The sequence below is a fragment of the Lactuca virosa genome, chromosome 7 (genome assembly GCF_052849685.1).
Source record: "Lactuca virosa cultivar CGN04683 chromosome 7, Lactuca_virosa_CGN04683_v6, whole genome shotgun sequence".
Classification (NCBI taxonomy): domain Eukaryota; kingdom Viridiplantae; phylum Streptophyta; class Magnoliopsida; order Asterales; family Asteraceae; genus Lactuca; species Lactuca virosa.
The window spans coordinates 231,112,487-231,184,575 of NC_136432.1; the positions used below are offsets into that span (position 1 = coordinate 231,112,487).

Here is a 72,089-nt window from a genome sequence, read left to right on the forward strand (position 1 = left end):
GAACAGGAAGTGAGGCAGAAGTCACACATCCCACTGCATGTCGGATGTTAATTTCATATCATCCTGATGTATATACTAAGTAATCACACAGTTACTAAACCGGATGACTGTTTGTTAAGTATATCATTACGTGAACGACGTCATATTATATCCATGTGAGTTCTTATAACCACACTGATGGACGTTAAACCCTACGACGTTCTTCGGACATCGTTAATGTTAATGACGTTTGTCACCCAGAACGATTGTAGCTAATAGTCAGGACGTTTGTCACCCAGAAAGGTTAGACTTCCCTTGGTACTTAGGTAAGTACTCGAAGACGTGTCTCACAAATTTGTTCCCTCAACAGATTCACGAATAAGACAATGAAAACCTTTTTGTAAATAACGCGTAACTTTGTAAAAGTAGTTCGTTTGTTCGTTCCATAAACTATATCTAATATAGTTTATAAGTTTGTTTTCCGTGTTATAATTTGTGCTTGTAAAATAGTTTTGTCTTAACATCTTTTGTAAATTGTTTGTAAGTCTAGTAGTTACAATGTTTGATGTATTTAATACGTTTCACTTTCAAATGCATGTTAACGATAAGAAAATATAATAAGCAAAATTATATTTTTAAACACAAGATTACTTGTGTTTTACTTGTATTCCCCCCTAAAAATATTGAAAAAGCTTGGAAAAATATAGTGGTATGAACTCACCTCGAATATGTGTGCTCGATTGAGTTGCAAAGTCCTAACGGTAATCCTCGGATTAGAATACGTGACAGTAGTCGTATCCCAAAAATAATTATACCCAATCGTCATATTTAAATTAAAAAGATATTAATTTAAATAATAAATTAAATAATGTTGTAAATAATAATTAAAGTTTTAGACAACACTCTAATTATGTAATAAGGACTTATTTGACAACCCGAAACTTTTTCCGTTATCTTTACTCAATTTCCGTTAATCAAATTTGGGTCTTTATTTAATTCCGTCAAATTTGATAGTTTAAGAAGGACTTTACTTTTAAAAAAATCAATTCGGATTTATTTCCGTTCACGTTAGTATTATTTTTGGTCTAACGGAATATTCTAAACTCAGTTCGATCGAGTTCCGTATTCGAAAACGAGGTTTTCTAAGTCAAAACATAGCATTCGGGCCAAACAAGCCTTCAAGAGGAGTTTACGGCCGCAAACTTAGTTTACGACCGTAAACTCTGTTTACGACCGTAAACTCTGTTTACGACCGTAAACATTGTTCACGGTCGTAAACCCTCCACCCCACCCCTTGGCCGTAAACTCACCCATAAATAAGAGATGAGTGGCCTTCATTTCTCACTTTACACACTCCAGAAGCTTTCTCTCTCTACTCTCTCTCTCTCTCTCTCTTTCTCTACAAACTTCGATTTTGCTCAAAGATCCTCAAGAATGTAAGTGATTCTTCACCTTGATTGTGTTTCTATCTCACTCCTAGTGGTAAATCCATGCTCCTATCTCATGAATCTCATCTTTTTCTAGATTTTCTCTCTCACCAAGAACACCAAGAACACACACTAGTGTTTTTGGACTCTAACCACCCTTTCAAGCTTCCATTACGTAAGTACTCTACCCTTAGCTTGTTGGATACAAGAATCACTTGTTAAACATCTAGAAATCGTGACCATAAGGGTGTTTACGGTCAACGCAATCTCCCTTGACCGTAAACTCTATTTTAATGGTGCAAAGTTGCGACAACACCCACCTAAGCCTAGAACACTTCCAGAAGGCTAGAAAGGACCTTGGAACACCAAAAATCGCACTTTTCGCCAAGAGTTTACGGCCGTAAACCCATGGACCGTAAACCCCTTTTACGACCGCAAACTCCCCATTTTCAAATCACATGTGATTCTAACACTTAGTTTTAAGTGTTTCCTAGTCCCTAAGGTGGGTTCCTTCCATAACGAATAGTGTTATGCCCTCACCTAATGCATATATGTACTTCTTCATGCTAAATAGGACCCGTTTGTGTCCAAGGCTTTAATTGACACTCAACAATTCCTAGCAACTTATACTCGAATCTCACATCAAACGGTGAGTTCATACCCCTACACCTTTTCCGAGTTTTTCATGTTTTCAGGGCGGGAATACAAGCAAAAGCACAAGGAAACTTGTACTCAAAGTATATTATTTTGTATAAAATACTTACATGTTCAGTATGCTTTTAACACAGAAAACAATTTTACTAAACGATTAAGAAATCAACTCGTAGAAACAGTTTTCAGAACTAAAGCAAGGAAACTTGTGAATCTTGTCATGAAATGTGATATTTTTACAAAGGATTCATACAAACATAAACAGGATTTTCTATATTATTACTTGTAAGTTTGTTATTTTAAGTTGGAGACACGTCCTTGGTAACACTCCATCGGATTCGTGAGTGTAGGACTAACCCTTGTAACCAGAATCTTTTGTAGGGAGAGCGTGACTATTGTGTATAGATCTATACGGGACTGACTACCCCGCACCTCGTTGCTAGCTACAGTGGGACCGTCAGGTCTACGGGTGACAAAGTCATAAAAGGATACTGGCCCCGTTACGCGCCATATCTAGTTTAATGTATGGTTATAAAACTCGCAACCTAGATAACATAGATTTACTTTTGTAATAATGAAACAAGTGAACTAACCTCAAAGTAATAACCAATTTGATTTCTAGAGGGTATTGATAATACCCTTAGGATCTAGTTCACTAAATATTTTATTAGTTTTATTTATGTAATAAGGCTAATACACCTCACAGAGAGCAAACATGGTTTTTTTAAGGAAACTACATCTAACGATACAAGTATGGTAGATACTTGTACACCTCATTTCAGAACAGTTAACCAACTATCAACTTTTAAGGAAAATATAGGATTTTCCTGGGATAACTCAACCTTACATAAACCGGCTGTTAAACAAATAACGAATGGATAATCAAACATCTTTCATAAGAAAATATAGGATTTTCTTGGGAAACATTTTTCAAAAGATCAAAGAAACATTTCTTTCACCAGAACTAAACGCTGAACTCACCAGCTTTATGCTGATATTTTTAAAACTGCTTGTATTCTCAGGACATCAATAGACATGTATTCTTGCGAACTTCTGGAGAAGACAGAGCATTTTGGAGTCACGTCTTTTACTTTTGTTATATACTGTTATGTATAAACCATGCTTTCAAACAATGTAAATATTCTTATTATAATGTAATGGTTGTGTTTACTTCGCTTACTATGATACAACTGTTGTGATACTACGCATGACGTCCTCCGCCCCGGAACGTTTCCGCCATCGGTTTCGGGGTGTGACAGATTGGTATCAGAGCTATTGTTTATAGTGAACTAAGTATACCGAACCTTACATGGTATACAACTATAAACACCAAGGGGCTGAAGCACTCTAAACTAAAAGTATACTTTTAAAATATAAGTATTTTTACAAAAGTAAACAAGTATACCTACATACCAGAAACAATATCATGAGTAGAACAAAACAAAAGTATTTTGGATGTTGAACACTGCGGTTAAACCTGGGAAGTTATGTAATCATGTCTAGGGTCAGTATAGCCTGATCAACTATATTTATTCGAGACATAACCAACATGTGCTTGGGAGTGACTTTAGCGTTGCAACAGGCCTAAAACTTACCCAGTATCCATTCAACAAGATATCAAAAGAACAAAACATGCAACTTAAAATACTGTAGGAGTATTTTAGCCAGAGCCGAATACATTGTAAAAATTCATTCCTAGTGTTGCTACCTATTCGTTTCTTAGTGATAACTTACTTGTATTAGTAACCTTTCTTTGCTTATCGCTTGGTAGAACACTTTATTATCAGGACGAGATATATTTTGTTTCATATATCTTGAGGACTTACCATCCTCTTCTTCCTGATTGTTTGTAGAACAAGATGCCTCCCCGAAAAAGACCCATCAGAAGAAATGATGACACTCCACCACCACCACCGCCCCCTCAGTTCGATCCCGTTATGTTCCAGGCAGCTGTTACTGCTGCTGTGGCTGCCGCGATGTCACAGATCAATCCTGGCGGATCTGGTGGGCAAGGAAGTGGCACTCATCCCCAAAATCATGAAGGTGGTCAGGGACACCGAAAGGAGTGCTCCTATAAGGACTTCATGAATGCGAAACCCACATCTTTTGATGGCAAAGGAGGTATCATTTCCCTGACTCAATGGTTTGAAAAGATCGAGTCCATTTTTGAAATCTTTTCCTGTTCTGAAACCAACAAAGTAAAATTCGCCGCTTGCACTTTCGCTAACAGGGCACTGACCTGGTTGAATGGTCGGGTCAAATCCCTAACCCTGCCAGTGGCAAATGCTATGGGTTGGGAAAGTTTAAAGGAACTCATGCTAGCTGAGTACTGCCCATGGGGCGAGATGCAGAAATTAGAGCATGAACTCTAGAACCTAAGGATGAAGGAATCTGACATTGCTGCCTACACTTCTAGGTTTGAAGACCTAGCACTTCTCTGTCCGGGAATGGTCACCCCAGAAAGCAAAAAGATTGAGAGATACATTTGGGGACTGACACAACCCACCAAAGGAAATGTCTTGGCTGCTAGGCCAAACACCTTTGACAGCGCGAAGTGCCTGTCGCAAACTCTCATAGATCATGGAGTTGATCTTGATAAAGTGGCAACCGCTCCTGAGCCAGCAAAAGAGAGTGGTGAGAAAAGGAAATTCTGGAAGCAGCGAAAGGGCCAGTCTTCACAGGAGCCCTCAAAGAAACAGCAAACGGTGGCAGTCCACGCTGCTACTACTCCTGCCGCTGCTCCTGCCACTCAAGCTCCTACCGGTAAATATGCTCGTACCCTTCCTCGATGCGACAAATGCAATTTCCATCATAACCCCGGCCCATGTCGTGAGATGTCATACACTAACTGTGGCAAAAAGGGACACACAATTCGATTTTGCAAGATACCAGTCCAAGCAACCAATCAGGCATCTGGAGCAGGCGTCGGTCAAGCCTGTTATGGTTGTGGGGAAGTCGGGCATTATAAGAGAAACTGCCCGAAGGCAACAACAGCAGGTGGCACAGGGAGAGTGCTAACGATGGGTCAAGAAGAGGCAGTTGCAGAACCCACCGTTGTTACGGGTACGTTCCTCCTCGACAACTCTTATGCATCCGTTCTTTTCGATTCTGGTGCGGAGAAAAGTTTTGTTAGTCATGCATTCAAACATCTTCTTAAACATAAACCTCAACCACTAACTGAAACATTTACCGTCGAGATGGCTAACGGTGAGAAAGAGAGCACTAATGATATATACGTAGGTTGTACCCTTACCTTGAACGATCATTCTTTTCCTATCGACCTTATGCCAGATTCCATAAAAAGCTTTGATGTCATCATCGGCATGGAATGGTTGAGCCCCAATCATGCTGATATCCTTTGTTACGAAAAAGCTATATGTCTCAATCTTTCCTCCGGTGAAACCCTCATGATTTACTGCGATAAACTCAGTTCAAACCTCCGTATCGTTTCGTGCATCAAAGCCCAGAAACTCCTGCGAAAGGAGTGTTATGTATTCCTAGCCCACGTCATTAACGAGAAGCAGGAAGTTAAAGACCTCAAGATCATCCCCGAAGTCTGCAACTTTCCCGATGTTCTTCCCAAAGATCTCCCGGGAATCCCTCTCGAACGCCAAGTCGAGTTTCGCATCGACTTAGTCCCCGGAGCTACCCCCGTAGCTAAATCCCCATACCGAATAGCACCGGCAGAAATGCAGGAGTTATCCAGTCAGCTCAATGAGCTGCTCAGCAAAGGATTCATCAGACCGAGTTCCTCACCCTGGGGAGCCCCAATCTTGTTTGTGAAAAAGAAGGATGGATCCTTTCGGATGTGCATTGACTACCGCGAGTTGAACAAGCTTACAGTAAAAAATCGTTACCCTCTTCCTCGAATCGACGACCTCTTCGATCAACTTCAGGGAGCCAGTTACTTTTCCAAAATAGACCTAAGATCAGGGTACCATCAGTTGCGAGTTCACGAGAATGATGTGCCCAAGACAGCATTCCGAACTCGTTATGGACACTACGAATTTGTAGTAATGCCCTTTGGTCTAACCAACGCACCGGCAGTATTCATGGACCTGATGAATCGGGTGTGCCGTTCTTTCCTGGACAAGTTCGTAATCGTGTTCATCGACGATATACTTGTCTATTCCAGAAGTGAGGAAGATCATCGACAACACTTGAGATCGGTGCTGGAAACCCTAAGGACGGAGAAGTTGTACGCAAAATTCTCCAAGTGCGAATTCTAGATTCACAAAGTAACCTTCCTAGGTCACGTGATAAGCGAGGAAGGCATACACGTGGACCCCTCCAAAATCAAAGCGATAGAGAACTGGTCAGCACCGAAGGCACCCATAGAAATCCGTCAATTTTTGGGTCTCGCTGGCTACGGTCGCAGATTTATCCAGAATTTCTCCAGAATTGCCAAACCCTTAACCACTCTGACTCAGAAAGGCGTACCCTTTTGTTGGAGTGAGAAGCAAGACACTGCGTTCCAAACATTGAAGCGGGCCCTATGCAGCGCACCTATCTTGTCCCTGCCCGAAGGGACGGAGGACTTCGTTGTCTACTGTGATGCATCCAATCAGGGCCTAGGCTGTGTGCTCATGCAACGGGGAAAAGTCATTGCTTATGCCTCAAGACAGCTGAAAGCAAACGAAGTCAACTACACAACGCACGACCTAGAATTGGGAGCAGTGGTCTTCGCATTGAAGATATGGAGACATTATCTCTACGGAACCAAGTGCACTATCTTCACTGACCATAAAATTTTGCAGCATATTTTCGACCAGAAGGAGCTGAACATGAGACAACGGCGATGGGTTGAGCTACTCAGCGATTACGAGTGCGAAATCCGCTACCATCCCGGCAAGGCCAATGTGGTGGCAGATGCCCTCAGCCGGAAGGAGTACTCAGGTCGTAGAGTGAAGGCATTGACCATGACTATCCATTCCCATTTGTCCGCGCAAATCAAGGAGGCTCAGCTAGAAGCCTTAAAACCAGAGAACATGTCGGGTGAATCCTTGAGAGGAATGGAAAAGAACCTAGAAATCAAGGGGGACGGAGTCTGTTATTTCATGGACCGGATCTGGACCCCAAGGTTCGGTGGTTACAGAGAGGTTGTAATGAATGAAGCTCACAAGACTAGATACTCCATTCATCCAGGCTCGGACAAGATGTACCTCGATCTCAAGAAACTGTATTGGTGGCCGAACATGAAAGCAGAGATCGCTACCTTCGTAGGCAAGTGCCTGACTTGCGCCAAGGTGAAGGTCGAATATCAGAAGCCCTCAGGTCTACTCCACCAGCCGGAGATACCTGAGTGGAAGTGGGAGAGAATTACTATGAATTTTATCACCAAATTACCCAAGTCTCCGAGTGGGCACGACGCCATTTGGGTAATTGTCGACCGACTGACAAAATCCGCCCACTTCCTGCCAATTAAGGAAAACTTCAAAATGGAGAGACTCACGAGAATCTACATCCGAGAGATAGTTCGACTGCATGGTGTGCCTGTGTCCATTATCTCCGATCGAGATAGCAGGTTCACTTCGAGGTTCTGGCAGTCACTACAGAAGGCTCTTAGAACTAAGTTGGATATGAGCACAACTTACCATCCTCAGACAGACGGGCAGAGTGAGAGAACCATCCAGACCTTGGAAGACATGCTGAGAGCTTGTGTTATTGACTTCAGTAAGTCGTGGGACACCCATTTGCCCTTGGTCGAGTTTTCCTACAACAACAGCAACCATACCAGCATGAAGGCTGCGCCTTTTGAAGCTCTCTATGGCCGCAAGTGCAGATCCCCTCTGTGCTAGGCTGAGGTGGGCGACACGCAGCTAGCCAAGGGGCAAGTCCCTAACAGCACTCTCACTCGCCCATAAATCATCCGCGAAACCACCGAAAAGATCGTACAAATCCAGGAACGAATCAAAGCCTCACGAGATAGACAAAAGAGTTACGCAGATAAGCGACGAAAACCCTTGGAGTTCCAAGCTGGAGACCGTGTTCTGTTGAAGGTCTCACCCTGGAAAGGCATGATACGCTTCGGAAAGCGTGGAAAGCTAAATCCAAGATACATAGGACCCTTCGAGATCCTCGCTAGGATCGGTCCCGTAGCCTACAAACTTCGTTTACCGTAAGAACTTAGCAACATTCATCCTATATTCCACGTTTTGAATCTTAAGAAATGCGTATCCGACGAAACCTTTACGATTCCTCTCGACGAGATTGAAATCAACGAGAATCTGAACTTCGTAGAAGAACTAGTCAAAATCATGGATAGAGAGATCAAACGAACGAAACAAAGTCGCATCTCGATAGTGAAGGTTCGCTGGAATGCCAAGCGCGGACCTGAATTCACTTGGGAGCGCGAAGACCAGATGAAACAGAAGTATCCGCATCTCTTTTCTAATCCATGATTTGTATTCTATGTTCGAATTTCGGGACGAAATTCCCTCTAACGGGGGGATGATGTGACAACCCGAAACTTTTTCCGTTATCTTTACTCAATTTTCGTTAATCAAATTTGGGTCTTTATTTAATTCCGTCAAATTTGATAGTTTAAGAAGGACTTTACTTTTAAATAAATCAATTCGGATTTATTTCCGTTCACGTTAGTATTGTTTTTGGTCTAACGGAATATTCTAAACTTAGTTCGATCGAGTTCCGTATTCGAAAACGAGGTTTTCTAAGACAAAACATAGCATTCGGGCCAAACAAACCTTCAAGAGGAGTTTACGGCCGCAAACTTAGTTTACGACCGTAAACTCTGTTTACGACCGTAAACACTGTTCACGGCCGTAAACCCTCCACCCCACCCCTTGTCCGTAAACTCACTCCTATATAAGGGATGAGTAGCCTTCATTTCTCACTTTACACACTCCAGAAGCTTTCTCTCTCTACTCTCTCTCTCTCTCTCTACAAACTTCGATTTTGCTCAAAGATCCTCAAGAATGTAAGTGATTCTTCACCTTGATTGTGTTTCTATCTCACTCCTAGTGGTAAATCCATGCTCCTATCTCATGAATCTCATCTTTTTCTAGATTTTCTTTCTCACCAAGAACACCAAGAACACACACTAGTGTTTTTGGACTCTAACCACCCTTTCAAGCTTCCATTACGTAAGTACTCTACCCTTAGCTTGTTGGATACAAGAATCACTTGTTAAACATCTAGAAATCGTGACCGGAAGGGTGTTTACGGTCAAGGCAATCTCCCTTGACCGTAAACTCTATTTTAATGGTGCAAAGTTGCCACAACACCCTCCTAAGCCTAGAACACTTCCAGAAGGCTAGAAAGGACCTTGGAACACCAAAAATCGCACTTTTCGCCAAGAGTTTACGGCCGTAAACCCATGGACCGTAAACCCCTTTTACGACCGCAAACTCCCCATTTTCAAATCATATGTGATTCTAACACTTAGTTTTAAGTGTTTCCTAGTCCCTAAGGTGGGTTCCTTCCATAACGAATAGTGTTATGCCCTCACCTAATGCATATATGTACTTCTTCATGCTAAATAGGACCCGTTTGTGTCCGAGGCTTTAATTGACACTCAACAATTCCTAGCAACTTACACTTGAATCCCACGTCAAACGGTGAGTTCATACCCCTACACCTTTTCCGAGTTTTTCATGTTTTCAGGGGGGAATACAAGCAAAAGTACAAGGAAACTTGTACTCAAAGTATATTATTTTGTATAAAATACTTACATGTTCAGTATGCTTTTAACACAGAAAACAGTTTTACCAAACGATTAAGAAATCAACTCGTAGAAACAGTTTTCAGAACTAAAGCAAGGAAACTTGTGAATCTTGTCATGAAATGTGATATTTTTACAAAGGATTCATACAAACATAAACAGGATTTTCTATATTATTACTTGTAAGTTTGTTATTTTAAGTTGGAGACACGTCCTTGGTAACACTCCACCGGATTCGTGAGTGTAGGACTAACCCTTGTAACCAGAATCTCTTGTAGGGAGAGCGTGACTATTGTGTATAGATCTATACGGGACTGACTACCCCGCACCTCGCTGCTAGCTACAGTGGGACCGTCAGGTCTACGGGTGACAAAGTCATAAAAGGATACTGGCCCCGTTACGCGTCATATCTAGTTTAATGTATGGTTATAAAACTCGCAACCTAGATAACAGAGATTTACTTTTGTAATAATGAAACAAGTGAACTAACCTCAAAGTAATAACTGATTTGATTGCTAGAGGGTATTTATAATACCCTTAGGATCTAGTTCACTACCTATTTTATTAGTTTTATTTATGTAATAAGGCTAATACACCTCACAGAGAGCAAACATGGTTTTTTTAAGGAAACTACATCTAAAGATACAAGTATGGTAGATACTTGTACACCTCATTTCAGAACAGTTAACCAACTATCAACTTTTAAGGAAAATATAGGATTTTCCTGGGATAACTCAACCTTACATAAACCGGCTGTTAAACAAATAACGAATGGATAATCAAACATCTTTCATAAGAAAATATAGGATTTTCTTGGGAAACATTTTTCAAAAGATCAAAGAAACATTTCTTTCACCAGAACTAAACGCTTATGAACTGACCAGCTTTATGCTGATATTTTTAAAACTGCTTGTATTCTGAGGACATCAATAGACAGGTACTCTTGCCAACTTTTGGAGAAGACGGAGCATTTTGGAGTCACGTCTTTTACTTTTGTTATATAATGTTATATATAAACCATGCTTTCAAACAATGTAAATATTCTTATTATAATGTAATGGTTGTGTTTACTTCGCTTACTATGATACAACTGTTGTGATACTACGCATGACGTCCTCCGCCCCGGAACGTATCCGCCATCGGTTTCGGGGTGTGACAACTTACAATAATTATTGGGATTAATTGGGATGTTGGAAATGTGTTTTCGGGTGGGAAATAAGGGTTTACGGTTGGAGGGTTGATGTTCACGGTTGGATCTTGAGGATTATAAAGATTTGAAGATTGCTTGAAGATTTGAATGAGGGTTTGAATGTTCTTGGTTGGGAAATATGAAGATTTGAAGATTCTGGGCGTAAACCTTTGAAGATTGAAAGGAAATGGGGTTGTTCACGGTTGAAGGTTGAGAGAATTTTGGAGTGGTTCATGGTTGAGAAATGAGGAAAATGAATTGATTCAGGGTGTAAATACATATATAGGGGGTGTTTACGGTTGGAATGGTATTGGGCCATAGGGTTTACGGTCCACAATTGGACTTCAAATGGGTTTTCAACCTATTAAGAGGGTGTTCACGGCTGAACTTGGCCATGAACTACATGTTTCCTTTTTACCTCGGCCGTAAACATCTTTCCTTTATTTGTTTTGGCCGTGAACATATTTTCCCCTTAATTAATTTGGGTGAAAACTCATTTAATGGCTATATTTATGATTTACACCCTTAGTCTTTTATCTTATGTTCTTTTATAATCCTCTAATTTAGCTTAGGTTTCAATCCATTCCTCTTTGTTAATTCTTTAAGCAAGCCGCAAGGCTATAGATGATAAAATGCAACAAGAATTGCAATGCAGTTTCACTTGTACTTTGTTAGGGTTTAGACCATGCTAGGACTAAAATTTGGAGTTTTGACATCATCCCCCCATTAAAGGCAATTTCGTACCGAAATTCAACTCCTAAGTGGTTACTAGGAATTAGGAAAGTGGTAGGTACTTCAGTTCTATCTGATCCTTGCGTTTTCCAGTGAATTCAGATCCTCGCTTGACAATCCAAAGGATCTTCACTGTTGGGCCTGCTGTTTTAATTGGTAGGAAGTGTGTGGGTTTGACTCACTTGTCTATGTTCATTTGTATGGTAGCATGTACGCTCGTAATCCTGGACAACCTTTTGTCCTGAAGTTCATGGTAGGACTCATACCTAGTTCGTCTATCATCGTTTCATGTATACAAGTCGTATATAATTAAGATTGACAAGATGGTCGGATGGGTGACTTTGCCCTAAGTCCACAACCAGACAAGGAACATGAGATAAGGCGGAAACACACATCCTAAGTCCTTAAAATCTTAATTATATACCACCCTCGCGTATATACTTAACAGTGATAGGTTAACCGTATTTTTCCCTAGCCTCTGTGCTTGAACTTGACTTGCTGCATATTTGGTATTCCCAAAAGATCTGCTGGGAATACTTCGGGAAGGTTGTGGAAGGATATAATACTCCTCGCATGAGTACTTTGGGGGTTTGAAACGAGAGACGATTCTAAGGTCGGTGTCGGGTTTGTCGTTAAAAGTGACGAGAGTTTTTTTAATCGGTCGGTTAAAGCGAATGGTCGTTCGGTAGTATGCGTGATTGGTATGGTGAGGACCAAGCCAATCCACGTCGGATGCCGTCGTCGGAAATTCTTATTGACACACGTGTTAGGTCGGTTCGGAAGAGTGTTGGTCAAAGCGATAGTGCATCTTAGGTGTACGTTTCTAGTGTTTTCAGTTCTATCCCTGTTATTACTACTGCAAGCATTTTGTACCGCATTATGTGAGTACTAACAGTAGAAGTGTTTCGATGGATGGTATTGATACTTAATATTATGATCCCCACCAGGTCCATCTATAATCGCTTGTTTTCTACAATTCATATATAATTAAGGCTGAGAAGACAGTAGACTGAGTGACTCTGCCCTAAATCCACAACCAGACAAGGAACAAGAAATAAGGCGGAATCACGCACTCCAAGTCTATAGGTTCTTAATTATATATGACCCTAATGTTTACACTAAGACATTATAGCTTACCTGTAAGGATACTTAATTTTATTTGAATGAGGTGCTTTGTTTAGACGAGGAAGCAGTTTACGGTTAAGATTTAGTTGGTAACGGTTTTCGTGAAAATTTAATGTTTTAAACCTATTTTCATTCGGAAAATGTACTGTTGTTCTCAGGTGGTCCGGGATAGTCACTCCTGCGGTAATCATCATCACTCTTCCATCTTCGCCAGACTTCCTTATCATTGGACAATCTCTTTTGTAGTGTCCCGTATCACCACACTCGTAACAGGTCCAGCTTACTCCATCGTATGGGACATGGGAGATTGGTCGTGTCGGTGCCCTGCAGAAACAGATAGTGTGTCCCCTTCGGAGGCAGTTCTTGCAATACATCTTCCGGAACACTCTGGTATGATGAAGGTTGCACTTATTACATTTCGGAAGAGTTCCAGCATATCGATTTGCTGGTATCGGAGTGGCAGAGGTTGGGACTATAGGGGTGGCAGATGTTGTGGCCGCAGGGGCTGCCACAGGTTGCTGTCTTTTGGAAAGTCTTTGAGATAATTTACGCTCCTCTTTGTTCCAGAATTTTTGTTTCCTGCTCTTAGGTTCGTGGGTTGGGGTATCATTATAGGTAGGCACTTGTTGGTTTCCTTGGTTGTTACTACGGTTTGAACCGTCGACACGGTTTCTATTTTTGTTTGGGTTTTTAGCGTTGAATTGCGCCATGACAGCTGTCACGGCAGTTGTTACGGCGGCTTGAAATGTAGCGGAGTCTATATGTAGAATTGGGGTTTCGTCGGTTGGCCGGTTATTTCCATGTGAAGACATGATTTTGTTGCATGATGTGAAACGAGTTCGTATGTAACTATGGTCGTTGCTAGTCGTACTTTATTTATTTATATATACGTATAGATTCCACATTTTATTGTACGGTTTTAAATATTTCGACCTACATCCCTATGATGTATTTATGGTAGTGAGTGGAAATAGGTATTGGACGAGTGTTAAGTTTACTTATCCTGGTACCACCTTCACCCAAGCACGCTTAACTGCGGAGTTCTGATGGGATCCGGTACATTAATGCTGGTATGATCGCACCTGATGAGTCTACGGGAAGGTATCTTTCTGTTATACGGTTTAAAAGGTGAAATGGTGGTAAGCCTTTAGTAGTGGTTACTAGTCGAGTGTTATTTGAATCTAAGTTATCTTAGTCCTAAGTGTATCATGTTCAAACTTTTGAAAGCAATTCATAACAGAGGTCTACGTATAATAGACTTATGAATTTTTTATAGTAACCACCTTTGAGGTGAAATCTTGTGATCTGGTTTACTGTTACTAGTTGTTTACTGAAGTGGCAATAAGCCTAACACATAATATGAGTAGTGTAATCACTAACTCACTGGGTTATGTTATTTGGTTATTTATTAGTGTGACGCATATGGTGTTTTACCACATAGCACGCCTCGTGAGTGGTTTCCTCTGTTCTCTGCCCTAGTTATGATTGCCCTGGTTTCAGCTGTGGGAATTTGTTGTCTCTGAACTTTCCTAAGGTGTTCTTGTTCTCCATGGGTGTGTCGAATCCTTACTCTGTAAGGCTTCGGGTTTTATCACTGATCCCCGTCACTTCATGATTGAAAGTCTGACTCCGAATGACCCAGTGGACTCATCATGTCTGCTTCTGATAGGGTAGGGTCCCCAGTGATTTCTCTAGCTCTTCACTCCTCGTCTGATCCCTTCTCGGAATCTACTTTATGAATCCTCTCTTGTTCTCCCTTGACTCCTTTGTTGGTTGTTGTAGTGGAGTGGCTATATCTATCTAGGTTGTTCGTGCAAGAATGGGAGTGTCTAAAGAATCTTATGAGATTAAGTAAAACATTTCTTCTGAAGTTTTTGGTGATCCAAACTGGGTCCTCCTATAACCATGCAGTGCATGCAAGTTGTATATAACCAAGATCAAATAGACCTTCGAATAAGTGATCCTACTCTAAAACCACAACCAAACAAGGAACAGGTAGTAGAGCGAAGATCACAAATTCTAAGTCTATAAGATCCCAATTATGTATAACCCTAGAAGCATACACTTCGCAATTATAGACCTGCCAGTAAGGGTCTTTTAGTTTTCACATAAGTTAGTTATAGTGCCTAAAATACTCCTATAGTATTTTAATTGTATGATTGTTTCTAAAGTTTCTTGGTATATGGACTTGGTAAGTTTTCAGTCTTGTTGTTATCTTATAGTACCATAAAATACTCCTATAGTATTTTAGCTTTATGTTTTGTTCTAGAGATCCTTTGTATATAGGGTTGGTAAGTTTTAGACTCGTTGCAACACCACTATCACTCACAAACACATGTTGGTCGTATCTCAAATAAATATAGTCGATCAGGCTATATTTATCCCAGATATGATTACATAACTGCCTAGGTTTTCCTGTAGTGTCCAACATCTAAATACTTTTGTTTTGTTCTTCTTGTGATACTTGTTCTTAGTGTGTATGCTTGTTCGTATACTTTTCATAAAATACTTATATTTTAAAAGTATACTTTTAGTCAGAGCACTTCGGCCCCATTGTATTTATAGTTATATATCTTTTATGGGTTGATATACTGAGTTCACTATAAACAATGCTCTGATACCAATCTGTCACACCCCCAAACTGGAACGGCGGAAACGTTCGGAGGCGGAGGACGTCATGTACAGTATCACAAAAATTGAATAATAGTAATCAAAGCAACTACAACCATTGTATTGATATTAAAATGTTTACATTGTATTCGAATCATATATGATTTACTCCAAAAGTAAATAGTAAAGTAAAGACTTGAAGCTACTATGCTCCGTCTTCTAGAAACCTGGGCGTGTACCTGGCTACTAGTGTCCTGAAAATACAAGTAGTTTTTGAAAGAGTGTCAACATTAAAGTTGGTGAGTTCATAAGCGTTTTGTTTTAGGAAACATATTCTTTATTCTTTGTAAAACATGAGGTGTTGCTCCAGAAAATCCTACATTTTCTGATGTAATGAATGATAAGTAAAATGAATCGTACTAGTTCCTTCCACGAGTACTTAGTGTATACAAGTTATATACAATTCAGATCGAACAGACAATTGATTGTGTGGTCCTGCCCCATGCCCACAACCAAACAAGGAACAAGAAATGAGGCGGAAGCCACACATTCCACTGCATGTCGGATCCTCATTGTATATCACTCTAGCGTATTCAGTAAGTACTTACAGAGTTAACTGTAATGGTCCTTTAAGATGTGATGAATGTATTCCTTATGAAAATCTTATATTTTATTAGTAAGAATTATGATGATACCAGTTCCTTCTATAACCATTTAATTTATATTAGTTATATATAAACTAATATTGAACAGACAGTTGAATGTGTGGATTTGCCCTAAGCCCACAACCAAACAATGAACAGGAAATGAGGCGGAAACCACACATTCCACTGCCTATCGGATATTCTTCATATATAACCTGGATGTATAAACTAGGTAATTATAGAATTAACAATGATTGTTCGTTAGGTGAATGATAAACCGTTTGCTTGTAAAATACTGATGTTTGTCCTGGAAAATCCTATATTTTCCATAAAAGTGAGTTGTTGTCTTAAATGTTCCAAAACTGAAAAGTACAAGTATTTTCCCATACTTAAGTTGTTAAAGTGTAGCTTTATTATTATATAAAACTAGCCGAAAACGTGTTTGTTCTGTAAACTGAAGTGATGTTAATACCCTCCTGTGATCACTTAGTACCTACGAGTTATAGAAATCTAGATCGAACAGACAGTCGATCGGTTGATTCTGGCCCAAGCCCACAACCATACAAGGAATAGGAAGTGAGGCGGAAGTCACACATCTCACTACATGTTGGATGTTAATTTCATATCACCCTGATGTATATACTAAGTAATCACAAAGTTACTAAACCGGATGACTGTTTGTTAAGTATATTATTTTGTGAACGAGGCCATATTATATCCATGTGAGTTCTTATAACCATACTGATGGACGTTAAACCCTACGACGTTCTTCGGACGTCGTTAATGTTAATGGCCTTTGTCACTCAGAACGACTGTAGCTAATAGTCAGGTCGCGAGATTGTCAGACCCGTATAGATCTATACACAAACTCAGGCTCACCCTCCAGGAGACTCTGGTTCATAAGGTTAGACTTCCCTTGGTACTTAGGTAAGTACTCGAAGACGTGTCTCACAAATTTTTTCCCTCAACGGATTCACGAATAAGACAATGAAAACCTTTTTATAAATAACATGTAACTTTGTAAAAGTAGTTCGTTTGTTCGTTCCATAAACTATACCTAATATAGTTTATAAGTTTGTTTTTCGTGTTATAATCTGTGCTTGTAAAATAGTTGTCTTAACATGTTTTGTAAATTGTTTGTAAGTCTAGTAGTCACAATGTTTGCCGTATTTAATACGTTTCACGTTCAAATGCATGTTAACGGTAAGAAAATATAATAAGAAAATTTATATTTTTAAACACAAGATTTCTTGTGTTTTACTTGTGTCCCCCCCCCCCCCCAAAAAAAAAAAACATTGAAAAAGCTTGGAAAAATATAGGGGTATGAACTCACCTCGAATGTATGTGCTCGGTTGAGTTGCGAAGTGCTAACGGTAATCCTCGGATTAGAATACGTGACAGTAGTCGTATCCTAAATATAATTATACCCAATCGTCGTATTTAAATTAATAAGATATTAATTTAAATAATAAATTAAATAATGTTGTAAATAATAATTAAAGTGTTAGACAACACTCTAATTATGTAAGAAGGACTTACAATCATTATTGGGATTAATTGTGATCTTGGAAATGTGTTTTCGGGTGGGAAAATAGGGTTTACAGCTGGAGGGTTGATGTTCACGGTTGGATGTTGAGGATTATGAAGATTTTAAGATTGCTTGAAGATTTGAATGAGGGTTTGAATATTCTTGGTGGGGAAATATGAAGATTTGAAGATTCTGGGCGTAAACCTTTGAAGATTGGAAGGAAATGGGGTTGTTCACGGTTGAAGGTTGAGAGAATTTTGGAGTGGTTCACGGTTGAGAAATGAGGAAAATGAATTGATTCAGGGTGTAAACACATATATAGGGGGTGTTTACGGTTGGAATGGTATTGGGCCATAAGGTTTATGGTCCACAATTGGACTTGAAATGGGTTTTCAGCCCATTAAGAGGGTGTTCATGGCTGAACTTGGCCGTGAACTACATGTTTCCTTTTTACCTTGGCCGTAAACATCTTTCCTTTATTTGTTTTGGCCGTGAACATCTTTTCCCCTTAATTAATTTGGGTGAAAATTCATTTAATGGTTATATTTAATGGCTATATTTATGATTTACACCCTTAGTCTTTTATCTTATGTTCTTTTATAATCCTCTAGTTTAGCTTAGGTTTCAATCCATACCTCTTTGTTAATTCTTTAAACAAGCCCCAAGGCTATAGATTATAAAATGTAACAAGAATTGCAATGCAATTTCACTTGTACTTGGTTAGGGTTTAGACCATGCTAGGTCTAAAATTTGGAGTTGTGACAGTTTAATATTTGAAATAATCAAATTTCTCAATATAAAATACTTATATTTTGTAGCAAGTTACATAGTTTGATGTAATCAGATTATTGGCATTCTATATAGTGGTTTTGAGATTCAAGTGAAATTAAAGAATCAAGTATACTAGTCTTATTTTCAACTCCGACTTAAGTTCCTATGAGACTCTGACCTAATTTATACTACTAGGTCAAGGGAATTAAGTTTCTACATGATTATACAAAGATACTCGAGTCAAGGAATGACCTGAATTTGACAGTCGCTACAGTTAAAGTAGTTGTAGAATTCACATATCAATGTGAAATTTAAATACACTATCCCTCGTTTCCAATTGTTTCCAAGTTTCTAATAAGTCAAAACTTAACCTCTAACTATTAAGTCGAGTGTGCGTTGTGCCTACATATGAAACTGAGTTTATTCAAATCTAGAACATACTCGTATTTTTTACGGTTGTCACAGTCTCCCCCAGTTGAAAGATTTTCGTCCCGAAATTCAACGTCTGTCGTATTCGATTAGAACTTAGCCAAATACAAGTATATAGTTTGAGAGATGGTGACTTGAATAATCTTTGGATTATTTTGGATTCGTTACTCACGGGAGAATCCAATCATTTAGCTATAATCAAATTAGTGTTTCCCTAATCCGCGTTCTACAGCCTAGATTATGGGAAATTAGGATCATGGAAATCATGATCTAACCATGGCGACCAAGTTGAAAAAGATTATCTAGTTAGAGATTTTCTTACTTAAGAGAACGTAGTAAGTTCTATTGAAGCACCTACTACATTGATTGCTAAGTCTGTGTTGATCTTTAAATCACATTCTAAATCCATACTAAGTTTAAATCTGCCGCCTAATTAAGAAGAGATTAAGGACAAATTGCTCATTTGTGGGTTGGCTACTATATCTAGCATAGATATATTTAAAAATAGGACAAGATAGTATGAATGAAAGAGAAGAAATTGAGGGTAAGTTCCTAAATATACTTACTAAGCATCGGCAACAAAGTTTTGGTATACCTCAAATTTAAAGACTATTCAAGTGTCGTCTATAAAATAAATTACGAAATGATCCGGGATTTCCAAAGCTATAATTACTATTACGGGTACTCTTACTATAATAGAACAATAATTGTAGAATATATTTAGAGAGTTGTTGTTTCAAATGAAGGCGATGAAAGTTTAGGATAAGTTAGATCACATTATCTATATAGTATTAGAAGTGTTTAGAAATGATAAGTAAGTTCACTGTTATCAAAATTTGTAATAATTCCAAGAAAATGAAGATACATGTGTGGTGAAGAAAAGAAGTAGTAAAAGAATAAAGAAACACTACAAGAAAAAGACCCATTTACGACGCGCAAACCACGACACTCATTGATTTATGTTACGCAAAAGAGAGTGACATTAAAAAAGTGTCATCTCTTCAAAAAATTTAAGGATTTAGGTCACGCATTATTGCGCGCCCTTAAATTAGTGTCTCATGTAAAAAAAAAAAAAAAAAACACGGAGGGCACTTTATCTAAATTGTGCGTCCTCTGTGAATGTCGTTTTATATTTTTTTTAAGAAACGCGCATCTCCTTAGAGGGAAAATGAAATCCCCAAATTTTTTAAACCCCCGCCTTCTTCTCCCTCGCCTCCACTGGATCAATTGCTTCACATCATGTTTAAGGTTAAGGGTTTGATATTTCTTCTAAATCGATCCTCACACTAAATGGTTCGGCGACTGCAACTCCTTTCGATTGTAGCGCCGATCGACAACTACGACTCATCAACCATCAATCGAAGCTACCAGTTGAACAACCCCTAATCGACACCTCCACCTTCTCGTCTTTCCTTCTCCACCAGGTTTTCTCTCATCTCTATCCTCGACCATATGAAGATTTACGAAGATGCGAAGGGGGTAACCGAAGGAAACCCTAAATCCCTCTCACAGTCAACCACTACAACCCTAAATCTCTCTTCTTTACGATAGAAACTCTTTTTGATGGATTGTCCAGATTCTGGATCGTGGCATGTTCGGTGCAAGTGCTTTCCAAGTTCTTGGTTTCCTTCCTGAGTCGTTGATACTTCTCGGTATGTTCCTTCATTATCTTAGTTTCTCTCGGTACCCTCAATCAATCCGGACCCACAAATTGAAAATGTTAAATACCTAAAGACTCCCCATTGGAAATTTCTGGGTCCTGGCATGTGCATTTTTGGGTGCTTGTTGATTTTAGGGATTTTTCTTTGCAATTGTGTGTTCTATGTGCCTAGTTTGGGATTATTATTATTTTGTTTCTTATTCTCTCTTTTAACTCCGAGCTTGCTCGTTAGATTGGTTATAATTTTTCTTGAAGTTTTATCTTTTATGTGGTTTTTTCATGTTTCTGTATAGTTGATTGGTGCTACCTTTTGTGATCCTTGATTTACAAGCTAGGAGTTCAATGTTTTTAACAGAAATTCTCACTTTATAGTGGATAGTTAAAATTCTCTCTTTTAGCAGAATCTGAGTAAAGAATCTATAGAGCCTAGATGGAAACCTGGGATGCAGGGACATGAGAATAGGGGTGGCAGAGGAAACTACTCATCTCGCCACATGTCTAATGGTAATTCACCATATAAAATGCATTTTATTTAATCTGATTTTGTTGATCATATTCAGATGTTTTAGACTAAATGTAATCTAAACAACTCTATGATCTCTTTTTCCAAGATGAAGGTGGTGGAAGAATAGCTCTTTCTGCAAAGCAAAACGGGATAATCAATAAAGGTGCAGAGGAAGGGGCAAATCAGTCAATTCCTCAGGGTCAGAAGAGTATGTGAACTAATTGTTTTCCAGGGACAAATTAAGGCTAAACGACTTGCTTCTTTGACATCTTCTTTGCTAAAGTTAAATGTAAGAGACCCAATATTGTCATTTTCCATAAAAAAACATATATTTTGTGTGACTTCATATTTATGTTTAACTTAAAATTATTTTTTCTAGCATATTAAGTGAACCTATCTCACAAGAGAGCTGCTATTGATAATATATTCGAGGGTCTTAACAAGACAATTGCAGTGGTGGAAAAGTCCAAATCTTTAAATAAATTTTGCATAACAGGTTTTTTTTCTTTGGGGGAGTTAGCTGTATAAAAGGTAAACTGCTTGCTATATAAATCTTATGTTATTTTTTTTTCTTATAAAAATCAAACATGAAGTGAAAGACACCAAATAAATCTGGAGATCCATACAAGACAATGTTTGTTGCTTGGCTTGTGAGCATTACTCTCTTTTGCATTGATGCCTTTTAAGGCTTTATGTCTTTTTAGTTTCTTGATTTAAATAAATTAATGTTTCTTTTTTAAATGTTCAGAACTATGAGACAACAGAGAACAGAAATAAAAGGGATTTTGAGGCATATGGGGCAATCAAACAGGTAGGTTTTGTAGAGTACCCTAAAAAGGGGCTCAAGGTCATAGCCTTTTGTTCGGTAAGAGGTTTCATTTTGTGGTACATAGAAAATATCCTCATCAAGTTGTCTGCAAAACATCTTTCAGAAACAAATAATGAACATATGTTTCACAAAAACTAATTTGCGAATCAAGAAAGGGATTTGTCTCCACATATATAAAATCACTTTTCATACCTAAGCATTTATCTATAAAATTATATAATCATCACAAGAGGCTACTTTCACATCTACGAAACATTAAATAATATTATACTTCACTAATTAAATTTCATGTAGTTTAGTAAAGTAGTCATATCATATACGTTTGCTAAATACCATTTACAGTTTAAGTCTCTTATTCACATTTTAACATCTTATCCTTTATTTTTATCGAATTAATTTATTTTAGCAATATACTTCAAATCTTATAATTATTAAATGACTATGTTAATATAGTCTTTCTAATATAATTATCAATATAGTCTTTCGAATATAATTCAAACTCTATTCTAATGGTTAAATACGCCTCATAACTTAACGGTTGTTATTATGATTATTATTATTAATGGTTGTTATTATGATTATTATTATTAAACTAGACAAAAAACATTGTAAGCAATAAATAATATAGACTCTATTACTTGAGTACTCATACAAAAGAGTCTACATTATGCTATATATAGATCAGTTATATAATAATAAAGCCTAAAACCATATACTTTTGATCCCATTATCCCATATACACCAATTCTATAGCTTCAATTCCCCATAACTATAACCATATTAGAAAATATTCGAATCCATTTTACTCTATTACAATTTCCGACAATCCTCCCTTTCTATTGAACCCACCTCCAAACTATTGAATCCCGCAGCACTTGTATCATAATCGATCTTTCAAGTTTTCCTTTGCCTCAAGGTCCCGCAGAGGATACATGGAATCAAATCTAGCAAGCAATGAAGAAGGTATATTTGATACTTTTCCCCCTCTTCCCAAAACGTAGTTGTGGTTTGACTTTATGGTCAAACCTATTGAAATTTTGCATCAAAAATTGGAATGGTTTAACATTTGTTATCTTACCCATTTTGTTCAGGTTTGGGCTTCTAAATGGAATGAAAGAGCATATAAAAACAGGAATCATGATACATTATGCATTGGTATTGTATTCAAGAACATATTAGAGCTGATTATGACTTTGTCACATACACAAATCATCCTGTGTCTCGTGAATCCTCACAGATAGACACAGAGGTAAGTCTCATATTTATGGCTACTTTTGTTTAGGGCTATTTTTAATTATGAGAATGTGAATAGTATCTAATTCCCTGTTGACACCTCATCTTTTTCAGCATGAAACAATACATTAACCTAATGTTTTTTTCCAGGATGCAGCTTCTCGGGGAATTGCTGGTGTAGGCTTTGATGTTGTGCAATACGGGTAATGTAATTGTAATCATTTCTTCATTTATTTTGATTATTTTCTTTTTGGGTGTTATGATCTTGTTAATTATTTTCAGTGATGTTTTCGTAGATTAGCATCTACTCCAGCAATGTTCAATAGAAATGGTTTTAAATTCTTTACTAATGAAGACTTTCTATGTCCAGTTGATGGAGCTATCATGATAACAGCAATCCATCTTCCTTATAATAGAAATGGTTTTAAATTCTTTACTAATGAAGGAGGCCTTGGAAAACCCGACATTAAAGACATTCTGGAGCGTGCTGCAAACATATACAATGGATTTACACCAGAATCTCTAGAAGAAGCAGAAAGAAAAGTTTCATCTTCCATCACTAAAGTTGACTACATGGCTATTTACGCTTCTAATCTTGTAACAGCAGTTCGCAAAGATTGAGGAAACATAGGTATATGTGAAGATTACTTTTTTTTTTCTTTCTCTCATGCTTATTTTCTTACTTGCTGTGGATTACAGAAAAGCCATTAGAAGGATTTCATATAGTTGTGGATGCTGGGAATGGAGTTGGTGGTTTTTTTGCTGTAAGTTATATTTTAGCATGTGTACATAATTGTTTACCTAGGTTCTCATCTCATGTACAACTTACCCACCATAACAAAACCAACATCGTGTAAGAGTAAAACTCATAAAAAATATACTATTTTCTTGTATAGTAATGATTGTGACTTGTGAGGGATTAATGGAGCAGGAATGCCACCAATGGATGCAATGTCTGATGTGGGACTGGGAATTTTAAAAGATAAACAACCGGAAGCAGAAGCATCAGAGGGCCATGACGAATCACAGATCTTATCAAATGAAAAGAAAAGAGATGGGGGCTCGCATGCTTCTTTTGATTTGTCAAAGCCTCCACCTGGACCTGGTTAGTGTCCTTCTTAAACTATACCTACCTGTACAAAGCTAAGGTAGTGTTCAGTATGATTGAATCAGTGATGGAGTTTAATGGTTACTTGCTTTTGGTCCCTGAGTATAACTGATTTTTTCAGTTTTGCTCCCACTAATACAACCATTTTACTTGGAACAGTTGCTCATAGGATTCCAACTGTTATAGACAGTGACATGGTCATGGTCCTTTCCTCTGGTATGTATCTTATTCTTCAGAAACCCATATATCTCATAAAATGACACAATTACCCTCTACAAAATAGTAAAATTTCATGTATAATAGGTGAAATGATGGAATATGACGCCCCCTCCAAGCTAATGGAGTCAGATTCTTATTTCTCAAAGCTTGTTGCTGAGTACTGGTCCAGCTGTAGGAGATGATCCACGGGTAAAAGTAAAAGTAAAATTTATTATTATTCGTTATATGTATATATGTATATGTATGTGTATATATGTATACACATATACATATATCTATTAATTCATTATTCTTTATGAAGATTTGAACTTGATAGTAGATGATAATAATGGAAATCTGGAAGAATAATATGCAAGTTTTACAAAAATTTCAAAAGGGTATTTTGGGTATTACAGAGGGAGGGATCTTATAACATTGTAACATAATAACATTGTAAAATGGAAACACTGCAGGAGAAATTGAAGCCGTTGGAGAGACTTTGCCTGCAACGAGTCTGGATCCCACCACGTATGACATTGGGATAACCAGAATCATATATGTCTCTCCGCTCATCCATTATACTCATACCTAAGAAGCAGAGCCAAACCTTTCTTTCTCAATCTTGGGTAGGTTTTTCTATTTTTTTTAATTGCTTACTGTCATATGCCTTAATTTTTTCATTTAACATGTGCAGTGGTTAATTTGTTTGTGTTTGATATAGTTTGATTGTCATTATATATAACAAGTGAGTTGTCCTATTTGAATCTGAAGTTTATTATTGATACGAAATAGGGATTTCATCATTCATATACCGGACTCAAAATTATTAAGAAAGTGAAAACTCCAGGACTTTTTTTTCTTAGGTTCTGTCTTTAGACTCTGAAGTGTTTGATTTGTTGCGTAAGTGGAGGGTCATAATCTTTTTATCAGAACACAATGTCAATTGATTGAGAGTTTTTATAACAAGGTCTTATCTTTTTGTTAAGAATATATGATGTTTGTATCGTTTGTAGAGAGTTTAGGGTAAACCTTATCACATCTCAAATTTGAACACTTTTAGCATCTGACTCTTTAACTATCATCAATCATCACAATTTTATGGTTTTAGGTTAAAGGATCTGAGATATTAATTTATGGTGGAGGTCCTGTTGCATATACTTCACAACATATGAGTCAAGTTATTTTATTATTGGTGCCTTTTGTATGTCAATTCAACAACTTGTCTGCAAATTCTGAAATTTGTAGTAATTTTTCTCATGTTTATGGTAACAATGGTGGACAACACTAAACAAATTTCATCTAGGATGTTTTTCAAATCGACCATAGGTCCTTCAACTTCAAGCTTCTTATTTGTACCGATTTGCCATGTGCAGGTTCTGACAGCTCTAGCAACCTCCTTCCATGCCCTGCAGCCTCTCAAAGTTCCTGCATTCAGGTTATTCTCTTAGAAAGGAAATTGTCAAAGGAGAATTTAGTCATGGGTTTCTTTTAATGTTGTGTATGTTTTGTTTTCTATAATAAAAATTATGCAATATTAGCAATGTGTTACATTTACTTATTATTGGAATGATTATTTGTATTTGACATATTAGTGCAATGAATTATCTTTATTGTTTAAGGTATTTTATTTTGTATTATGAGACTTTTAATGTGTTATTTAATTTGAAAATTAGTAAATCTATCAAAAATATATAATTTTAAAAACATTTAAAATTATGACACACAAAAATGTGTGCCGTCTTCCTTTATGATCGGGGCTTCCTTGATACTCATTGCGTGTCATAAACATGTGCGTCGTAAGGTTACGACACGCAAATGCGTGTCGTCTTCCTTTATGACATGGCCTTCCTTGATACGCATTGCTTGTCATAACTGCGCGTCATAAATGTGTGTCGTAAATGCGCTTCGTAAATAGACGACGCGTAAAAGCTTGTCGTCTCTCGTTATGACAGGGTCTTCCTTGACACGCATTTGCGCGTCGTCTGAGCGTTTACGACACGCATTGCGCGTCGTAAAAGGCTGTTTTTCTAGTAGTGAAATTTATTATGTATAAATGTTTAAGTCGTCAATGAGGGAACTTATATAGAAATAATCACATTAATATTTTGAAAAATCATCCAATTGTTTAAGTCGAGCCAATATGAATTTTCAAGGAGTCAGAATATTTATGAAACAAGTTTAGGAGTTAGAAACACATTGGAAATTGCAAAGTAGAATGCTACTTTAAGAAAGGTGTAAAAATATTGATCATTGAGAATGGTGCATTCTCAATTAGTGATTCTTGGACAACATTCTTTTGTAGAAAAGGAAATCGTAACATTTAAAACATTTTTATGTTTATAAAGAAAAGAAGAAATGTAATAAAATATAACTCTTCACAGATATTTTTCGTATTTAGAAATATGATAAACACATGGGTATTTATCTTACTTATTGAATATAAGGAAAACACAACGAAAAGTTCATTTTTTATCAAATTTTTTAAATTTAAAACGAAAGAAGGAATGAAGATAAGAATTACTCTTTTATGGTTGACTTCAAAATAAAAACAAAATTTTATATGTTAAGAGCTGTAGTTAAATATATAAAAGTTGACCAAGTCAAAATTATGTCTCATGAATATATATATATATATATATATATATATATATATATATATATATATATATATATATATATATATATACATATATATATATATATATATATATATATATATATGCATTAATTGCTCAGAACGAAAATGTAGACTTCTAGTCTATATGCGTACGAATAGGGTATCAAGGGAAGCACATTAGACCAAATAAAGTTACACCATGTATTATGTTATTATCACGGGTGTGTGAGATCTCAAACTAAATAGTGAGCAAGAAATCAAGTGCGAGGGAAAGAAAAGGAAGGTAGCAGCATCAATAATTATTATTGATAAAATTGTAAAGACATTATCTATAGATAAATTTAAAACTAGGTTAAGATAAATTTCGAAATTAAAATATTTGATGTATTTTGATACTTAAATAGACATGTGGATGTTTTAAAGTGTATGCTAAGATTTGCTAAAATTCATGAGTTATCTATTAAGTTAAGCTTCATTTGTAAAAAAGAAGGAACACTAAAACTAGTAATTGAAAAAAAACTGACAACTCTGACTTTTTAGACTAGAGTCCAACAATGGTTTACAAAGGAATTAGTTGGAATATCTTTGGTCTAAGTGGAAATTGACTTATATAATGTACTACATGTAATAACTTGAAAATGCTAAGGAATCAACTCAATTGGGTGGTAGTTAATTTGATAGTAATAGTTAGCAAAAATGGCATTTGGTAAAAAGCTTAACCTAAGACAAGTATTTGGAATTCTTATGACCATGATCAAGAAAATATTCGAGTTTGATTGTTTAGGAAAAAATCATGGCGCTACAAAGTAATGGTAAGTTTAAAATAAAATCTAGTTCATTGAAAAAGATATATGAATAATCAAATACATTTTGAAATGACATGGTAAGATGAGATATCATAAAAGTTTCTTCCAACAATTGCAAAACAGATAAATTAAAGACCCCTTTTAAGGAAATGTTTCGTTCTCCTTCCAAGCCTATGTGTGATCAGGTGCAAGATAAAAAAGAAAAGGGGTGTGGATACCTTCCTTGTCACAACGCATTTTAAATCCGTGAGGGCAACAGATCCTATAAGAACTCTACAGTTAAGCGTGCCCAGGCGAGAGCAATTCAGGGATGGGTGACCCATTGGGAAGTTTTCACGCCGGGAGCCGAAAGCGGACAATATTATGATAGGTGTCAGAGGGGGATGTTACAAATGGTATCAGAGCTAGGGCACGAGTTGATGTGTTCGGTGGGGACGTCGAAACCTATAATAGGGGGTGAATGTGGGTTGCACCTGATCCCACATCAGCTGGGAAGGAGAACTAAGCATTCCTTATAAGGGGTGTGGATTCCTTCCCTATCACAACGCGTTTTAAAGTCGTGAGGGCAGCATATCCCATAAGAACTCTACAGTTAAGCATGCCCGGGCGAGAGCAATCCAGGGATGGGTGACCTCCTGGGAAGTTTTCGTGCTGGGAGCCCAAAGCTGACAATATTGTGATACGTGCCAGAGGGGGATGTTACACCCACATCACATTGTCGATTAAATCGGCCATTTCGTTACTTGGCAAGACGACTGGAGGAATTAAATATTCACCATGATAGATCCAAGTTGTGTACGACTTACTGAAACCATTTATAAATATATGGCGTTCCACTACAGTCGGGTACTTGAAGTAACGGTTATCACATTTTTGACACACACATCTGATTTTACCATTACTATCAAGGTGTGACTTGGACTTCTCGATAAAAGCTTTGAGTCCTGCTTGGAACTCGGGATAGTTTCGATGTGGATTACTAGTCCAGCTTTTATCAATAGACATGATGTTGTTGAAACATAATTTCGGGTTTAGAGTTTAGTCTACGGAATTAGAATAGTTTTTTTTACAATCCATATTGTTTTTTTGTTTTTTTTTTACAAAAATTAACATCCTACTTTATTTGTGACATTGTACTTTTATAGCATCTTACTATTGTATCTTTTTATATTTTTTGAATTTATAACATTTTATTCTAATTACAGAATTGTACTTCAAACAATTATATTATGTTCTAGTTTTCTATTATAGTGGTTTACTTTATGTTTTCAAAGACATGCATCTTACTATTATAGATTTTTATATTTTTTTTATTTATAACATTTTTTTCCCCAATTATAGCATTGTACTTTAAACAATTATATATATATATATATATATATATATATATATATATATATATATATATATATGTGTGTGTGTGTGTGTGTAGATTTATTATGTTTTTCTTTTTTACCGTCGAGATTAAAAAATATTTTTTTATAGCATTGTATAAATATGTTGCAAATAAAAAATTTAAAAACTAAAAAAGACATGAAAATCTAACAATTTCTAACTTTTGTTTTAAAAATACACATGTGACTCGAAAAAGTAGATATTACAATTTAAAAAAAAATTAATATTAAAGTTTTTTATTTATGCGTTTTTTTAATTAATTTTAATTACAATTACTTGTAATTTATATAGGCAAAACATGTAAGTATTAAATAAAAATGTCAAAGATCCAACAATTTTTTCCACACGTTTATGAAAAACATTTATATTAAATAAATCAAAATTAATAATTTGCTATATGTTTAGCGATTAGCTTTTCTCCATTATATATATATATATATATATATATATATATATATATATATATATATATATATATATATATATATATATATATATATATATATATATATATATATATATATATATATATTCCAATTATAAGATTGTATTTTAAACAATTTTATAACATTTTTATATATATATATATATATATATATATTCCAATTATAAGATTGTATTTTAAACAATTTTATAACATTTTATTTTTGTTTTTTTTTTCAATTATAGCATGCTACTTATAGCAAAACCACATACTTTCACATAATACATAAGTGTGACAACCCGAAAATTTTTAAATTTTTGCCTTGCAAAGCCCAGCCAGTCAACTCCGTTGAGTGTCAGACTCATTTCTGCTATCATTTAGCCTCGTTTAGAGTCTGTTTAAAGGTTTAAAGCTCAGTACATTCCAGCATTGAGCATAGGAATGGATCGCGTAAACTTCTAGCACCAAAATCGAGCCTTACACTCCAACATCAGGAGTGTACAGCCGCACACTGGGTGTGCGGCCGCACACCCCTCTCCTGGCAGCACACTCACGTGTACAAAGGAGGGGTTTAGCCTTCATTCATCCTTTTTCACTCTCCAAGGCTTAGAACTCGATTTCTCTCTCAACTATCATTTGATTTTCAGCCTAGATCTTCAAGAATGTAAGTGTTCTTCACTTGGTTTGTTGTTAATCTTCATAAACTAGTTACATCCTTTGATTTCATCCATTTGAAATCATGTTTTGGCTAGATCTTCAAATCTTCATCCATTTCACCAAGAACACCAGGAACACACACTTGTTCTTGGCGATTTTGGGCCTCCTCGAGCTTCCGGATCGTAAGTACTTCTTCCCTACACTTGAATCTTGTTTAGAACACTAGTTTAAGCCCTTGAAACTGCCCAAAACTCAAGAGCATATGGTGTGTGCGGCCGCACACACTCATGTGGCCGTACACCCCTTAAACACCCTCAAAACACCCCTAAAGGAATCCATATTGTGAGTACCATTCCCTAAGCTTGTTACTTACCAGATATGAGCCTTAGAAAACGTCCAAACCATGTTCATCAAGGAGTGTGCGGCCGCACACACTCCATGTGGCCGTACACCCCTTTGTTTAGTGCTTTAGGGCCTCCAAAGTGCCTTTCTAGCTTCAACACTTGATGAGCATCAGTCCTACAAGCCTCCCTACCATTTGGAAAACGTTTTGTGCACTCTTTACCATGAGTGTGCGGCCGCACACTCCCCTGGCCGCACACTCCTCAAAGTGGCCGTGCACTCCCTTTTAGTGAATCACATGTGATTCCAACACTTGGACAAAGTGTTTCCTAGTCCCGTGAGGTGTTTCCTTGCATTTGGTTGCTTCCAAGCACTGTATTTATGCCAATATATGTGATTATATGTCATTTAGGACTCGTTAAGTCTCGGGACTTCATTTGTGGAACTTCTCATCCTTACATGCGTATTCGTTGAATCACCCACATAAGGTGAGTTCATACTGTTGGGTTTTAGTATACTACGACATCCTATGGTGCACATACAACTCTAAATACCTTGGATCTATGTTTTCTCTATTATACATGCAAATGGTTTCCAAGGCATTAAACCTATAACTAGCATGCATTTGACATAAACCATATAATATACTAGTTAGGGAAACATACCTTTTATGTGGCTTGAAGTCTTGATATATTTGGCCTTAAGAGCTTAGCACCAATAGTATGAAATGCCTCAAATGGAATCACAACACACCTAGGACAAAGGTGGCTCTTGAGAGAGAATTCCATGCACCAAAACACCTCCATATTTCTCTAAGAAAAGAAGTGGTGATTTTGGCTATGGAGTAACCTATTTATATGTAGGATTCCAAGGGTCATGGGTATAACCCATAATCCATACCCATGGGTTTTATGATCCATGGTTCATGTGGCCCAACTCTTTATGTATCCATATATAAACTTGATCCAACATGGATCATAAGCCCAACACATATAAATATAACTAATTATCATAATTAGTCCCCATAGATTTAATTAGTCTCTTTTGATCACTAAATTAATTCCAAATTAATTCTTGATCGATACTAATTAAAACATATGATTTCATATTAATATATTATAACTTATAATATATTAATAAACCATAAATAACCTTCTCTCAAAAGTCCATCCTAACAAATTGTCCTAATGATATGCAACCCAAATGGACCATGCTACTCTCGGGTCAAGTACATACCAATAATAGTTATGGGCTTAGACATCTAATCCAACAGTCTCCCACTTGGATAAGTCTAAAACTATTATTGCAAGTACGACTTCATAACCCGACTAGCAATCGTAGCTCTTAAAGCCGCTGTCGAACTCTGAACAAATCAATGACGCGTCCATTAGATAAGGGATCATATATTCCTCCATTCTAGATATCATATGGACTGAGACATGGATTATAATCATTCTCTCTGTCCATTTGTTGTTTCCCGATTTTCAATTTATGATGACTGACTGATTGAACAAATCAAATCAGTCCTGGCTTGGCCAAGCACTCACATGTGTCATCGCTAAATCATCGAGGGGCCCACAGATATCGCTTTTATCCCGAAGGTAAAAGGAATGGATAAACTTCGACTCATATGGCTTGTTCTACTACTTGTTGAATCATACACAAAGGCACGATTTATAACATCGAGTTACCAAATGCGTTTTCATGCAATCAATGTATAACCGACTCATAGTAACAACTCATATCTCTAGGTTTGAAGAATATAAGATATTATCGTCTCATGGTCACTCGTGATAAAATCCATGAAGTGATTCAAATGAGCGCGGGTTGAATCCAATACTCAGAACTTATGAGCACTCATGAGTGTTGTAGCACCACTTTGTCCACCAACTTGGACCTCTACAAACCAACCCATGACAGTCTTGATTCATATCTACTTCCAACATATGACCGACTGTGGATGGTTTGAATAACTTAATCATTCAGGAAGAGCGACTTAGTTATTCTGGAAGTCAAAACATGCAAAGTGAAACACAAGAATAAATGAATCAAATATGGTATCAAACCCTATGAATATAAATAAACACTTTTATTTATCACCATACTGATTACTCATTATTCATTGTTTCGGTTTTATCAACTTTATACTTGAATTAAAAACACTAGTTGTCCCATGCTCCAAGCATGTACACTATGTTTTTCTTAAACAATAGCTTTGCCATACACCAAGTATGCACTCTATGTTTGTCTATGATCCTTACTTTGTGAAATAAACCAATTGAACATAATTTCAATGATTCTAATTTCACACTCCCAAATCCTTATCGAAAAATGTGAGAATTTCAAATTCCTATCATTTATCAAAATATGTTTAGATTTTAAACTTATATGCACTGACCCTCCTGTAATGAATATGTACAAAGTCACAAAGACTTGTCAACAGTCATTATAAGGTATTCCAATGGAGATCAACTCCATGGAAACTAAGTCTCATATTCAAAGTACATTGCTTTGGACATGCTTCTTGCATTAAGTTTTCTAATCTTACACAGATAACTTCCACCTATGGAGACAACTCCATATTCTCATTTTGACTATCACTTCTGAATAAGAGACGCCTCTTTTCAGAATATGTCAATATGGTCCTTCCAAAATTAGCACTATACTTCCAACTGTCCCTGAGCAACCAATCTTTGGTAAACCTCATATTGTCCTCGACAATTGCTTAATCATTTTAGTCATATCCAATTCTATACCTTTTCCCTTCTTAATGCCTCTGGGCATTTGGAAAAATTTAGAAATGATAAATATTATAGCACATGCAATCGATCCTGTACCCAAAGCAAATGGTACACGATTCATGATGTCTCACATAAAGACATGATTCTAGACCAGTCTTTTGCTATAATATTTTTATTTGCCATGTTTTCAAAATTTGACTATGAAGAGGGATGTCGTAATCATAATCGAATTTTGAGAACGCAATATATATAATTTCCTTAAGTTGAACCAATCCAACATGAAATTCATATATATATTCTTGACTAAAGATGATTAAGGTCTCAATCTAAGCCTTTAGAACTGAAATGAGGTATATCCTCTCCCTTAATTATAGCAAAACAACTTTTTCAATCCCTGCAGCCTCACGAATTGAAACTTTTGTTTTCTATAATTAACATTGCTAACTTGCAACACTAACAATAATTATCATGCTCCCACTAACATGATTATTATTAGCATAAGACTTATGCTCCCACTAGCTTTGACATGTACTCAGAAATCAGCTGGACTTCTAGAAATCAATACTTTATTGACTTTCTTACCAAAGTTCAGATTTCTGATACGAGATTTTTTGATAAAACTTTATCAAAATCATACACCTTTCCTTAGATAGCATGCATGTGTGTCTAAACAATTTCAGAACTATGAAAAGGGATGTCGTAATCATAGTCTCAATTGTTTAGACCTTTTGTCATCTGCTTCAAATCTACTTGGTGGAAGTGTTTCCTCACCATCATTTTCATGAATCGGAGAGAAACCTTATGACCCTTAGATTTTATGGTGTATGTGTTCTTATCCATGTGAATCGTCAAAACCATAGTCACAAGACAAGGATAATGACAAATCCAAACTCATATGGACTGAACTTATGCAATCCTAACTTCTTGCCACCTGGCAGTACAGGGCCTGCCATTGCTTCCAAGTTGTTATGCAACCAATTGAGAACTTTCAGAACTCCTATGCAAAGCCAACTTTAACTGGAATGGGCACAGAATATGTCAACACGATAGGTTATAAACCTCAAGTCGTGTGCTAGTGAAGAACCTCAGGTTTTATTCTTGATTAGTTCTTGAAATTCTTTTTAAGATCTTTAAGACTCCCACTATCCTCTTGACATATAAGACTATCTTGCCAAATATTCAAGAGATAGTGCGGATTCTTTATCAAGACAAACACTTCACACAATTGGCCTTAGTTGGTCTTTGTTTTATCCAAAACATCACAACTTACCAATTTCAAATGTACAAGAGTAGGACACTTTTACTCTTACATTTGACAAGTGTTTTAAACCTTTCTTTAAGATATGTCACTCAAGTTACAATCTTGGAATATGACTCTAAGAATTGTTTTGGAACGAAGTATGACTCATCTTCCTGATCTAACCATTTCAACAATTCATGACTCCTCTTCTTAGTCATAAGAATGCACTAAGATGACCTTTAGAGGACTAATTGTGATATGATTTCTAAATCATTAAGATGATCACAAATATGATACTAAAGTACTCTCCCATCTTTTCAGATTTGAGAAACTTTTATCTTTCTGCCTAATTTGATTCTTCCCATTCGTTCTGCCATACATTGAGACTTTTCCAATGTTTCAGAATTATACTTAAACTTGTAAGTATAACCATATTTACTAAACTTTAGTAAATCAAATAGTCTTAACGAGCTTTGTGGTGGACATGACAAGTGCACAAGAATGTGTACTCGATCCTTTTAGTCCTTCACTTGACTCACACATCCATGTGAACAAGTAATTAGTCTTGATTTTCCAATGCTTGAAAGTTCTCATTCATCATACTATTCAACTTGCATGATTCCAAGTTTCGGTCCAATTGAAACTTGGGTGATGAGGAACTTTCCTGATTTGGTAAATTTAGACACTACCACAAATGAAAGAATCAAATCCATTTTCCAATATTGCTGTCAGTGAAATCATATAAGCAACAATTTTCCACAAATGCCATTGTAAGGATACTTCAAATAAATAAAATTAAACAATTTTCTTTTATTTTAAAACTTTGCGGAAAAACTTATCCTTATAATCCACACGGAAAATTGTTGTTATCTATTCCTTAGCAATATATCATAACTTCTTAAGCAACTGCTCAAAATTCTGATGCGATCGAAATCCACCTTCGTGATCAGAATCAGCATATACTTCCTTTAAGATTTCTCTCTATTCTTTGATTCTTAAAGCATCAACATGTGACCCAGTCACATCATGTAATGAGGATCTCATAATATAACTTAACAGAGTTAGATAATGGGCTCTACCTGATGTAGAGTCAAACTTATTGACTTTAACATCCTTAGGTAAATTTGGTAGCTTTGCAATCAACGCCCCTTCCTTTGACAAAATAAACATATGGACCCTTTGGTAATGGGACTATCTCAGACTTAGTCTTTCTCTTTACCATTTGGTCAACCGGGTTGACTATGGCCAATCCCTTTCCATTGGGAAGAGAATGCTTTTTCTGGATTTCCAGTGTCACCATTGTCACTGTCCATAAATTTTTTTGGAAGTTGATCTTCTAATCAAATTTGCTTTACTATCGTTCCAAATCATTGCTGATTCAGCAGCACCAAGCAAATAGATATGATCATTAAGGTTCATGTCATGGTCTGTTTCATAGTAGTCCCAAAGGAACTCACTATGTGACTTAGAAAGTGATTGAACATCCAACTTTCTCAAGACTTTGACACCCAACTCTCCCGGCTTGTCAATATGTGACTTCATCTCTAAGATGTGATCACACATAGACCTTGCTTGCCATTAGGGCTTGAGTGACCTTGAACTTGTGGGTTAGGGAGAATAATTGGAGGAGGTGGAGGAAGAGAAGTATGACTTCCATGAGCCAAACTCGGGAAGTCATATTCATTAGGAAAGCTTGGTTTGGGAAGATCATTGTTGTCTAAACCAGACATCAACAATGGGAGAAATTCACGTAAAGTTGATTTAAGTCCTTAATATAACACCCAATATGATATATTAAGGCTACGACCCAACAAACTATTTTATAACTTGGAAGAGGGATGCCGTAATCCAAGCTATAAAATATTTGAAGGTAGGTGAATGACGATTCACCAATTTCCACCAAGATAAACGAAATGTATTATTAGGTTTTAATTGGTTTTGAAACTCCTAGATTCTTTTGAGATTCATTGAACTTTCAATGGCATGTTTCAATCTCGAGTGTGCCCTTCAGGTTTTGTGACTGGGATGCCGAGGATCACAAAACAAGGTGTGAAGTAACCATGCAAATATACTTGGTACCCTTAATATTTACCCCTCAATCGATGTGTCGGTTAACCACACACGCTCCAACGATACTATGATAAACATTAAGTTACCCTTTGCCTACCTTGTTAAGTCCAGGTTAGTGTGCCGGTTAACCACACACGCTCCACTAACAGCTTAAACAAAGTGCAAAGTGTAATTTCATGGATTAGCACCTTATTCACATTTTCCTAAGTAACTAAGATTGGGAATTTATAAGTGTTTAGTTACTTAGTATTTATCATTATACTTATAATGAAGGGAGAATTATAGTCCTTGTCCTACCTGTTCGGCTAACGACCCTCCACCGGTCAAGGAAGCGGTGAGTGAGAGTGGACACCCATTAAACTGTCATTTTATAGGCAGTAACCTTATACCCCCCTTATAGACCGGCTTCGTGAATGAGGCCTACTAATGGTAAGACGACTTTATCTTATACATATCTATATAATTAAAATTATAATAATAGTATAAGGGTTGAATTTTAAACTTTTAAAATTCTAAGGTCTAGTTTGGAATTAAAGTATACATGAGGGGTAACTTTACAAATTCCAAAACTTGAGGACAAGTTTTGAAACCTTTCAAAACTCTTGGATTTTTCATAACTTATGAGTTTAATTAAGGTTTAATGAAAAAAAAATTTCAAGTTCCATAACTTGAGGACAAGTTATGGAAGACATTAAATCATTTAATGATGACATTAAAAATAGTGACTCTTCTATTTTCATAACCTATGAGACTTAATGACACTTTAAAAAGAAAAACTCTTCACTTTCCATAACTTGAGGACAAGTTATGGAGTTCATAAAAACCATTAAGATCAAATATTCCAATTAACACAATAATCAAATAATTTTTCTATGATCTAGATTAAACTCATAAGTAAGATAATTCACATCAACAATTTTCAAGAAATTAGACAATCATATAAACTAATACAAATCTTGAAACTTTGACAATTATCCTTTGAAGACTCTTGGAATTCATAACCTAAAGAGTTGATAAATGAGACATTTCACATCCATAACTTATGAAAGTTTCAAAACTCTTAAGATCATAACTTTAAAAAAAAACTTTTGAGTTCCAAAATTTTAATGCAAAATTTGTAACTCCTTAAAACCATTTAGATCAAATTTTTAAAACAAATAAAATAATCATATCATTCTATCTTTTAATAAATTGACCTAATTCAACTCTTGTAGTAAAGTGACTCAAATTTCATAAATAATTAGTTTTTCATAAAATCAAGTAATTATCATAAAATTTGACAAACTTTATGTTTTTTTTTCTTTTTTTTTTCCTTCAACTTGAAAAAAAAATACATTTGCATCAAATATAATAGAAAACAACCCATGGCTCTGATACCACTGTTGGGTTTTAGTATACTACAACATCCTATGGTGCACATACAACTCTAAATACCTTGGATCTATGTTTTCTCTATTATACATGCAAATGGTTTCCAAGGCATTAAACCTATAACTAGCATGCATTTGACATAAACCATATAATATACTAGTTAGGGAAACATACCTTTTATGTGGCTTGAAGTCTTGATGTATTTGGCCTTAAGAGCTTAGCACCAATAGTATGAAATGCCTCAAATGGAATCACAACACACCTAGGACAAAGGTGGCTCTTGAGAGAGAATTCCATGCACCAAAACACCTCCATATTTCTCTAAGAAAAGAAGTGGTGATTTTGGCTATGGAGTAACCTATTTATATGTAGGATTCCAAGGGTCATGGGTATAACCCATAATCCATACCCATGGGTTTTATGATCCATGGTTCATGTGGCCCAACTCTTTATGTATCCATACATAAACTTGGTCCAACATGGATCATAAGCCCAACACATATAAATATAACTAATTATCATAATTAGTCCCCATAGATTTAATTAGTCTCTTTTGATCACTAAATTAATTCCAAATTAATTCTTGATCGATACTAATTAAAACATATGATTTCATATTAATATATTATAACTTATAATATATTAATAAACCATAAATAACCTTCTCTCAAAAGTCCATTCTAACAAATTGTCATGATGATATGCAACCCAAATGGACCATGCTACTCTCGGGTCAAGTACATACCAATAATAGTTATGGGCTTAGACATCTAATCCAACACATACCCCGTAATGAATCTTTTAACTGTTTTAAATGTTTTAAGGGGGGGGGGGGATACAAGTTGAACACAATGTTAATTGTGTAATTGTTTGTTATAAACATTTTCAAAAGGATTACTTATGTCATTTATAAGTTGTCAAAACATCTCAAAGACTCTTTTCAAGTTATGTTACTTTATAGTTTAACAAATATCCATTTTTAAAGTACCATCATAACCTAGTGGTAAAATGAGTCTTTTCCACAACAGTTCAAGTACATTACTAGTAAACTATAATAGGTATAGTTTAGAGTCAGTTCATACATGAGTCAGAACACACTATTTTGAGAAACATTTCACACAACACACTATACAAGAGAGTATACTATACACTAGTACAGAGAGAACATTACTACACTATAACTTACTATACAAACAATGTTATACGATAAATTAATGCGACAAACCATTTAAGGATACAACGACACTGTGTTGTATCAATTTGTAACCAGAGTCTCCTGGAGGGAGAGCGGGCATCTTGTGTATAGATCTATACGGGACAGACACTCCCACACCCTGACTGCTAGCTACAGTCCCAGCCGATAAGGCCATGGGGTGACAAAATGTCACCTCACTACATATGACACCGGAGGGTCATCTTTTATTCAGTCGTCGATCAGCATGGTTACATACGAGTTCACATTAAAACCTTTAATTTACCATTTTGGGATTAAAGGATACTTTAGACTTCCCGAGGTGTATTGTACATTTAATACTACCTAGAGTCTGTATTTTATTTCTTTAGACTCCCCGAGGTGTATTGTCCATTTAATACTACCTGGAGTCTGTATTTTATTACAAAAGGACTCCCCGAGGTGTATTGTCCATTTAATACTACCTGGAGTCTGTATTTTATCAAAACGACTCCCCGAGGTGTATAGTACATTTAATACTACCTGGAGTCGGTATTTTATTACTTTATAGCCAGCAGTGTCACTGCTGAGGTAAAACATTATTTTCCCTATTACATTTACTTTGTGATCTTCTCACATATTCATTAATGTATAAACTATATTTTAATAATGATAGTTTCACTCGGGAAAATACACACTCATACAAGAAACATACATACATAACATTTGATGCCTTGGTAGAAGGCTACGTTTAGTAGAGAGGACCATAATGCTAACCTTATGATTCCTTAATGTATACATCAAAGGATACATATATATCAATAGGATCCGACAGGTAATAGGATGTGTACTCTCCGCTTCATTTCCTGTTCCTTGTTTGGTTGTGGGCTTAGAGCAGATTCACCCAGCCTATTATCTATTCGATTCTAGATATATATGTCCAGTATACATTGAGTCATCATAAGGGTACCAGGTATGGGTCAAGTCATAGGACACAGAGTCAATGAACAGTTTTCTAGTACAGAACATACTTTCTAAATCAGAGCTTTTGGTATACAACACTAGAAACTTACCAGCTAGGGTTTAATCCATTTTATTAAACCGGTATAAACTTAAAGGACCTTAGGTGATTAACTCTATAATATTTTAGTTTATACATCACAGTTATATATCATTAATACCCAATATATAGTTGGATGTGTGCTTTCCGCCTTACTTCCTATTCCTTGTTTGGTTGTGGGCTTAGGGCAGATTCACCCAATTAACTCTCTATCCGATATTAGATCATATATAGTCAGTATAAACTAAGTGATTATAGAAGTAATCACTGTGGTCACCATTTTATTATAAGAGATAAGAGTTTTTCTTAAAGAATCTTTTCATTAAATATAAAGAACCATTAAAATTAACTCCATGAGTAACAAGTGAACACGCCAGAGTTATATACAACAATGATCTAACAAACAATGGGATGTGTGCTATCCGCCTTACTCCCTGTTCCTTAATTGGTTTGAGAGCTTAGGGCAGATGCGCTCAGTCGATTGCTTGTTTACTCTGAGTTTTATATCACTTGTATCCATTTAGTACTCATAGAAGGGATTGTAGGATCATTTTTACGTATCTTTCATCAAGGTAGGAAATATAGGATTTCCTAAGAGGAATAGGCGAAGTTTTCTAAACAGAACTTACAACTCACTACACTTTTCAACTACATTTTTCAACTACATTTTCAACAGCAGTTTACTACAACATTTTGCAACTTACTTACATCACTAAAATCTTATGAACTCACCAGCTTAATTGCTGATCAACTCTTTCAAATAACTTGTATTCTCAGGAGCCTAGTAGACAGGTACTCGCACTGGGATTCAGAAGATTGAGCAGTATAGCTTCAAGTCTTGTTTGTTATTTGCTTATGTATTCTATGTTTCGTGAACACACACTTTGTAAACACTTTCTTTCTAATGATATGGTTGTTCATTACTTTGCTTACTATAATGCATGTCTTGTGATACTAAACATGACGTCCTCCACCCCAGAACGTTTCCGCCGTTCCGGTTTTGGGCTGTGACAATAAGAGCATCAAAGACACATACTTTCACATACATATACCACATATACACCAAATACACATACATTCACATACATACATAATAACATCCTACTTATACCAAATACACATACTTTCATATATATATATATATATATATATATATATATATATATATATATATATATATATATATATATATATAGATAATAACACCCTGCTTATACCAAATACACATATTTCATATTCATATACCACATATACACCAAACACACATACATTCACATACATACATAATAACATACTACTTGTACCAAATACACATACTTTCACATATATAGATAATAACATCCTACGTATACCAAATACACATATTTCACATTCATATACCACATATACACCAAACATACATACATTGACATATATACACCAAATTTACACAGATTTACATACATATATCAAATATACACACATATGCGAATTTTCACATAATTTATACAACTACAAATATTTTGCAATTAAACTCAAATTTTACAATAAATAGAAGTAAATAGAACCTGTGGTGGCGGAAATCAATGAAAATGGTACAAGGGTGGCGGTAGTCGCGGGTGGTGGTCGGGAACCCAATCAAAAACTGAAATTGACATTTTTTTGCAATTAACCACTAAAATAAGCTTAAAATCGATGTTACAAGAGAAAAGGAAAAGGAAACTAAGCTGGAAATACCTCTCAATCGCCGAAAATTACTCAATGTCGCCGGAAAAATTGGTCCTCATCGGAAAATAGTCTCACCCGTCGGAATCCTCTTCTATGTGGCGGTAGTCGCCGGTATCTTCTTCTTGTGAACCGACGAATCGACGAAGGATATGCAGAAGAGAAAAACGCAGCAGCGATAATGGAGTCAACAGAAAGAAAAGGAAAATGTGTCGATTTTTTTGGGTTAACCGCGTCGACCTTTAGCGGCGACACCTTTACCAACGATGCTTGAGGATTTAGTGGCGACTTCTATCAATTGTGACAACGCTTCGGAGGGAATTATTGTCGCGTCATTTATTCGATCTCTAGCGGCGATAGTTGTAGGTCTTTAGCGGCGACAAGAGTCGCCGGTATTGCTTTTGTGCGTTCCACGAGTACCCCAGCCGTTGGATTAGAAACACGATCGGATGATTCTTGTTTACCAGAACGTCAAAGTGCGGATCCGTGTCATGGCCCTTTAGCGGCAACACCAATAGCGGCGACATGGACCTTTAGCGGCGACTTTCCAATACGTCGCCGCTAAAGGCTGTATTTCTTGTAGTGTTCCTCCTCTGTTAGCCACCTAAATATCCTACTACAATAACAAGTGTCAAATCATCAATAATCAAAATAGCATATATGAGACTCCTTAGTAGGGATGAGCATTTGGATCGGTGAACCGGCCGAAACTGGTACCGGAACCCGATGGAACCGGTCGGGCCGGGACCGGGACGATATTCTTGTTGATTTTTGGAACCGGGAATCGGTAGGAACCGGAACCGGTAGAGCCGGCAAAAACCGGAACCGTATGTTGCTATTTCTCGATGACCGGTTCCAACATTAAAGACACGGCAAGAACCGGTAGTAAATGGGAACCGGTAGAACCGACGATCATGTTCGGTTCTTAATTCCGGCCAACTTCGGTTCACGGGCCGGGTCCGGTTCGAGCAGGTTCCAACCGGGTCGGTTCCTTTGCTCATCCCTACTCCTTACAATAGACACAAGTTTTTTTTAGGGATGATGACAACATTTACATCTTTTGTACATAAGAATCCATAGTTTGATGATTTTATTACAATTTTCGTGAAATTTATTACAATTTTCGTTTCAACCACTCAAGCACCATAATTTGATGATTTTATTAGAATCCATCCAATATCCGTTTTGGACATTCGTTATAGAAAACTGAAGGTATCACAGAGGTGAATACAAATCTACATTTGTCTTTCCATAGTTTGATGATTTTATTAGAATCCATCCAATATCCGTTTTAGGCATTCATTATAGAAAATTAAAGGTATCAAAGAGGTGAATACAAATCTACATTTGTCTTTCCATTTCAACTTTGAACAAGACAAGGAATTTGATGTCCAAAATGATTTTTAATAATAATATTACAAGTAATTCTTTTCATATATTAATCATTAGATAAACAAATGTCAAATACGACTATCATAAAAAAATAATAATAATAATAAAATAAAATAAAAATTCCTTACAAACGATCAATAAAAGATGAACACCAAAAGAACATAAAGAGTCTATAGATTACTGAATTGAAAAACATTTAAAGAATAAGCTTTTGATTACACATCGAAGGAAGAAGTAGCCGCGTTCGATTGCATCTTTAGAGCTTCTTATCTCAAATGCAAAACGGATTCCAGTTTATGTACAACATCCATTCCCTCTTGGTTAATTTACATTTTTACCCCTTTCCACAAGTTAGAATATTTCGCATATAATATATAATCAAAACATGTACAAACCCAGAGAAATATAAAACATTTTTTTATGCTTGTTCCATTTTTGGAGCAAAGGTTAGAACAGCATCAGCTACAGTTAGAAATATCTTGTCTTCCCCAATCAAATCCGCGAAATTAGACGTGTGTAGCTTGTCAAGTACAGTTTGTCCCGGATTCGTTAAAATAAGCTGTGTCAATTTGAAAACAAAATCATGTCAGATATTGTTTTCTTTACACAAAATCTCACTTTTAAAAAAAATGTCTTTATTTATCCTTTTTTTCATTAAATATTTTTAAAACGTTATTTATCCAATGGGAAAAATGATGGTTGCTAGTTTAGCTTAGTTACCTGAACATCTCTCTTTTTAAGACTGTTATACAATTCTTCCAACGCGTGAATCCCACTCGTATCAATATCAGTAACAGCTGCAACATTAAGAGTAAATTACACAAACTCAACAAATTAATGACGCAAAATTAGATCAAATCATTTAAAAAAAATCTAAATTACAATAATGCTACTTACGTGACATATCAACTATCAAATATTCGACTCTCGGTTGATCTTTAAACATCTCTTCCTCGTCTGATAGCCACCTCAAAATCCTACAATTATAACAAGTAATATCAAATCATCAATAATCAAAGCAACATATATGAGAAAAGTTTTCTACGACTATTTCAATAGCCAAACTGGTAACTGGTAACTGGTAACTGGTAGCTGGTAAGATTCATTTCATACCTCTCCTTTACGTAGTTAGAATTCGAGAAGTAGATAGCAGAATCAACTCTGATAATCAAAACACCGGGAACCCTAGTTGCACCGGGATACTGCTCTACGTTCCGATACACGCTAGTCCGTGGGATCTTACCGAGCACCGCCGTGCGGGGTCTTGTAACTTGGAGCAAAATTTTGGCAAAAGATATACCAACCTAAAAAAAAATTCAAAAAACAATTAATCTCTTGAATTATAACCAAAAATTTTCCAAAATCCAAAGTATGATGCTATATTTACCGCAATGAGGAGGCCAATTTCAACAGAAGCGAAAATAACACCGAAAAAGGCACCCATACAAGCTACAAAGTCAAACTTATCAATTTTCCATAGTAGGATTGCTGCATCAAGGTCAATGAGACCTAGAACTGCTGATATAATGATGGAGGCTAGGATTGCATTTGGGGTGTATTTGAATAATGGGGTGATGACTAAAAGAGTTAATAATACGATAATAGACATCACGATGTTGGACACTGCGGTGTTGCATCCCGCCATGTAATTCACCGCTGATCGAGAAAACGATCCTGTAAGGCAAAAAGGGTGGAATGGAATCAGTTATTGCATTCCGTACGTGCTTAGGTTTAGTTGGTTTGTAGGAATGGAATGACTACATCATGTCAAAATTGGAAAATTGGAAAAATGTATGAAACTTAACGTTTAGTAAAAAAGACTAATATATAATGGTTTTTCTATAATTTTCCCTACTTTTAACTCTAGCATTTGCATTATTGAATTATAATCAATAAGATATATATTATTTACAAAAATTAAGCACTATAAAAGCTCATTAAAACCCACATAAAATTATGATCATAATATACATTTTTTTTTAGTTTGAAAAAATAAAATTGTTATTAACTAATACCTGTTGCAACATAACAACTTGTCAATGAACCAACTATGTTCATGGAGCCTAAAGCCACCATTTCTTTGTTTCCATCAATCTGATAATCCTTCATTGAAGCAAATGTTCTTCCAATTGCCACAGCTTCCTGTGTTTTATATAAATATATAATTAAGCATATAACTCATATATATACATGTGTGTTTATGTGTGTGTGTGAGTGTGTGTGTGTGTGTGTGTGTGTGTGTGGGTAGTGATATACCGTGAGTGCAATCAATCCTGCAATTACTCCAATCTTGAAACCTTTGGCAAGGAAGGGGCCATTGAAAAAAATTAAATGTGCTGATGATTCATTGACTCCTTTCTTAATATGACGTACCTGGACAATGGAAAGATTGTTAAGGGGCATTTTAGTAAATAAAAAAAAGTGATACATGCAGACAAAATTAATTAACTTACGATTTGGACCCCGTCTTTGTCTGCGTGAGTGATGAAGACGAAAAAGGTCGCGATAATAACTGATATCAATGGAGCTATAGCAGGCACCCAAAACAGCTTCTTGTTCTTTTTCCCCTGACCAAATTGTAAAACAAATTTTGAATTTGGGTCAAAAATGTAAATTCAAGAAATCAGAATCAGAAACGGAAACCAAAACGGAAACGGAAACAGTCTTACGATGAATTTTGCAACGATGAGGAAAGTCAAGAACGAAACTCCGATTACTAGAGTCTGCCAGTTCCACTAACATACAAAAAGAAAAAAAAGTAAAAATCAGTGAAACGATGTTTTTCAGGGACATTTTTGTCTTTTTAACTCTCAGAGTCTCACCCCATGGTGTGCAGCTTGAACCACAGAACGCATGACAGAGATGATGTCAGTCTTTTTCGTGAAGTCTTTGATTCCAAACAATCCTTTCAGCTGTTGAAGTGCGATGGTGACAGCAGCTCCCCCCATGAACCCAACAATGGCAGCATGCGACAAGAAATCGATCAGGAAACCCAATCTGATGAGAAAGAAAGAAATAAACAAATCTTTAGGACTAAAACGACATCGTTTTGATGTGACTATATATAAATATAAACATACCTGAAAAACCCTAGTGTGAATTGAGTGACGCCAGCAAAGAAAGTTGCAGTGAATGCGAGACGTTCGTAATCGTGTTTTTGTGTCACGGGATCGAGTTCTTCTCGAAGCATAGTTCCAAGTAGAAGAGAGACGACTGCAACTGGTCCAATGGCGATATCTCTTGAGCTTCCCATGAAGGCGTAGATCAGAGGTGGAACGAAGCTTGAATCTGTAGTTACAAATTAGTCAAAATTTTGAAGAATCACTTGTTGACTTGAAATGAGATGAAATTTCATGAAATCTTACACAATCCATATTGCGCATCCAGGTTTGCTAGTTTCGCGTATCCAATATCCTGAAGATGAAGAAGAAAAAATTAGAAAGAATTACTTGATGCATCTCGATTCAAGATTGTGATTTTGTAAATTTACCTGAGGGATACAGAGACTTGCAATGGTGCATCCAGCAATGAGATCGCCTTTAAACTTAGAGAAACTATATTCTCTACCCCATTCGAGAATTGGAAAAAGGGTTTGAAACCCTAGAACAAGCTTTCTCTTTTTTGGTTGATCTTTGAAGGGTTTCAATGGATCATCTGAAAGAAAAGTTTCTTTGAGAGCAGTTTTGATCTCTTTCAACAAATCTTGTTTTGGAGGCTTCCCCACTTTATGAACATAAGGTAACTCATCTGTATTGTGTCGTGCAGAAGGTAAACTCCAGATATCAGAATCCTTCATTTCAACATCAGCAGCAACCCTCCCACTCATTGTGGTTGGATTCTTGTTTTCACCTTTATAATTTCAAGAAAAACGATTACATACTAATTGTTAGCATAGATATTGATAAAGATACATGCATATATAAGTTATATGTATATATAATATGAGCTATGGCGTATAGTTGTCTTACCTATGAAATTATATTTCTGAAAAGGGCTTGGGGTGGTATAAGTGGTGATTAAGGTGATCCTACTTATAAGATTGGTAAGTCAAACTTATGACAATAAGCAAAGTATATAATACTAGTGTTTATTAAGAAATGAATCTAGACAAGATAAAGGCTGAATACAAAACTTCACAAACGTATAGAGCTGTAATAGTTTCTGAGGGTGCAACTGGTGAAGTTTAATATGCAATTATTGCAACAATTAAGTTGTATTATAATAAATCAAAATTGGAAATAATTTTTTTTGTAGGGTTTGACTTTTGTGATTTTATAAACCTTGATGTGAACAGAAATTTGTATAAATTAAGTTTTTAATATCGACAATGATAATCATCACATGCTCTTTCATTCCAGTGAATTGGGTGGCCAATCATAATTTATGCTCGTTTTCAAGGTAAAAAGTGGTAAAAAAGAAAGAAAGAAAGAAGGGAAGAAAAGAGATCATGTTTTTGCTTTATTGATAAATCCTTCTCACAAAAACATAACTTGTCACTCTTATCCACTAAAAAACATAAAGAAAGAAGTCCCAGCCTCCCAGGAGAATCCAAAGGGGACCAATTGTAATTTAAGAGAATATTTCAAAATTCTCATGAACCAAATATGTGGGACCCTAATTTCTCCAGAAATTAGTATAATTAAAGACTAAAGTGAGCTAATCTTTTTTAATCTTTAACAATTTTTAACCACAAATTGTAAGTGAAGATGTGTGATAACTCATAACTGTCCATTAGTTAAAAAGCATATATATTAATAACGACAAAGTATAAAATGTTGTGAACTTGATTGTTGCATTCATTTCATGAGAAAGATACTAGTAGTATTAGGTTAAAAACGATCCAAAAATATTGTAATTTAGTTGAATTATCCCCAAAAAGGTGTGTGGTGTCACTTTCAAACTACAGATACATGGTAAATGATAATAAACAAAGAGAACAATGAAAAAGTCAAGAGATTCGTAAGTTATCCTTTTCCATGGCTCCACTAGAAACATTTATAAAGAAATGAATCCAGATAACATATGCATCATATTTATCCAAAACATAGAGGCCCCATATATAATGGCGTAACTGATAAAGTTTATTAAGCAATTATTGGAACAAGAATACTAAACTACATACATGTTGGAGATAAATTATTTTTTGTAGGGTATGCTGTTGACTTTCTTGTTTTTATAAACCCTGATGTAAACAAAGTTGCACGTTGCCATGTTCAGGATATGAGCCGAATTACCATCTTTTTTATGAATTTAGTTTCTTAGTTTCTTCCATAATGATCCATCATCAGTTCATCACATGTTCCCATTTAATTGCAACATTTCATTTTATGGAAGTTCCTAACTAGAATTACCTTTTTGTAAGTTACCATCTATCCATGTACTTTCTGCATTTGTTTTTATTCTAGTGTATTTTAAATATATAACAAATAGCCAGATGTTGCAGTTGAACTATTTTCCAAAAGAAACATTGTAATGTTTAAGGGAGAGAAGCATAGAAAGGGAAAAATAAAAATTTGATACTCAAATCAAATCTACAAGGGTTTTACAAATGTTTTGAGGATTTTAAAAGGATCCAAAATCAGGCAGGAATAACATCAGACAAAGTTTTCATTGTGAATATATGTTTTAAAAGAAAGAATGAAGGGTAACAGACCATGTTTTTTCTTGATTGATCAAAACCATTTCAATAGAACATATGGTTGTGATTTGTGAAAAAACTAAATTACTAGCTTATCACTCTAGACATTAAACAAATATAACCAAAAGTGAGGAGAATCTATTGGGGCCAATGCTAATAAACAAATATGTAAGATCCTCTCTCACTAACAAAGTTACAAAGCTTCTTTAGGATCTCACATTCCAACATAACTTAACTTTGTTTCTATATATGACATTTTTTTGGTATAATTAGGCTCTCTAACTTGTAGTTTGGGAGAAAATATGATTTGGAAGTGACCTATTTTTATATTCTTCAATAGTTTAACACCAAAATTTGTAAGTGAAGAAGTGTGATATAACTATCCATCAGTTAAAAGCATTTTTAATAATGACAAAATATGTAATTAAGCTTGTGAACTTGATTCTTGCAATCATTCATTAAGCAGAAACTAGTAATTTTAGGTTAAAATGATCCAAATTGTAATTTAGTGGATGTAGCCCTAAAAAGGAGTGTGGTGTCACTTTGATATTACGGATGGATGACAAAGATTAATAAACACAGAGACCAATGAAAAAGTCAGAGGTTCGTAAGTTATCCTTTTCCATGGCTCCACCAGAAACTTTTAGAAACCTTTTGGGTCAACGTGTCGATGTGTCTGTGAATCAATTAACTCAGCAAACCCTATTTCCTTTATCCATTTGAGCATGTCATGTGTTTACATTATCTGAATAAAAAAACTTAAAACTCCAATTCAATCACTATCAATCATATAGCTTATACGCACAATTGCACAAATAAACAAACACAGTGTTCGAAGCATTTAAATAATCAAGAATCGGATGAAGATAATATATAAAAGAACTATTCAAACTCAGAGTAGCTGAAAGAACAATTAAGATTAGATTAATGCAATTAGGGGTGTGTAACGTTACCTTTCATAGGTCTGGAAGGGCAAACAGCGATATGCTTGGGTGGCAAAGATGATCTGTGTTAATATTTTTGTGAAATTTGAGTATAATCCTTAGAACGAAATTGCGTCCAGATTCGTTAAATTTTTTACTTACAAATTGGGCGTTGAGAAATCTCAACCTAAAATAGCGGAAGGGAGAGAAGGATCACGAAATGGTCTTGTGCTCTTCCAAATATAGCTTTTTCTCCTTGTGTGTTTTTCGCTATGTTTTAGTTAAACTGTAAAATTTGTAATTTGGAAACTATATCCAACATCAACCATATTGCTATAGGTTGATAATTTTAACTTCGCTAATTATTTGAACCATAATATTGCATGGATATTCATAAACATGACGAGAAATATCTAAATTTAATCTTTTTAACCATTTTTGTGTTTAAATAAAGGTTCTAAACGACGTTAATTAAACGTGGCTTTGCGACAATGTTAAACTTTAAGTTTCTACGAGTCGTGGCAACCTACACATTGTTTGTAAGGTATGACTTATGTCAGTAATTTTGTACATAATAAATAATTTTATATATATTTTCTACAGTGACGACTCTAAAATATAAAACTATGTGGTTCTTTAATTAAATGCAACCAGTAAAAATAAAAGAGTAAACAATAGTTTTGACGGGTCGAATTCTACATCTTGAAATATTTAAATGTATATGCAATATTTATATTTAATATATCTGACACAGACTTATACAATATTTGTATAAATATATTGATAATAATAATTTCTAAAATAATAATTCTTTTTAAATATATGACATTAAAAGTTACATTAGAAGAAGTAAAACAATGCTCATTTTGTCTCGTGTTTATATTTTCTTTAGAGTTTGATTTTTTTTCTACATAATTGTGTGAAAATGAAATAAAAACATCCTTATTTTCCTAATAACTTTCGGAAGTTTTGTTTATAAAAAAAAAAAGTTTATCAATTACAAAAATATTAAATAATAATAATTATTATTTTTAGCATTTGCATTGCAACCTTTTAGTAGTTAAGGCACTAGGTATAAATTTTAAATACATTATAGGCTAGAATAGAGTTATAGCCATTTAATTTTCTACAAAACTCCATTAACTCATTTCTAGTGTTTACTAAGAGAAAGAAAGAGACAGATAAAAAGAGAGGAAAAAGAGAACTTACAGATCGACGTATGGAAAAGAGGAGAGAGGAACACATCGGTGACGACTAAGGTTGTTATTTGCTTGTCAGAGTTTCAGAATGAGTTCAACAAACAACAGAAGAGAGCCAACGAGCAGACGTGAAGAGGAGAGGGTATGTTGAGCATTCCAAAGACAGTGTTCATATCTTTTCTATAAGTGTCCGACGGAGTTGATTACTCTGGTGGTGACGATTTTTTCTCACACTACAAGAAAAATACGTTTTTGCTACGGAAGGAATCCGTTGCGAAAAGCTGAAATTCCGTTGCAAAGGACGAATAGCGACGGAATTTGCAACGACCTATTTCCGTCCCTAAAAACGCCGTATCGAGGGTTTGCAACGAAAAAGATAATTCCGTCACAAATGTGACAACGGAATGAAATCCGTGGTAGGTGGTATTCCGTCGTGTATTCCGTAGTAGGATCCCATCGCACAATCCGTGGTAGTTATTTCATCACAAATTCTGTGGTGGTGATTCCCTAGCAAATTTCGTGGTGGTGATTCCCTAGCAAATTCTGTGGTGGTGATTCCCTAGCAAATTTCGTGGTGGTCATTCCCTAGCAAATTCCGTGGTGATGAATCCATAGCAAATTATGTGGTGGTGATTCCCTAGTAAATTTCGTGGTGGTCATTCCCTAGTAAATTTCATGGTGGTCATTCCCTAGTAAATTTTGTGGTGGTGATTCCGTAGCAAATTTCGTCGTGCTGAATCCCTAGCAAATTCCGTTTGATGATTTCCTAGCAAATTATGTGGTCATGAATCCCTAGCAAATTTCGTTTGATGACTTCCTAGCAAATTCTGTGGTCATGAATCCCTAGCAATGTTAGTGGTGTATATTATATACCAGATTTCATATGGACCGATGAATAATTGATTTATAAATTATATCTAAATAATTTTGTAGTTGCTACTCTAAAATACATAATCTGCAATAAACATATATCAACCTACTACTCTTGTTTTGTAAAGCCATTAATAAGATCCAATGTCGTTTGAAGTTGTTTTTCAAGATGCCCGACCATTGCTTTGTTTTCCTCTTGTTGGGCGTTCATCATTTCTTTAAGCTCTTCGTTTTGTTGTTTTTGTTTAGCAACAAGCTCCCTCATTTCTTCTATTTCATCATTTTTTCCGGAATGTAAGATACATCCGTTTTACCATTCCTATTGGGAACCGCCTTTGCAAAAGAGCCTAATCAATAAAGTCTTCTTTTTTTATCATGACCACCAACAACAGCATAAAATAGCTTGTCCTCCTCAAATTCAACACCTTCAGCTTCCAACTCTTCCCGTTTTTCTGTATAGGCCGCCTACAAAATAAAAATATTATAAGTTAAAAGATATCAAATTTAGGAATGATATTATGGAGTAGCTACAATATAAAAGGTTAAACTGAAATGAATATTACATGTATTTCTCTATCTTTTTCATTTGTGAAAGTGACTCCATCGTGATTCTTCGTGTGTGTATACAGGAACAATTCACTATAGGGTGGCTCATGTCCTAATTTCCTCTTCTGCATAAATACCATATAAAATGTCAAATATACAGATAAACATATACAAACATTGATACGATGTACCATTTAAAAAATTACCAAATCAGAAGCTATCTTCAAATGACTTGCGGATCCAGCTTTATGTGTAGGTTTTGCTACTCCATCAGCCACACCGTTACGCCTATTTTTCTTGTTCTGCTCAGATTTTAGCTTGTATTCTTCTGTATTCCATTTTAATTTCCAGGAGTTCCAGACTTCCTGTGGAATATGAGCTGGTTTAAAGTCATGTGTGTTTCTTTTTGGGCTCCTCATGCTGAAGAGATATTGACCATAACTTTCTGCCGCTTTCCTTGCCCAAGCTTACCTCACCACCGAGTCTATTGTTTCATCCCAACAACATTTTTCTACACATTAACAATATAAACATAAGTTTAAGTGTAAATGTTTACCAAACAACAATTTATCACATATAGTTAATTACCTGAAACTCCTCCCAATATAATTTGCGCATTTATTTTCTTACTTTTGCCCAAGCGTACCCTTTTGGATCTACTCTTTGTTTAAAGGACTGACTAATAAAGTGTGCACAAGGACCTGGTGGCATTAGCCTGCAAGTAATCATGTGATGTGTTAAGTTATGAATTGATATGTACATGTAAACCAAAAGTTTATACATAGAAAAAGTTGTAATTAAGATTTGATTGGTAACTCACGTTTTTTTTTTCAAACATGAACAGTTAAACGTCCATCTGGTCCACGATCTTCAGATGAATTGTTTTCACCTTCTACACTTTCCACTGCAGATCCATTCATGGTTGGTTGTGTTGGAGAGGGGGAAGATTCTGGGATAGGTGTTGTTGATGGGGTATATTCTGGGGTAGGTGTTGGGATAGATGTATATGTTGAGGATGTGGTAGTTCCTTTACTTAAGGAGGGTGTGGTAGTTACTGTAGTTGTGGAGGATGGTAGTGTAGATGCAGGTTTTGAGGTTGTGGTAGTAGATATAGGTGTTGATGATGTGGTAGTGGGTGTCGGTGTTGAGGATGGTTTAGATGATGTAGGTGCTGAAGTTTTGGTTATTGATGTAAGTGTTGAGGATTGTATTGTTCCAGTTTCTGAAGTTTTAGATGTTTTTTCTAAGGAGGGTGTGGATGTTGTAAGTGATGCCGAGGAAGTGGTAGTCATGGGTGATGTTAATGATATAATTTTAGGGGTTTTGTTGGTAGATGTTATAGGTGCTTTGGATGTGGTTGTTGGTATTGGGAAGTCGATTTCTTCATCTTGTAACTGTCTGTTTACGAATTTTTCAGCTGAAATCCTGTTGCGTTTCATAACTTGTGGTGCAATGAATTTAGTTGGCTTCACACCGGATGCTCCTTTTGCTTTCGAGGAGGACATCTTTCTGGCTTAAAAATTAACAAAAAATTGTAGTCAATACCAATGTATTAAAGATGATAAACTACTGATGACAAGAGAGACATAAACAATAAAAATAAATTATATATGAAGGAATTATTTTGCATGCAAACTATTGAATACAATCAAAACCAATTTACTTGTAATTTAAGATGATAATATACATGAAGATGATCAGAGAACAAAAAACGATCGATCATCACAATAACAGTAAATTAAATAAAAATAAATTTTAGATGAGTGACAACCTATATCGCCAAAGTCGGTGCACAAACGTATAATGAACAAAGATTTCGATCAATTAGCCGCCGGAGATGATGATTACACAAAATGTAAACCCTATTTCTAATCAGTAAACTTACCCTAATATGAAGCATAAACGTGTGTAGGTTGGAGGGAAAGGAATTGTGAAATATTTTGAACATCGGCTAATAAAAAATTCGAACTGTGCTAATTACCGCTAAATATTTAGTAATTCAAATTTCTTAAATTAGTTACAGATTGATACATATGGTATATCCATATAAATAACGTCAAGAAAGAACATAGACTAACGATGTGTTCATAGTATAATTTTAATTTAAAATTATATACGAGGACTAAACATTAATAAACTATACATCTTTATGCTTTTATGTTTAAAACGAAATTTATATACAAAAGACGTACGGGTCATGTCAATATATATCGTAGTGGCTTATGGTGTACATGGTATACCCATGGATGACATATGGGTCATTCGTCAACATGGTATTGGCTTATGGTGTCCATGGATGACATATGGGCCATTGGTCAACATGGTAGTGGCTTATGGTGTCTATGGATGACATATGGATGACGTATGGGTCATTGGTCAACATGGTAGTGGCTTATGGTGTATATGGATGACATATGTGTTGGATATAGTGTCTAAGTCCATAACTATTTTTGGTATGTACTTGACCCGACCCGACATGGTCCATTTGGGTTGCATGGCATTGCAATATATTAATAATATTATTTAATTGGTATTGATCAAAGAATTAATCTTGAATTAATTAAGTGGTCAAAAAGAGACTAATTAAATATATGGGGTTGATTATGTAAATAATTTATTCTTGTATAGTGGACTAATGATCCATGGTTTGTATGGATTGGATTAAAACCCATAAGGTGCTCCATGGATAGTCCATGGGGGTTACAAACCCATGGATCATGGAATATGGAAAGCCATGACAATTAGGGTTTACATGGTGTAACCCTAATTGTGTCACAACTATATAAAGGCTCCTTGTCTAGCAAAATTGGCACTACTACAAGCAAGTTAGAGGGCTAGCCAATTTTTAGTTTAGTGTAATTCTCTCAAGGTTATTCCAAGAATTGTGGTGTTGTGTGAAGCATTTGAGGCATCACATTTGGGGTGCTAGGCTCACAAAGTCATCAAGGAATCCAAGCTTCTAAGAGGTATGTTATTCTACTTGTTTTGTATTACAAGTTATTATGAACCTTGGAAAAATCATTTTGCATGTATCTTAGTCAAACATAGATCCAAGGTTTCTAGGGTTGCATGTACACCATAGGAGTAATAGAATGCTCAAATCCCAACAGTGGTATCAGAGCCTAGGCTTGTTTGTGTTATACTTGATGCAAAATAGCTGAAAAAATCGAAATTCTTGTTGTCTGCATAGGAGACTCGCCGAGTCCATAGAGGAACTCGATGAGTCCAAGCATATCTTCAACCAACTCGGCAAGTCAGTTTGTTGCACTCGACGAGTTGGCCATGCAGAGTGCAGATTTTTGATTTTTGCTGCTGGAAATGGACTAAAAACATTACCCTAAACTGTTTTGGTGTTATAAAACTTGTTTTAGATGGAGTAATGCTTATGATAATCCATTTACAATGGCTAATATCAAAATTCCATGTTTTATATGTGTTAATATGATTCTTGAGATTTTGATATGAATGTTCATGTTCTTATGAGTTTTAGAAGATCATAGGAATTATGTGTAATTTGCTTGTAAGTATGATTCTTGATCTTAATGGCTAATCATGGAATCCATAACTTGTCCTCAAGTTATGGATAACCAAAAGTCACTTCTTTAAAAGTGTCATTAAAGAATAAGAGGTTACATAAAATAAAGAGTCTTCATTTAATGAACCATTAAGCTCATAAGTTATGAAATGAAAGGTCTTGAATAGTTTCAATACTTGCCCTCAAGTTTTGGAATTTGCAAAGTCTTACACCCTAATACTTTGATTTCCAAATTGAACCTTAGAATTTTAAAAGTTTAAAATTCAACCCTTATACTATTATTATATTAAAAGTTTAAATATATAGATATGTATAAGAATAAGTCAGTCTTACCGTTAGTAGGCCTCATTCACGAAGCCGGTCTATAAGGGGGTTATAAGGTTGTTGCCTATAAAATGGCAGCTTAATGGGTGTCCACTCTCACCCACCGCTTCCTTGACTGGAGGAGGGTCGTTAGCCGAACGGGTAGGACAAGGACTTTAAATCTTCATTAAAAGTATAATGAAATTATAAAGTAACTACACTTTAATAATTCCCAATCTTAGTTACTTTAGGAAAATGTGAATTAGGTGCTAACCCATGAAATTACACTTTGTACCTTACCAAGTCGTTAGTGGAGCGCGTGTGGTTAACCGGCACACTAACAAGGACTAATAAGAGTAACAAAGGGTAACTTAATTTTATCATAGATCGGTGGAGCGCGTGTGGTTAACCAGCACATCGATTAGGTGATAAAAAGTTAAGGGTACCAAGTCAATTTGCATGGTTATTCACACCTTGTTTGTGATCCTCGGCATCCCGGTCACAAACTTGAGAGGGCACAATCGAGATTCAAACATGCCATTGAAAGTTCAATGTATCTCAAAAGATCTAGGAATTTCAAATCCAATAAAACTTAATAATTTAATTTCGTTTTCGTGGTGGAAATTGGTAAATCGTCATTTACCTACCTTCAAATATTTTATAGCTTGGATTACGGCATCCCTCTTCCAACTATAAATAGTTTGTTGGGTCCTATCCTTAATACTTCATTTGGGTGACTTATTAAGGACTCTTTATCTAATAAAAGTTGTCTTTCTTTCTTTTCAGATGTCTTCCAACACTGCTACTGGCTCAAACCCTACAAGCTCCTTTTCGCTAATGAACTTGTGTGGGAAAATCACTTTTGATGGTTCAAATTTCAATGAATGGATCAGGAACATCAGAATGATTACTCGCTATGAGGGCAAAGAGTATGTCCTTGATAAGGAGCTAAAGGTTATTGATGAGTCAACTGCTACTCCTGAGGAGATTGCTGAGTACACTACCCATGAGAAAGATGCCACTAAGGTATCTTGCATCATGTTGGCCACAATGACAGCAGAACTCTAGAAATCCTATGAATATTTCTACCCTTTTGAGATGCACCAGGATCTGATGGATAGGTACCATCACAGTGCTCATCAGGAGAGGTATGAAATCATTTCCTCCATGATAACAGCTAGGATGAGAAAGGGAGAATCCCTCAGCGGTAACTTGCAGAAAATGCAAAGGTTCGTGGACCGGTTATTGAAGCTTAATGTGGACTTTCCTGAGGACATGGCGATTGACATCATTCTCCATTCCTTATCTCCAAGTCATGATCAGTTTCGTATGACTTATCATATGAACAAGGAGGAAGTCACACTAAGTAAACTTCAAGGACTTTTAAGGACCACTGAAAGTGGCCTTAAATCAGCTGTTACACCTACTCCTACTACCGCCCCTGTCTTGGCAATTGGGCAGGGAAAGGGGAAGAAGAGAAACACCCCTTCAAAGGGTACCAAGGGAAAGTCTATTGATGGCTCCTCTTCAAGTGGAACCAAGAAAGGTTCCATTCCTCCTTCTTCAAACCCAAAGGAAGCACAATGCTTCTACTGTTAGGAAAAGGGGCACTGGAAACGAAGCTGCCCCAAATACTTGCAGGACGTAAAGGATGGGAAAGTTAAACCCACCCATGCAGGTATTTACACTATATTGTCTAATAACTCATTGAAAACTAACTCTTGGGTGCTTGATACAGGTTGTGGTATTCACATGTGTACTGATTTGCAGGGCCTAAGAAGAAGTGAGAAAGTGGAGCACGGGAAGATAAACTTAATCATAGGGAATAGGAAAGCATCACATGTTACCAAGATAGGAGTTTATTCTTTATTGCTTAATAATGGGTTAATGTTAGATTTGAATAAATGTTATTACTCGTCTGAAATGGCGAGAAATATTATTTCCTTTCATGGCTTGTACAAACAAGGGTTTTCCTTTTCGTTTGATAATGATAATGGTGCTATTAATGTTTATTACAATGATGTATTTTACTTTAAAGCATTACCTTGTGATGGTGTATATGAAGCTGTGAATGTTGTAGATAATCTAGGAAATAATGTGTTGTGTATTGATTCTTCAGATAGCTTAGACAATCATCTTTGTGGCATTGTCGTCTTGGACATGTCAACAAGAAGCGCATAGGCCAACTCCAAAAGGCTGGAGTTTTGGAATCATTTGATCTAAAGTCGGATGATAGTTGCGAGTCTTGTTTACTTGGAAAAATGACAAAGTCACCCTTCACTGGTACTTGTGAGAGGGGTGAGGGCTTGTTGGACCTCATACACACTGATGTGTGTGGACCCTTCAAGAGTGCCACAAGAGATGCTAATCGGTATTATGTGACTTTTACTGATGATTATAGTAGATATGGATATATCTATTTAATCAAGCATAAGTCAGAGACCTTTGAGAAATTCAAAGAGTTTAAGCAGGAAGTGGAGAATCAACTGGGCAGGAACATCAAGATGCTCCGATCCGATCGGGGAGGATAGTATCTTAGTATTGAGTTTCTTGACTATATCAAGGAGTGTGGGATTGTCTCACAATTGACACCTCCTAGGACACCACAACTGAATGGTATAGCAGAGAGGCGCAATCGAACCTTATTGGACATGGTTCGTTCCATGATGAGTCGAGCTTCGTTACCAATCTCATTCTGGGGGTATGCCTTAGAGACTGCCGCCCACATCCTTAATCTAGTCCCTACAAAGAAGGTTGCCAAAACACCTCATGAGATATGGACTGGGAAAGTTCCCATCTTGGACCACATCAAGATTTGGGGTTGCGAGGCTTTCGTAAGGCGCGAGTCTCACGACAAGCTCGAACCTCGAAGCGAGAGGTGTATTTTCATAGGCTACCCACAGAAATCCTTTGGTTACCTCTTCTACAGACCCAGTGAGAATGTGGTCTTTGTGGCTAGGAGAGGAGTCTTTCGGGAGAGAGAATTTATAAACCAAGGAGAAAGTGGGAGGCAAATTGACCTTGAAGAGCTTCAAGAGTCAAGCAGTGAAGGAACCTCAAACACTAGCAACCAACCTGAGGAGGAAACTCCTGTTGATCCGATAGATGAGCCCATACCTCTAAGGCGTTCCACGAGAGTTAGGAATGCACCTGAGTATTACTATGGTTTCCATATTACTGCGGAAGGTGATGCGCTTATCAGTGATAGTACACTAGTAAGTCTGGATAAACCTAACAGCTACACGGAAGCCATGGCAGACCCTGAGGCTGCTAAATGGAAAGAGGCTATGGACAGCGAGATACAGTCCATGTATGACAATCAAGTTTGGAACTTGGTTGACAATGTACCAGGTCGTAAGACAGTTGGGTGCAAATGGATCTTCAAGAAGAAGACCGACATGGATGGTAATATACACACTTATAAGGCGCGACTGGTTGCAAAGGGCTATTCTCTAACTCTGGGAGTTAATTATGATGAGACCTTTTCACCAGTAGCAAAGATTAAGTCTATTAGGGTTATGCTAGCCATTGCTGCATTTCATGACTATGAAATATGGCAAATGGATGTTAAAACTGCTTTCCTTAATGGAAAGTTGGCTGAGGATGTTTACATGGCTCAGCCAGAGGGTTTTGTCAATACAAAGTACCCTAATAGAGTGTGTAAGCTTGAGAAATCCATTTATGGATTAAAACAAGCACCTCGCAGATGGAATCTTTGCTTCGATGAGAAAGTCAAAGAGTTTGGTTTTTCGAGGAGTGAGGATGAGTCTTGTGTATATGTTAGGGCTAGTGGGAGTATAGTTAGCTTCTTGGTGTTGTATGTGGATGACATACTACTCATAGGAAATGACATCCCAACCTTGCAGGAGATTAAGTCCTGGCTTGGGAAGTGTTTCGCTATGAAGGACCTTGGGGAAGCTGCCTATATCCTAGGGATAAGGATATTGAGAGATAGGAGTAAGAGACTAATTCGACTTAGTCAGAGTACTTACTTGGATAAGGTACTGAAGAGGTTCAGTATGCAGGATTCCAAGAAAGGGAAATTACCAATCCAGAGTAACGCCAAACTGAGTAAGACTCAGAGTCCGAGTACAGAGGCCGAGATAGCTGAGATGAGTCATGTACCATATGCTTCCGTTGTGGGCTCAATCATGTATGCTATGACTTGTACTCGCCCTGATGTGGCCTTTGCCTTGAGCATGGTCAGTAGATATCAAGGGAATCCTGGCAAGGCTCACTGGACCGCGGTAAAGAACATTCTCAAGTATCTGCGAAGGACTAAGGACTGGGTCCTTACCCTTGGTGGCAGTGATGACTTGAGAGTGGTAGGATACAGCGCTGCTAGCTTTCAGACTGATAGGGATAATTTCCGCTCTCAGTCAGGCTGGGTCTTTATCCTAAATGGAGGAGCAATTACTTGGAAAAGTTCCAAACAGGAGACGGTAGCTGATTCAACTTGCGAATCAGAGTATATAGCAGCAAGCGAGGCAGCAAAAGAGGCGATATGGCTAAATAACTTCATTGGAGACCTTGGAGTTTTACCAACTATAAAAGAGCCAATGGAAATTTTCTGTGACAGTGAAAGTGCGGTTGCCTTAGTGTAACGCCCGTAGATCCGGGCTAGTCAATTTAGAGGCAATGAATGTCGAAAACGAATTTTCGGCAAAGATTATTTATAATAAATAATCTTAACCAAGTTGTAGAATATTTCTCAAGGTTTCCGTACATATAAAGAACTCCGAAATCCGAGTTATAACGAAGAAGTTATGGCCCGTCGAAGTTTTACGGCAAAACCGGCACGGCACCGGGAAGCGTAAATAGTGAATTTACGATGGAGCGACTTTTAGCCTTAGTGATCTAAAAAAAAGTCGTAGAAAACGTTAAACCGAGAGCGTCCGTAAAAAGAACGCCCAAATCTGACTTCGTATGAGGAAGTTATGATTTTTCGAAGTTTCGGCTTAGCAGTGTACAGCCCGAAACTCGAATTTTTGTTCAAGCGGTTTTTGGCTTACGCGACCTAAATGAGAGTTGAAGATCTCATTAATAGGAACTCAACGGTAAAAAGACAGACAAAAACGGAGCTCGTATGCGAAAGTTATGGACAAAGCTTAGTCTCTACTTTTCGAGCGCGGCGAATTCGATACAGTTTTGTAAATCCGAGATAGAATGAGAATTAGCCAACGAGGTCTAAATGAGAGTTGAAGATCTCATTTATAGGAACTCAACGGTAAAAAGACAGACAAAAACAGAGCTCGTATGCGAAAGTTATGGACGAAGCTTAGTCTCTACTTTTCGAGCGCAGCGAATTCGATACAGTTTTGTAAATCCGAGATAGAATGAGAATTAGCCAACGAGGTCTAAATGAGAGTTGAAGATCTCATTAATAGGAACTCAACGGTAAAATGACATACAAAAAAGGAGCTCGTATGCGAAAGTTACGGACGAAGCTTGGAGACTACTTTACTATACAATTCCTATAAATAAGAGATGAACTCTTCATAATTTCCTCACACCTTCAAACCTTTCTTTCTCTTTCTAACCTCCCTAAACCCCTCCCAAGTCTAGGGAACCTCCCTAGCACGAGAAGAAAGCCCCGGAGCGCCCGACGGCTCCGAGAAGAAAAGCTTTCGGCTCGGAAACGCTGCTCCAGCGAAGCCCGGTTTTTAATAAAAACTCGCTGTAAGTGAGCTACGCTTACGCTATTTTTAATATAACTTCTAATTAATTATAGTAACATTATTAGGACCTTAAAACAATTATTTGGGATATTATTATGAGTTATATAAGAGTGTTGTTTAACGCTTATATAATAATAATAATAATAGCTAGACTATTAATTAGTCGCGGTTAACGTTAGACTAAACCCTAGTGGTATTGATACTAGGTTTTGTCGAAGGAAATTGTTTTAAGAGTAACGAAGCGCTGTCTGAGTTTGGAATCATCACTTTAACAGGTGAGTGCATGGTCTCTTTCATCTTACACATAGATATGAAGTATTTTATATAAATTACGTGCTATGTGTGCATATTATCTGAATACTTGCTGTCTATGATGGATGAATGATTTTATACATGTTTTAAATGATTTAAATATATATTTATTTTATATCTACAAATACGTTGGGATAAAACATGGGTAGACGAAATAGTTGGTGTGTGATGAAATAAAATGATGAGAGATAGGTGATGATAGGAAGGTGATGATAATTAGGTGATGGATAGGTGATGATGAATCGGTGATGTAGGATGAAAGATACTATAACCTTGTCCGACAATTTGGAGATGTAGTCATCTACTAGAGTATAGATGGCGACCACGGAATATTCTAGACAACCCGTGGAAACACCAGCAGACTTATAACCTGTAGGTGATGAATTACGAGTCCAGGTGATGTGGTGACTGTATATTCATGCGATGATACTCTAACCCTTACTATGAATTACGAGTTCAGGCGACGTTGTAACTACGTATTCATGCCTTAGGAACGAGCATATAAGGAAATGTGAGGTAGAAAGATGAGAGGTAAATATGATATAGGAGATGACCCTTAAGATAATTCTTTAAGGAATATTAAAGAAGATAACGGGGATGGGTAATCGGGTTGATTGTTTGATGTTTAAATATAATAATTATATTGTTGTGGGTTGAAAACCCTATGTACTCACCAGGTTTCCCAACCTGACCCACTCCAGTTTATTTGTATCACAGGTGTCGATACGAAGCTACTTTGCACTGAGAGATTTAAAAGAGATGTAGATCACTAGTGTAAATGAATGTAAGTTTTGTTTATGCTTATGTTTCTGTATTGACGATGACATCCCAAATGTTTTAACTGAATAAAAATACATTTCTTCGAAAATGCTTTGATAACGTATTTTTCATGTTTTACTGGGAACAAATTCCGCAACATTTTTATTAAAAGAAGTACTCTGATTTTTATAAAGCATAAACAAAAATCGGTCTTTTCTGGCCGTGAAAATGGGGATGTCACAGTTGGTATCAGAGCATTATTTTAAGCGAACTAGGAATATGGATTTATTTATAGACTTAAATTTAGAATGCTAAGCAATGATGGTGAGGAGTGTGTCTAATAAATTTTAGGAAAGTACACCTAAATAGACACGAGCACTAGCTCATTTAGGGAAGATGCCTAAATTGCTTTATGTGCTAAATGATTGTGATGTTTTATGATGTTATCGTTTGATCGGATCTATGGTCTGTTGCCGACCGGATCTGGAAATTTTATGTGTTCAGATTTCTAAACGTTTAAATACGGTATTAGAACTGGCATGTAACTTTTCAGAGTAATAAGCAGGATTACGCGTCTAAATCTTCTCTATCTATATTCTCGTCTCGATGAAATGAATGCATGCTTCCGTGAAAATAACGTCATGGTGAAAGACTCATAGAGAATTGAGTAAATAGAGGAAATGAAAAGGATTATGATAGTGAATGACACCTATCGGAAGATACTGTAAGAGTGGTATCTTGGCTTTAGAAAATGTCAAGCGGTACGTTTAGAGGAGTACGGTACGTCCGAAGTACACCTTCGATCGGCAGGATGATGGAACGATTGGTGTAATTCCTGAAGTTGTCCCATCGTATGGAGTTTCCACCACCAACCGAGTTGAAGCAGAATTGACGATCAAAGATACGCATGAAAGAAGTCCTAGTAGAGTCTAGGAAAAATTATATGATTGTTTGGACACATTTGTATGTGTTAAAATTGTTTTTGTGATAATAACTTGGGGAACTGCGAGACAATACTTGGGACGAGTATGAGTAGGTGTGAATGGTAGTAGAGGCCTATACTACCGGAAGCACATGACTCACGCTTGGATCAGGGAAAGTCACAAGGTTACCAAGAAGCTAGTAATTGATTTCGTTTTATTCGAGTATGTCGTTACCATCGAAGATGATTGTTATTCCGACCGTAGTGGTCATATCAAATTGAGTTCGACTACGATAAGTAGGTTACGTGGTTCAGAGAACCAAGTTTGATGTAGCGTCCGACTTAAACCAAAAGATTGAAATCAAAGCGATCAATAGAAGTATCGCGATTGTCGCTAAAAAGGCTTGTAGCTAGAGATACTAAGTTTTAATATGTGATTATGTCACATTAGAACATGAAGGAAGGTATAGTCTGTTCTGGAATTTAACTCTAAGAGATTTGAGTTTAAGCACACGATGAGAGGTCATTAGAATATGACACATCGGTACGTTGTAGTAACAGAGGAGCTTATCTTAAGCTTTCTAAGAAGAAGAAGGAGTCTCCATCAAGGATCGAGATTGTGACTCGAATGTCATAGTTTGGAGTCTAACGAGTAGGTGCAAGTTCGAGCACCGCTTGCAGTCAAGAAGACCAAGAGTTAGATACACATTTGAAGGAACATAGAAGTTACGATTAATACCTAGGATGAAGAGATAACGTATGGAGTCATTATACAACCCTGTTTCGTTGATGATTTCGGGACGTAATCATCCTAAGGGGGAGATAATTGTAACGCCCGTAGATCCAGGCTAGTCAATTTAGAGGGAATGAGTGTCGAAAACGAATTTTTGGCAAAATATTATTTATAATAAATAATCTTAACCAAGTTGTAGAATATTTCTCAAGGTTTCCGTACATATAAAGAACTCCGAAATCCGAGTTATAACGAAGAAGTTATGGCACGTCGAAGTTTTACGGCAAAACCGGCACGACACCGGGAAGCGTAAATAGTGAATTTACGATGGAGCGACTTTTAGCCTTAGTGATCTAAACAAAAGTCATAGAAAACGTTCAACCTAGAGCGTCCACAAAAAGAACGCCCAAATCTGACTTCGTATGAGGAAGTTATGATTTTTCGAAGTTTCGGCTTAGCAGTGTACAGCCCGAAACTCGAATTTTTGTTCAAGCGGTTTTTGGCTTACGCGACCTAAATGAGAGTTGAAGATCTCATTAATAGGAACTCAACGGTAAAAAGACAGACAAAAACGGAGCTCGTATGCGAAAGTTATGGACGAAGCTTAGTCTCTACTTTTCGAGCGCGGCGAATTCGATACAGTTTTGTAAATCCGAGATAGAATGAGAATTAGCCAACGAGGTCTAAATGAGAGTTGAAGATCTCATTAATAGGAACTCAACGGTAAAAAGACAGACAAAAACGGAGCTCGTATGCGAAAGTTATGGACGAAGCTTAGTCTCTACTTTTCGAGCGCAGCGAATTCGATACAGTTTTGTAAATCCGAGATAGAATGAGAATTAGCCAACGAGGTCTAAATGAGTGTTGAAGATCTCATTAATAGGAACTCAACGGTAAAAAGACAGACAAAAACGGAGCTCGTATGCGAAAGTTACGGACGAAGCTTGGAGACTACTTTACTATACAATTCCTATAAATAAGAGATGAACTCTTCATAATTCCTCACACCTTCAAACCTTTCTTTCTCTCTCTAACTTCTCTCTAACCTCCCTAAACCCCTCCCAAGTCTAGGGAACCTCCCTAGCACGAGAAGAAAGCCCCGGAGCGCCCAACGGCTCCGAGAAGAAAAGCTTTCGGCTCGGAAACGCTGCTCCAGCGAAGCCCGGTTTTTAATAAAAACTCGCTGTAAGTGAGCTACGCCTACGCTATTTTTAATATAACTTCTAATTAATTATAGTAACATTATTAGGACCTTAAAACAATTATTTGGGATATTATTATGAGTTATATAAGAGTGTTGTTTAACGCTTATATAATAATAATAATAATAATAATAATAATAATAATAATAGCTAGACTATTAATTAGTCGCGGTTAACGTTAGACTAAACCCTAGTGGTATTGATACTAGGTTTTGTCGAAGGAAATTGTTTTAAGAGTAACGAAGCGCTGTCTGAGTTTGGAATCATCACTTTAACAGGTGAGTGCATGGTCTCTTTCATCTTACACATAGATATGAAGTATTTTATATAAATTACGTGCTATGTGTGCATATTATCTGAATACTTGCTGTCTATGATGGATGAATGATTTTATACATGTTTTAAATGATTTAAATATATATTTATTTTATATCTACAAATACGTTGGGATAAAACATGGGTAGACGAAATAGTTGGTGTGTGATGAAATAAAATGATGAGAGATAGGTGATGATAGGAAGGTGATGATAATTAGGTGATGGATAGGTGATGATGAATCGGTGATGTAGGATGAAAGATACTATAACCTTGTCCGAAAATTTGGAGATGTAGTCATCTACTAGAGTATAGATGGCGACCACGGAATATTCTAGACAACCCGTGGAAACACCAGCAGACTTATAACCTGTAGGTGATGAATTACGAGTTCAGGTGATGTGGTGACTGTATATTCATGCGATGATACTCTAACCCTTACTATGAATTACGAGTTCAGGCGACGTTGTAACTACGTATTCATGCCTTAGGAACGAGCATATAAGGAAATGTGAGGTAGAAAGATGAGAGGTAAATATGATATAGGAGATGACCCTTAAGATAATTCTTTAAGGAATATTAAAGAAGATAACGGGGATTGGTAATCGGGTTGATTGTTTGATGTTTAAATATAATAATTATATTATTGTGGGTTGAAAACCCTATGTACTCACCAGGTTTCCCAACCTGACCCACTCCAGCTTATTTGTATCACAGGTGTCGATACGAAGCTACTTTGCACTGAGAGATTTAAAAGAGATGTAGATCACTAGTGTAAATGAATGTAAGTTCTGTTTATGCTTATGTTTCTGTATTGACGATGACATCCCAAATGTTTTAACTGAATAAAAATACATTTCTTCGGAAATGCTTTGATAACGTATTTTTCATGTTTTACTGGGAACAAATTCCGCAACATTTTTATTAAAAGAAGTACTGTGATTTTTATAAAGCATAAACAAAAATCGGTCTTTTCTGGCCGTGAAAATGGGGATGTCACACTTAGCTAAGGAACCAAGGGATCACGGGAGATCCCGACACATTGACAGAAAATACCATTTCATTAGACATCGTATAGAAGAAGGACTCCTCGTGGCTAAGAGGGAATCATCTGAGGAGAACCCAGCAGATCCCCTCACGAAGGGACTGACCAGGGTTAAGCATTTACAGCATGCAAGGCGCATCGGGCTGAGGGATGATATTAGTTTTGATAATTAGATAGTTGTGAAACTTGTAAAATGTAATTTACATTTGATGATTAAATAAAAGTTGTTATTTATTTATGAGTAAAGTGTTACTATCTTATGTTAATCGTTTACTATTGTTTCAATTTTGCATGTTTTGACTTCCAGGATAATTATAATTATATTATTCAAACTCTCCACACTCAGTCATACTTAGGAAGTAGGTATTGAATTAAGATTGTCATGAATTGGGTTTGTAGACTGTCTAAGGTGTATTAGACATAGCAATGGTTGCTGCAACATTCATGAGTGCTCATAAGTTCTGAGTATTGGACTCAACCCACGCTCACTTGTATCACTTCATGGAATTTATCTCGAGTGATCGTGAGACGGTAATATCATGTAAATCTTCAAACCTAGAGATATGAGTTGTTGACTATGAATTGGTTATACATTGATTGTACGAAAACGCATTGGTAACTCGATGTTATAAAACGTGCTTTTGTGCATAATTCAATAAGTAGTCAGTACAAGCATATGAGTCGAAGTTTATCTGTTCCTTCTAGGATTAGAAGCGATATCTGGGCCCCTCGATGATTTTGTTTTGACCTATGTATCGGGCCCGGTCAGAACCTAATTGATGTGTTCAATTTAGTTCTATGTCAAACAAATCAGAGATCGAGAAACAACTGCTCGACAATAAGTACGACATTGTTCCATGTATTTGTCCGGCTGATATCTTGAGAGCAGAGGATTATATGATCACTTATCTTAAATGGCGTATCATCATCATCATCTTAGTTCCAAGAGACTTTGAAAGAGCTACGATTGCTAGTCGGATTCTGAAGTCATATTTTCAACTATAATTATTAGACTTATCCAAGTGGGATACTGTTGGATATAATGTCTAAGTCCATAACTATTTTTGGTATGTACTTGACCCGACCCGGCATGGTCCATTTGGGTTGCATGGCATTGCAATAATTGGATAGGCCAAAATGAGACAAAGGACACTTAAGCTATATTAATATATTATAAGTACTAATATATTAATAATATTATTTAATTGGTATTGATCAAAGAATTAATCTTGAATTAATTAAGTGGTCAAAAAGAGACTAATTAAATATATGGGGTTGATTATGTAAATAATCTATTCTTGTATAGTGGACTAATGATCCATGGTTTGTATGGATTGGGTTAAAACCCATAAGGTGCTCCATGGATAGTCCATGGGGGTTACAAACCCATGGATCATGGAATATGGAAAGCCATGACAATTAGGGTTTACATGGTGTAACCCTAATTGTGTCACAACTATGTAAGGCTCCTTGTCTAGCAAAATTGGCACTACTACAAGCAAGTTAGAGGGCTAGACAATTTTTATTTTAGTGTAATTCTCTCAAGGTTATTCCAAGAATTGTGGTGTTGTGTGAAGCATTTGAGGCATCACATTTGGGGTGCTAGGCTCACAAAGTCATCAAGGAATCCAAGCTTCTAAGAGGTATGTTATTCTACTTGTTTTGTATTACAAGTTATTATGAACCTTGGAAAAATCATTTTGCATGTCTCTTAGTCAAACATAGATCCAAGGTTTCTAGGGTTGCATGTACACCATAGGAGTGTTAGAATGCTCAAATCCCAACAATATGGTCCATTCGTCAACATGGTAATGGCTTATGGTGTCCATGGATGACATATGGGCCATTTGTCAACATGGTAGTGGCTTATGGTGTATATGGATGACATATGGACCATTGGTCAACATGGTAGTGGCTTGCGGTGTCCATCGACTTATGGTGTATATGGATGACATATGGACCATTGGTCAATATGGTAGTGGCTTGCGGTGTCCATGGATGACATATGGGCCATTGGTCAACATGGTAATGGCTTATGGTGTCCATGGATGACATATGGACCATTGGTCAACATGGTAATGGCATATGGTGTCCATGGATGACATATGGGTCATTGGCCAACATGGTAGTGGCTTATGGTGTATATGGATGACATATGGGCCATTGGTCAACATGGTAGTTGCTTACGGTGGCCATGGATGACATATGGGCCATTGGTCAACATGGTAATGGCTTATGGTGTCCATGGATGACATATGGGTCATTGGTCAACATGGTAGTGGCTTACGGTGTCCATGGATGACATATGGGCCATTAGTCAACATGGTAATGGCTTATGGTGTCTATAGATTGCATATGGGTCATTGGTCAACATGGTAGTGGCTTATGGTGTCCGTGGATGATTAGTCAACATGGTAGTGGCTTATGGTGTCCATGGATGACATATGGGTCATTGGTCAACATGGTAGTGGCTTATGGTCTCCATGGATTACATATGGATGATTGTTCAATATGGTAGTGGCTTATGGTGTCCATGGATGACATATGGGTCATTGGTTAACATGGTAGTGGCTTATGGTGTCCATGGATGACATATGGATGATTGGTCAACATGGTAGTGGCTTATGGTCTCTATAGATGACATATGGATGACATATGGGTCGTTGGTCAACATGGTAGTGGCTTATGGTGTCCATAGATGACATATGGATGACATATTGGTCATTGGTCAACATGGTAGTGGCTTATGGTGTATATGGATGACATATCGGCCATTGGTCAACATGGTAATGGCTTATGGTGTCCGTGGATGACATATGGGCCATTGGTCAACAAGGTAATGGCTTATGGTGTCCATGGATGAAATATGGGCCATTGGTCAACATGGTAGTGGCTTATGGTGTCAATGGATGACATATAGGTCATTGGTCAACATGGTAGTGGCTTATGGTGTCCATGGATGACATATGGATGATTGGTCAACATGGTAGTGGCTTATGGTGTCCATGGATGACATATAGATGACATATGGGTCATTGGTCAACATGGTAGTGGCTTATGGTGTCCATGGATGACATATGGGTCATTGGTCAACATGATAGTGGCTAATGGTGTATATGGATGACATATGGGTCATTGGTCTACATGGTAATGGCTTATGTTGTCCATGGATGGCATATGGGCCATTGGTCACCATGGTAATGTCTTATAGTGTCCATGAATGACATATGGGCCATTGGTCATCATGGTAGTGGCTTATGGGGTCCATGGATGACATATGGGTCATTGGTTAACATGGTAGTGGCTTATGGTGTCTATGGATGACATATGGATGATTGATCAACATGGTAGTGGCTTATGGTGTATATGGATGACATATCGGCCATTGGTCTACATGGTAATGGCTTCTGTTGTCCATGGATGACATATGGGCCATTGGTCATCATGGTAGTGGCGTAGGGTGTCCATGTATGACATATGGGTCATTGGTTAACATGGTAGTGGCTTATGGTGTCCATGGATGACATATGGATGATTGGTCAACATGGTAGTGGCTTATGGTGTATATGGATGACATATCGGCCATTGGTCAACATGGTAATGGCTTATGGTGTCCGTGGATGACATATGGGCCATTGGTCAACATGGTAATGGCTTATCGTGTCCATGATGAAATATGGGCCATTGGTCAACATGGTAGTGGCTTATGGTGTCCATGGATGACATATGGGTCATTGGTCAACATGGTAGTGGCTTATGGTGTCCATGGATGACATATGGATGATTGGTCAACATGGTAGTGGCTTATGGTGTCCATGGATAACATATAGATGACATATGGGTCATTGGTCAACATGGTAGTGGCTTATGGTGTCCGTGGATGACATATGCGCCATTGGTCAACATGGTAGTGGCTTATGGTGTATATGGATGACATATGGGCCATTGGTCTACATGGTAATGGCTTATTTTGTCCATGGATGGCATATGGGCCATTGGTCACCATGGTAATGTCTTATGGTGTCCATGGATGGCATATGGGCCATTGGACATCATGGTAGTGGCTTATGGTGTCCATGGATGACATATGGGTCATTGGTTAACATGGTAGTGGCTTATGGTGTCCATGGATGACATATGGATGATTGGTCAACATGGTAGTGGCTTATGGTGTCCATGGATGACATATGGGTCATTGGTCAACATGGTAGTGGCTTATGGTGGATATGGATGACATATAGGCCATTGGTCAACATGGTAATGGCTTATGGTGTCCGTGGATGACATATGGGTCATTGGTCAACATGGTAGTGGCTTATGGTGTCCATGGATGACATATGGATGATTGGTCAATATGGTAGTGGCTTATGGTGTCCATGGATGACATATGGGTCATTGGTCAACATGGTAGTGGCTTATGGTGTCCATGGATGACATATGGCCGATTAGTCAACATGGTAGTCGCTTATGGTGTCCATGGATGACATATGGGTCATTGGTCAACATGGTAGTGGCTTATGGTGTATATGTATGACATATGGGCCATTGGTCAACATGGTAATGGCTTATGGTGTCCATGGATGGCATATGGATCATTGGTCAACATGGTAGTGGCTTATGGTGTCCATGGATGACATATGGTTGATTGGTCAACAAGGTAGTGGCTTATGGTGGCCATGGATGACATATGGGTCATTGGTCAACATGGTAGTGGCTTATGGTGTATATTGATGACATATGGGCCATTGGTTAACATGGTAATGGCTTATGATGTACATGGATGAGATATGGGTCATTGGTCAACATGGTAGTGGCTTATG

At 36.7% G+C, this 72,089-nt stretch overlaps 2 protein-coding genes and 1 long non-coding RNA gene across 3 annotated transcripts; 2 read left to right on the forward strand and 1 right to left on the reverse strand.

The window, feature by feature from the left end:
• The first annotated feature begins 22,558 nt into the window (after positions 1–22,558).
• LOC145123990 (uncharacterized) lies at positions 22,559–23,202 on the forward strand. The gene is made up of 3 exons (XR_013715420.1): positions 22,559–22,723; positions 22,852–23,009; positions 23,144–23,202. It is a non-coding gene; the product is annotated as an uncharacterized LOC145123990 (long non-coding RNA).
• Positions 23,203–23,690: 488 nt separating this feature from the next.
• On the forward strand, positions 23,691–25,840 carry LOC145123359 (uncharacterized). The gene is made up of 6 exons (XM_079058568.1): positions 23,691–23,757; positions 23,925–24,098; positions 24,261–24,317; positions 24,405–24,509; positions 24,773–24,925; positions 25,673–25,840. The coding sequence occupies exons 2-4, from the start codon at positions 23,927–23,929 to the stop codon at positions 24,500–24,502; spliced, it is 327 nt and encodes a 108-aa protein (XP_078914694.1). The 5' UTR covers positions 23,691–23,757; positions 23,925–23,926; the 3' UTR covers positions 24,503–24,509; positions 24,773–24,925; positions 25,673–25,840.
• Positions 25,841–43,446: 17,606 nt separating this feature from the next.
• On the reverse strand, positions 43,447–47,336 carry LOC145124270 (sulfate transporter 1.3-like). Its single transcript, XM_079059537.1, has 14 exons — positions 47,258–47,336; positions 46,780–47,138; positions 46,655–46,703; positions 46,370–46,577; positions 46,112–46,286; positions 45,959–46,024; positions 45,743–45,856; positions 45,546–45,662; positions 45,305–45,431; positions 44,677–44,963; positions 44,403–44,593; positions 44,187–44,266; positions 44,010–44,086; positions 43,447–43,848 (listed from the first exon to the last, which is right to left on the reverse strand). The coding sequence occupies exons 2-14, from the start codon at positions 47,113–47,115 to the stop codon at positions 43,708–43,710; spliced, it is 1,968 nt and encodes a 655-aa protein (XP_078915663.1). The 5' UTR covers positions 47,116–47,138; positions 47,258–47,336; the 3' UTR covers positions 43,447–43,707.
• Positions 47,337–72,089: the final 24,753 nt, after the last annotated feature.

Coding starts and splice junctions, on each gene's coding strand:
- LOC145123359 (XM_079058568.1), top strand. CDS start 23,927: ATGCCACCAATGGATGCAATGTCTGATGTGGGACTGGGAATTTTAAAA. Junction 24,099..24,260: donor AAAGCCTCCACCTGGACCTG/GTTAGTGTCCTT, acceptor TACTTGGAACAG/TTGCTCATAGGATTCCAACT. Junction 24,318..24,404: donor GGTCATGGTCCTTTCCTCTG/GTATGTATCTTA, acceptor CATGTATAATAG/GTGAAATGATGGAATATGAC.
- LOC145124270 (XM_079059537.1), bottom strand. CDS start 47,115: ATGAGTGGGAGGGTTGCTGCTGATGTTGAAATGAAGGATTCTGATATC. Junction 46,578..46,654: donor GGATGCGCAATATGGATTGT/GTAAGATTTCAT, acceptor TTGTAACTACAG/ATTCAAGCTTCGTTCCACCT. Junction 46,025..46,111: donor TTCAAGCTGCACACCATGGG/GTGAGACTCTGA, acceptor TTTGTATGTTAG/TGGAACTGGCAGACTCTAGT.